The following is a 72089-nucleotide window of genomic DNA, read 5'->3' on the forward strand; positions in this document are numbered from 1 at the left end:
GTGTTCGTGACTTCGGGTCTTTTCGGCGCTTCGTGACTTCGAGTCTTTTCGGCGCTTCGGGACTTCGGCTTTTTCCGTGACTTCGGCTTTTTTCGGCGCATCGCCTCGGGCACTTCCGCATTCGGCAACGCAAGAGGCAAGACGTACGGCTCGGGTGCTCGTAAGGGGGGCCCGGATCTTCAAAAAATGCAGCGCTGCCAGGCCCCCCTTCATGCCCGGGCCCGGTACGCTTGTCCCCCCCTGATGGCGGCCCTGAATGTAACTGCACAAGATCTTGCTGATTTCTTTAATGAAAAAATTGATTTTATTAGGCTGAACATACCATCTGACAACAATCTCAGACTAACGTGCAGTCCACTCACATCCACGTTACACTCCTTCACCCCTGCAACATTAGATGAAGTCAGTGGCGGGCCAAGCCAACCGGGCGCCCTAGGCGACCCGGGTGGCCACCGCGCTCCCCTCCATGCTCCCCTCCGTGATCGCTCGAGCGGGCGTGCGTGCTCCTGAAAACATTGTGCGCACACATGCGCCGGAGGGGAGAGTGTTACAGGGCTGGAGGCAGAACAAAGCGACCGAGGGGAGTGGTGAGAGGCGGGGAAAGTGACTGAGGGGAGGGAGGGGGGAAAGTGACTGGGGAGATGGGGTAAAGCGCTTGAGGGGAGGAAGGCGGGGAGGAGCACTGGAGGAGTGGGAGGAGCAGGGAACATCAACTAGGGGTAGGCAAAAGTGAGGTACCTGTCCACCGACCCCTTTTCTTTGCGCCTAGGCAGGTGCCTCTTCTGCCTACCCCTAGTTCCGGCCCTGGATGAAGTTAGCAAACTTCTAGCCTGCTCAAAACCCACAACTTGCTCCCTTGTCCCCATACCCTCTTGCCTCCTCTATCCAATATCTGATACACTCTCTCTTGCACTTACCCACCTATTTAACCTTTCACTCTCTACTGGTACTTTTTCATCCTTATTGTCACGGTTGGCACCCTAAATTCAGAACCGTTGCAAAGCACCCTGTTCTCGGCTCTTGTTTCCACTTTTAACAGCCGCATTTCACCTCAGGATGAGCCCTCGGCTAATTGGATGCCGCCAGGTCTTATAAAGTAGAGGTGCAAAGCGAGGGGTTCTGAACAAGCTAAGGGGCACAACTGTAAAGTCTTTTGGGCAGAGGGTCACGGTACAAGGCGTAGGCAGAATTGTAGTCAGATCAGACAGAATACAAAACTGAGTCAGGCAAGCAAGGGTCAGGATATAGATGTCAGAATTGTCAAAAGCCAGGCAGAGGTCACAACATGAATCACAATCAGAATAGCACTAAGCTCAGAAGCACCAGGAAACAAGATCCTATAACGGCCAAAGTCCTGTAGCCCAAATGAGCCTTTTAAACTTTTAAAATTTCGCGCCATTGCGCGCTGCGCCTGCGCGTCCTAAGGAACCGGCGCCTGCGGCAGAGAAGATTGGCGCAGCGGGCGTCCCCGCCGAGGAGGCCGCAGGCGTCCCTGCCGTCCCCCCACTAGTCCACCACGGTGAGTTGTTACATTACCCCCCCCGGCCACCGGACCCCCAGGTCTCTCAGGAAATTTAAGGTGGGATTGTTTCCTGAGACAATCAGCCCTAATGTCACAAAAAGGAACCCAAGAATTCTATTGCAACTTACCCTGCACAAGGCGAGAAACAAGGAGTTCTTGGACAACAAATTCAGGCTGACCCTCTACCAACACTGGGGAAGGAAAGGACTGTGTGGCTGGTTTTAGGAGAGAGACAAGAAATGAATTAGAAATCTTGAAATTATCAGGTAGTTTGAGACGAACAGAAGAAGGATTGATTATTTCAGTAATGGGATATGGACCAATAAACCTGGGCCCCAACTTGAGTGAGGGAACTTTAAGTTTGATGTTTTTTGTGGACAACCATACTGAGTCTCCCACCTGATATTTGGGTGCCTCTCTACGAGACCTATCAGCTACCCTCTTTTGAACAGCCATAGCTGCAGAAAGAGAGTCGTGCACCCCCGACCAGATATTAGCGAATTGTTTGACAGAGGAATTAACAGAGGGTACAGAGGATAATGAACCAGAAAAAGAAAATGCTTTGGGATGCAAACCATTAACAATAAAAGACGGAGATTGACCAGTAGAAGTATGTGTTGCATTATTGTAAACAAATTCTGCCAAGGGTAATAATTCAGCCCATGAGGATTGGTTGTCAGACACGTAATACCTTAAAGCTAGCCATAGATGTTGAGATTTTTAAAAGATCCGATCCTCATCGTGAGACCACGATTTTCTCAGAACGATCGTATGATTGTACGAATTGACCATCAACTAAAAGACCAATTTGCCAGGAAAACAAAGGGGAGCTGCCTGCTTGGCTCTGCAAACATAGATTGATTGCACTGGGACCGACAAAGATTTTTTGACCTGGCCGATCAATTTCCTGACAGATATCAGCCGAAAAATCGTAAGATGTACGATCGTTCGAATCCCACTAACCGCACGATAATTTCGAAGGATTGGTCGGATTTCCCTAAAATCGGTCGTTCGGCAAGAAGAATCGTCGAGTCTATGGGGAGCTTTAGAATTGTTCAAGGGACTGATTAACCCTTTCAGTTTGAGGGTGATATGCGGTAGAGAATGACAACTCAATACCAACCAAAGAGCAGAATGCTCGCCAAGATTTAGAAATGAACTGTACCCCTCTATCAGAAACAATATTGACCAGAAAACCATGTAACTTAAATATATTAGAAATAAATAACTCAGCCAGAGTTTTAGCAGATGGGAGGTGTGGGAGGGAAATGAAATGACTCATTTTGCTGAACCTATCCACTACCACCCAAATCACAGTTTTCCCATGAGATGAAGGGAGGTCAATGATAAAATCCATAGACAGATGGGACCAGGGTCTGTCAGGAATAGGTAATGGCTGTAATAATCCCTGTGACAGGTTCCTAGAAGACTTTGATCTCTGACAAACAGGGCAAGAATTAACAAAATGTTTTACATCCTGTCTAAATGAAGGCCACCATACATTACGAGACAATAAATATAAGGTTTTTGAAATACCAGGATGTCCCGCCAATTTAGAATTATGAGCCTCACCCAGAACCTTTTCCCTTAAATCCACTGGTACAAATAATCTCCCAGGAGCAGTATCTATCGGGGCAGAAGATTGTACTGGGGACAGTAGTGTGGCAAGATCTGACCCCAGGGCTGCCACAATCAATTCACTAGGAATGATGGGAACACACTCCCATCCGTTCAGACGGATTCGATTCAAAACTCCTAGAAAGTGCGTCTGCCTTAAATGTTTTTGGAACCAGGCCTGAAAGTGGGAGAAAAATTAAACCGAGTGAAAAATGAAGCCCATCTAGCCTGCCTAGGATTCAACTGTTTAGCAGACTCGATGTATAACAGGTTTTTGTGGTCAGATTTATGGCATGTTTAGCCCCCTCTAACAAGTATCGCCATTCCTCAAAGGCCCATCTGATAGCCAACAATTCTCTATTACCAATATCATAATTGGCTTCGGCCGGTGAGAATTCTTTAGAGAAGAATGCACATGGATGCACCTTGTTGGTTATCGGATGCCTTTGAGAAAGAACTGCCCCTGCCCCGACTTCTGTGGCGTCAACCTCTACAATAAAAGGAAGAGTAGTATCAGGGTGACGGAGGATGGGAGCAGACACAAATTCCTTCTTAAGGAATTCGAAGGCTTGAATAGCGTCGGGAGGCCACATACTTGGATCCGCACCCTTTTTGGTTAGATCCGTAATTGGAGACACCACCATAGAAAAGTTTTTTATAAATTGATGGTAATAATTAGCAAAATCTAAGAACCTTTGGATTGCACGTAAAGAAAGAGGCTGGGCCCAGTCCAATACGGCCTTAACCTTCTTGGGATCCATTTCTAGACCCTTACCGGAGATATTGAACTCCAAAAATTGGACAGAAGAAACCTTAAAAGTCCATTTCTAGAGTTTCGCAAATAAGTTATTTTTTCTTAACCTGAGCAAAACCTCCCAGACATATTTCTTATGGTCACCCAAGTTAAAGGAAAAAATTAGAATATCGTTAAGATATACCACTACGAATAACCCCAGCAGGTCCCGGGAGATGTGATTGACAAATTCTTGGAACACTGCGGGGGCGTTGTAAAGACCAAATGGCATAACTAAATATTCGTAGTGGCCATCCCTGGTGTTAAAGGCTGTTTTCCACTCATCCCCTTCCCTGATACGAATGAGGTTATATGCACCCCTAAGGTCAAGTTTAGAATAGATGGTAGCATTCTTGACCTGATCAAATAACTCTGAAATCAGCGGAAGGGGATAGCGGGTTTTGATGTTAATTTTATTTAGGCCACTATAATCAATACATGGACGAAGACCTCCATCCTTGCCCACGAAAAAGAACCCAGCACCAGCAGGGGAACTAGAGGGTCTAATAAAATCTCTTTCAAGATTTTCACTGATGTACTCTTTCATTGCTTGGGCTTCGGGCAATGAAAGAGGATAAGTTCTCCCTCTAGGGGGAGTAGACCCAGGAATGAGGTCAATTGGGCAGTCATAACGCCTATGTGGGGGTAATGTTTCCGCGGCCTTTTTAGAGAATACATCATTGAAATCAGCATAAGCCGCGGGTAAACCCTCCAGGGATGTGACTGCCACCAATTGAGGAACACTTATGCAAGAGCCCTTACATGTTTGACCCCATTGAAGAATCTCCCCAGTTACCCAGTCAATATGTGCGTTATGTAACTGTAACCAAGGTAACCCTAAAATTAGAGTAGAAGAAGAACCCTTGATAACGTAGAAGGATAACTCCTTGAAGAGCAAGTTGTTAATGCACAAGGACAAGGCCACAGACTTTTGTGTTACCAAACCTAACCTCAAAGGGCTTTTGTCAACAGCTTAGATTTTCATAGGAGGAATAAGGGGTATTAGAGGAATATTAAACCTCACTGCAAAGGCAGCATCCACGAAATCCCCCGCCGCCTCTGAATCCACAAAAGCAGAAACCTTAACGGAGCCCATAGGCCCAGTTAACTTAACAGGAACCATGATCTTAGAGGAAAATTGGGGAGAGGAAACTTCTTGACCCAAATGGAGCTCCCCTTCTCCATTTAGGCTTTGAAGTTTCCCGGTCCTCTTAGAACATTGGTTGAGAAAATGACCCTTTTCCCCACAGTAAATACACAGCCCCAGAGACTGCCTGCGGGCCTTTTCCTCAGGAGTTAGATGAGTGATACCCAATTGAATAGGTTCCTCCTGAGGTAGAGGCACTGAGGGGTTAGATGACTTAACATTAGCAAACACAGTCGGAACGGAGGTACCCTTCTCTCCCTCTGTCTTCTATCTACTTGGATGGCTAGAGACATGAGATCATCCAGATTATTAGATAGAGGGTAGTTTACTAGGCTGTCTTTTACAGCATCAGAGAGCCCTAACCGAAATTGGCTACAAAGAACCATGTTGTTCCAGCCAGTTTCTACAGCCCACCGGCGGAACTCAGTACAATACACCTCTGCATCCTGTTTTCCACCAGGAAAGCACCAGGAAACAAGATCCTATAACGGGCAAAGTCCTGTAGCCCAAATGAGCCTTTTAAACTTCGCGCCATTGCGCGCTGGCGTCTTCAAATACAAAGAGGTGCGCCGCGCGCGCCCTAAGGAACAGGCGCCTGCGGCAGAGAAGATTGGCGCGGAGGGCGTCCCTGCCACCAACCCCACTAGACCACCACGGTGAGTTGTTACACTTATACAAACAAGCACTAATCACTCCTATGCTCAAAAAACCTTCCTTGATCCTAGCTCTCCTGCTAACTATCGTCCGGTTTCCCTTCTTCCATTTGCATCCAAATTACTAGAAAAGCTTGTTTACAAATGCCTGATCCAGCATCTTACTCACAACTCCCTTCTCGATCCCCTGCAATCTGCCTTCCGCCCAACACACTCAACTGAAACTGCACTCACCAAAGTAACCAATGATCTTCTACTGGCAAAGTCTAAAGGTCACTATGCCATACTAATCCTTCTAGATCTCTCTGCAGCCTTAGACACAGTTGACCACACACTCCTCCTAGACATTCTATACTCAGCTAGCATTTGTGACATTGCTCTTTCATGGTTTACATCTTATCTGTCTGACCGTTCCTTTAAAGTTGCCTTCTCTAACTCTACTTCTACTACGTTCCCTCTCTCTGTCGGAGTTCCTTAAGGCTCTGTTCTAGGCCCTCTGCTGTTCTCGCTCTATACAACTTCGCTAAGAAAACTTATTCAGTCGTTTTGACTTCAGTATCATCTTTATGCTGATGACACCCAACTCGATCTTTCTAATTCTGTTCTTTTCCCAAGTTACAGACTGTCTCTCTGCTGTCTCCTCCTGGATGTCACAGCGTTACCTGAAACTTTCAAAAACAGAACTCATTATATTTCCTCCAAGAACTTCCCCAGTCCCTCAGATATCACTCACAGTAAACAACACCACCTTTCATTCCACCACACAGGCACGCTGCCTAGGAGTTATCCTAGATTCGCATCTGTCTTTTTCACCACACATTCAAACACTTGCTAAATGTTGTCGTATTCAACTTTGAAACATTGTCCGAATACGACCATATCTCAGTTCAGAATCAACTAAAACACTGATTCAGTCTCTCATCATCTACCGCCTTGTTTACTGCAACCTAATCTTTGCAGGTATTCCAAGTCGCCTTTCACAACTCCAATCTGTGCTAAATGCTGCTGCTAGACTCATTCATCTATCTCACCGCTCAACATCAGCTGCTCCCATATGCATGTCCCTTTACTGGCTCCCAATCTCCTCTAGAATCAAATTCAAATTACTAACACTGACATTCAAGGCCCTTAATAATGAAGCCCCTCCCTATATTTCATCTATGATCTCCAAATACTCTCCTTCGTGCAACCTTCGCTCTGCTTCTGATCTTTGCCTCGGGTCTCCTCTCATCACTTCTGCCCATTCTCGTCTACAAGACTTCTCTGGGGCTTCTGCTTTTCTCTGGAACTCTCTGCCTCTAGCTTTCAGACTTTCTCCTTCTTTACAAACTTTCAAGACCACCTGTTTAAAGGGGAAGGAAACCTAGTTGGCGCAAAAACCCTCCCCCCTCCCGTGTGTTGCCCACCCTCCCTCCTCCCCCCTGGCCTACCCGTCCCGCTGCGCAAATGCCACTAACTTGTTACTTACCCTTCTGCGCAGGTCCAGTCCAGGGAGTTCACAGACGACATCTTCTTCCACGCAATCTTCTTCCTGCTTTGACCGGCGCATGCGCAGTAGGAGCATTTCGACGGTACGATCTACTGCGCATGCGCCAAAAGTCACGAAACTTCGTGACTTTTGGCGCATGCGCAGTAGATCCGTACCGGCGAAATGCTCCTACTGCGCATGCGCCAAAACGCTGTTCAAAGCAGGAAGAAGATTGCGTGGAAGAAGATGTCATCTGTGAACTCCCTGGACTGGACCTGCGCAGAAGGGTAAGTAACAAGTTAGGGGCATTTGCCCAGCGGGACGGGTAGGCCAGGGGGGAGGAGGAAGGGTGGGCAACACACGGGAGGGTTTTTGCGCCGACTAGGTTTCCTTCCCCTTTAAAGAAGCTTATTCAATGTACCTTAATTAATCAATCAAAAAACTCTAATTTGTAGGGCTCTCTAATCCTATTGTACTCTGGAACCCTTGTTTGTTATCCTCGATTTGTTCCGTTTTACTAAGGTAAAGCACTGTGTATCTTGTCTGCGCTATATAAATAAATGATGATGAATATGACGATGATGATTAACAATAAGATGGACTTGGAATTGTTTCATAGGATGATAGTCCTCGATTAAAGTAATATGAACCTAGTTTGAAAGTTTCTTTATGGTCACATTGGCAAAAGACAGCCAGGAAAGTGTTTATTTTCGTTAACTAAACTGACACAAAACTAAGCAGAGACAAAAAAAAAGTGAATTGTACTTTAGGTTCTCTGTGAGAGAGTTCTAGTGAGCAGGAAAAACAATTACATTGTCTTTGTCAAAAATTTTGAGCTAAGGCTCTGGTATAATAAGGCGCATGATGACTGCCAACCACCATAAAATGTTTTTATGTTGTTACAAAAGTAACAACTGCAATAAGACAAAATAAAAATTGTGTGTGTAAAAACAGTGTACGGGAGGAACTCTTGTCTAGCACCGACTACCACGTGTTACTGGTAATTTATCATGTGCCGCCAAAGAATTCCATCTTAGTTCGTCATTCCCCTAAGACGGCTACGTACAGGGTTCCGGCGCATATATACGTGTATTGTGACATAAGAGTCGCGCGAGATGAGAATTCTGACGTCTGGATTAGCTATCCGGCTGGAGTCAAGAAGCTAGACGTTAACGGCGCTGCGGGACTTTTAAATAACGATCCGGGACCGTGGGCTGTGTTAAGAAAATCGGAATTGTTAGGCGATATGGAGGTATGGTACAGAGCAAAGTTAAAGCAACTTTATGAAGTGTATTGTTGTTTGCGCGGGTTATAGTTATTTCTCTGGAAAAAAAAAGCATCCCGTTTAGAATTTACAGCAATTAAACTCTTTGAGGAGTTCTATGCTTGCAAATTATTGATATGCTCTAAACAGAAACATACCTAATAATTAACTGTGTCTGAAATGTGTTTGGAGTGCTGTCCAATATAGATAAATAGATATATAATCTGTGTGTATATTCATATACAGAAATATTATATACCTGACATTTTACTGGCTTGTAAAAATGGTGTGATGCCAATGTTATTAAAGGATAAAGAAATATATAATCACCATTGGGTGCCAAAATGTTAGCACCCCCTTAGTGTATATAATCTCATACCTGAGACCATTCCTATGCCAGTATGTCTGTTTGCTGAAAACTGCACCAACTCTGAGCAAGACTGTAGGTGCGCAATGACGCCATCTTCATCTTCTTCCTTTCTTTATGGATTTTCACTCTATTGCACATGTGCACCCAGCCTGACCTGCAGGTATGATTAAAGAAGTGGGAGAAGATTGTGATGTGGTACACCTACGTAAGTGCCCTGGCCTGATGCAGTTTTCAGATAACTGTAACACTGGCCTTAAGCGTCCCCCCCAACTTTCCTTCTCTATTAATTGGGGAGGAAAAAGTTTAAAATTTATTTAGGCCAGTGTTTTTTTCTTAATTTCTCTTGCGAGCTATGCACCCAGAACTTCAGGTTTACTAGTACAGATACAGCCTAAGATTCCGAGCCATACATCCAAACTTGCAGACAGCTACTGTTCAAATTTTCAATATATTGGGCTATGTCTATGGGGATAGACAAACCAGGGAGATTGTTAGAACTTAAAGGAGAAATCAACCTGTGGGGAAAAAACCCCGTACCCCCCCCCCCAGGTAGACCTCCCTCCTCCCCCTGGGGAGATGCCCTATACTCAATACTTACCCCTTGATGCAGATTCTTCCATCTAATTTGTACGTGTCCATCTTCCGGCTCCTCTGTAAGCTGACTGAGAGATCATATTTCTGTGCATGGGCAGTTGGAGCAGTTTGCCGATTTGCGACAACTACGAATGCGCAGAATTACACGGAAATTGTCGACCTCTCAGTCAGCTTACAGAGGAGCCGGAAGATGGACGCGTGGAACTTCGCTCGAAGAATCTGTGGTGAGGGGTAAGTATGGAGTATGGGGCACTTCCCGGGGGGGGGGGAGTTAACCTGGGGGGAGAAGGGAAGGAGGGGTTTTTCCCCACAGGTTGATTTCTCCTTTAAAGGGATTCAGTTGTGGTATTTATGGTATAGTTTTAATACTATATTCCACTGCATAGAATGCTGGTAATTCATTTTAATTTTAAATTGCTCAACTTCTGGACACCTTTTTTCATTTCAGATAGTACACCAGACATAGACTGTTTTTGACCTTCCCCTTTAATTTCTAATGTTTAGTTTCATTTGTCACCTTCCCCTTTTTCCATGTAGGAAATCTATGAGGGGGATCACCAACTCTGCACTATTCTAATAACTTTATTTGATATGTTTCTTGGCTTTGGCCGTGCTCAGCATAATTTCCCAGCTGTTAGAATTGAGATAAATATATCAACTAATGTAGCATATTGTAATTGTTCAGAGTCTGCACCTGGATCACTGAGCTGCTAGAGTGAAACAGAAAAATGTTGCGTTAAACTTTAATGTCTCTATTTCTCTTACTTGGGTGTGGTTTATTTTCACTGTTAAATCTTATCACTTTTCCCTCTCAGTTGCACCTGGTTTATATGAGAGCTGCTACTTAGAAGCTGAAACTTTAAGGGATACTGTCATGGGAAATTTTTTTTTTTCATAATGAATCCATCAATAGCGCTGTTCCAGCAGAATTCTGCACTGAAATCCAATTCTCAAAAGAGCAAACAGATTTTTTTATATTCAATTTTGAAATCTGAGATGGGGCTAGACATTTTGTCAATTTCCCAGCTGCCCCTGGTCATGTGACTTGTGCCTGCACCTTAGGAGAGAAATGCTTTCTGGCAGGCTGCTGTTTTTCCTTCTCAATGTAACTGAATGTGTCTCAGTGGGACATGGGTTTTTACTATTGAGTGCTGTTCTTAGATCTACCAGGCAGCTGTTATCTTGTGTTAGGGAGCTGTTATCTGGTTACTTTCCCATTGTTCTTTTGTTTGGCTGCTGTGGGGGGAAAAGGGAGGGGGTGATATCACTCCAACTTGCAGTACAGCAGTAAAGAGTGATTGAAGTTTATCAGAGCACAAGTCACATGACTTGGGGCAGCTGGGAAATTGACAGTGCTAAATACATTTGCATAGGGATTATAAGGGCATCTTTATATGGGCATCTTTAAATGGGCTTTGACTGTTTGGTGCAGCAAAATACAAATGTGCTTAATTTTATTTATGCTTGCACTCATTTTTTTCAATTTATTGGGCTATGGGGGTAGACAAACAAGGGAGATTGTTAGAATTTAAAGGGACTCTTGTGATATTTATGGTATATAATAATATATTCAACTACAGCATGCAATTAATTTTAATTGCGTACATTGATAATAATTAATTTTAAATTGTTCAACTTCTGAACACATTTTTTTCAGTTCAGTTGTTTTTAGATAGTATACCAGACAGACTGTTTTTACAATTACTTTCTATTCTAAGTGGTGGCTTACATTTGTGTTAACTTTTAGTATTTTAAAGAACAGGGGTCCCCAACCCTTTTTACTTGTGAGCCACATTCAAATGTAAAAAGAGTTGGGGAGCAACACCTTGGGTGCCAAATAAGGGCTATGATTGACTGTTTGGTAGCCTCTATATGGACTGATAGCATGTAGGAGCCTCTGTTTAGCAGTACACCTGGGTTTTTTGCAACCAATACTTGCCTCTAAGTCAGGAATTCAAAAATAAGTACCTGCTTTTAGGTGAATAGGAGCAATACCCAAGGGTTTGGTGAGCAAGCCACTGGTTAGGGACAACGGTTATAGAATTTCCTAATTCTGTCAACTTTGCAATTGGTCTTTTTTTATATAGTGTTTTTTTTGTTTTTTATTTGCTCCTTCTGCAAAAAATAGATTGACGACCAATTGCAAATTGTCACTGAATATACCTGATTGCATCATACTAAAAGTTAATTTAAAGGTGACCGTCCCCCTTTAATTTCTAATGTTTAGTTTTATTTGTCACCTTCTCCATTCTCCTAGGTTTGTTGCATCTGAAGCATACTTAGTTTTCTTTCTTATGTGGCATTGTATTTGCGACCTTAAGGACTGCCAGGTATTTGTCAATTGTCAATAGCTTGCTTACTCCTTCTACTGAAAGCTATTTTTGGTGTGGAAATGTTCAGGAGCCTTCTTGCCTGTGTTTGACTCAAACCCCCTGAACCAGTTTTTTCCTTTTGGTGGTTTCAAGATGAATTCTTTAGCCTCCATAATTTTGTCAGGTCTTTCAAGATCATTTCTTAATAGACCTCCACTCAAAACGTGCTTATTTGAAGTTCCAGTTTACGAACCAGGAAGAAAGTGTTTGCTGTGGGGAATTAGCATGTACAGTTTATGTGCATACCTTTTGGCTTTTTCACTTCTCCCAGATTATTCTGTTGTTTGACTACAACAGAGAGTCTGGTCCCACTTTCACTTGAGAAAATCTCAAACCGTGAAACAGGTGTTGTCCCTAGCCAGTCAAACCAAGGTTTATATTAATATGTGCATGTCCGTGCTGGGTCTGATGTATTCTGCTATCCAAATGGCAAGGTGGCATTTGAGGCCCCTTAAAAAATTTATCATATCATGGTATCTTTGTCCCTTGAATTTGAATTGTCTCCTCACCTTTCAGAAGACCTGAAGTTAAGTGGTGGTTATGTTCAAAGAGTCTGTATCAGGGACAGATCTGAATCGCAAATGTTGGAAATTCTTTTCAAGTAATCCTTGCAGGTCTTCAATTGGGGGTAGATGCTTTACTTCAGGATTGGAGCGAGATATTCACCTATGTGTTTTCTCCCTTCTCTATGACATGGAGACTGCCCAAAAAGATGGATTGGGAGAGGTTCCTAGTAGTAACCATAATTTCTCATTGACGAGATGTCCTTGGTGCGCGCTGTTATGACATTGGCTGATGGACATGCCCATGAGACTTCCAGTCTGGCAGAATCTACTTGCACGAGGGCCACTCTACTCTGAGGATGTGTGGCATATGTACTTGATGGCCTCAAAATTGAAAGGCAAAAGTCGTTGAAGAGGGATTGTCAAGATGAGCTTGTATCTTAACTGTTAAAATCCAGGAAAGCCTCTACCTCTGCACAGCTATATTATGTGTGGAAATGCTTTACACTCTTTGCCCTCCTTGAAATCCTGATTATAATTTGGTAATTTAGTTCATGTTCTCAGTGTACTAGAAGGGATACAACCATAGTACCAATAGGCTATTCAGATTCCCACAGAGTAAGTTTCAGGACAGTAAAAGTCTTGAAAAATGGCTTTTATCTCCACTGGCAGCAAACAGGTTAAACAAAGGCAGTTTTCTTTCAAAAACTGTGAACAAAAATTACTTTCAGCACCAATATTAGTTATATTATATATATTAGCATAATTATAGATCTCAATGTAGGTGGCTGTGTGCACAGGCACATAGGTTCCCAGACATCTTTCTGTCTCCCCCAGGCAGAGCCCCTGAGAGACTGGGTTTTAAGGGCTACTGATAAGCCACCTGAGGCGAATCACACCCAGCCGGTCAGCCTGTAGCACTTCACTCTGCTACATATGCCTTGAAATGTTGTAAGTAGAAATCACATTAGCAGTTCGTTTACTCTCCGCAAATATCATAGTATGTGTGTTTAGTTTTTGGCTAAAACTAATCTTGCAGTTCTGTGCATATTTTGAAGATTGTTCTACCATTATTTTGCCTAGAACCCAAGTCTGAGCAAGAGAGGCTCTACCATACTCCGTATTTGGTTTGGGCTATTTCCCGTTATCAAGAGCATACTAGGTTATGGTACATGACTCCATCTAAAGTGGTGGTTAGCCAGTGGATTGTCACCTGTATTGTTTTAGCATACCAATTGGCAGGCAGGGAGGTCTCAAAGGCCTTTACAGCATGTTCTACCAGGGCAATGGTGGGCCGCCAGAGGCCATCTGTGAAGCGGCAAGATGGACTTTGACATCTTCCTTTTTGCGGCATTGCACACATGATATTCTGCATTTCCATGAGGCGAGATTTGGGAGGAAAATTATTAAGTCATTCATTGAATGTCCTCTAATACTGTACATTCTATGCAGCCTCTGCTGTCCCCCATTTTCTAGCTTGGGTAGATCCCAATGTTGGTGATTTGGAAATAGAGAAATTTCCTTACAATAATTTCTATTTAAGCAAGTCACTCTTAATGCCAGCAACCTCCCTCCCTACATTTTAGCTTTGTTACTAAGACTATGGGGCTAGGGAGTGGAGGCCTATATGTCGTCGCGCTACAGGCCTGTAAAATTTAGTAAAGCAGGCCAAGGTATCCTGAAAAACCATTTCTACCAGAAACACAGTTAACAGGCCTCTGCTTGGTAAGGGCTGGAATCAACATTGTGTAAAGGAATCACAATCTGTACTGCCTTCTTCCAAAGGTGGCCATACACGGGCCGATAAAAGCTGCCGACAGACCGAGTCGGCAGCTTATTGGCCCATGTATGGGGCCCCCAACGGGCTTCCCCGATCGAGATCTGGACGAAAGTCGGCCAGATTTCGATCAGATGGGACAAAAAATCCCAGTTGATGCGGTCCCGCGATCTGACCGCCCGTTCCCATTCGTTAGGATCCGATAAGTTTTATAAAAGTAAATATAACATTTAATACGTTTTACTTTGATGCTCTAAATGACCCTAGCCCGAAGGTGTGTACTTGTGAGCCTTAGCCCTCTGCATGCTGAATATAAATGTTAGTTAACCCTTTAGTGGATGTGGAATCATGTGTGTGTTGTATAACAACTGAAAGTATCTCTCCAGATTGGTAGCAGCAAGTTTTGTGGGTGTTGTTTGCTGTTTAGGGTGGTTTTGAGGTAGTCTAACCTGTGTGCAAGGTGAGTGAAAGACTAGGTGTGGCTATCAGGGGTTGCTAGCTCAAAGTAACAAGCAGCTGGAAGTGCAATAATCAGTGACTTGCTTTAACCTTTTCGTGTCCAGTGACCTAGAAGGCTGGGTATTGCCCAATATTGATGAATGAAGCCATAAAGAGTTACTTGGAAATAGAATTTCAGTAAACAAATACAATTTTAGAAAGTTTGGGAATCCCTCTTAATTCTTTGGAGTTTTGCTTATCATTGGTTGAGCTTGAAGTACCACCTTCATTTTAATAAAGCACATGCCTTATGGAAACGGTAGTATTTCAGCAGTGACATAAAGTTTATTGGATTAACAGAAAGTATGCATCATCACAAAATGGACACCCCAACAGAGATATTACAGCAATACTTAGTTGAGCCTACTTTTGCAAATGTAACAGCCTCTAGACGCCGCCTAAAGCCTTTGATGAGATTCTGGATGGTGGAATTTTTGACCAATTTGTTGGCTTCTGAGCATGGACAGCCTGCATCAAATCATCCCATAGATTTTCGATGATATTAAAGTCATGGTACTGTGATGGCCATTCCAGAATATTGTTCTTCTCCCTCTGCATAAATACCTTTGTAGAGTTACAAAGTGTGTTTAGGGTCATTGTTTTGTTGGAATATCCAATCCCTGCGTAACTTCAAATTTGTGATTGACACTTGAACATTATTCTGAATAATTTGTTGAGATTCAGTTGAATTCATCCAACCCTCAACTTTAACAAGGGCCCCAGTCCCTGAACTAGCCACACAGCTCCACAGCATGATGGAACCTCCATCAACTTTGACAGTAGGTAGCGGGTGTTTTTCTTGGAATGTCGTGTTCTTCTCCATGCAAAGCACTTTTTGTTATGACCAAATAACTCAAGTGTCTCATTAGTTCAAAGCACTTTGTTCCAAAATTACTGTGGCTTGTCTAAATGAACTTTTGCATACAACAAGCGACTCTGTGGCGTGAGTGCAGAAAGGGCTTCTTTCTCATCACCCTGCCATACAGTTGTTTACCTCTTTGGAGGTGATCTTTGGGTTGTCTGTAGCCATTCTCACAATCCACCGCATGGACGGCTCCTGAATTTTTCTTGGCCTGCCAGACCTGTGTTTTACAGCAACTGTGCATGTGGCCTTCCATTTCCTGATTACATTCCTTACAGCTGAAACTGACGTTTTAAACCTCTGAGATAGCTTTTTGTAGCCTTCCCCAAAACCATGATACTGAACAATCTTTGTTTTCAGATCATTTGAGAGTTTCTTTGAGGATCCTATGCTGTCACTCTTCAGAGGAGAGTCAAACAGAAGCACAACTTGGGGGGGGGGGGGTTATATGTAGGGTAGGGTTTTTCTTTATTAAGGGTTTGCTTCTTTAAGATACGTCCTTCAGAGAGCCAAAGGGGAGAGAACCTTTGTTACTTCATGCTGGACTGAAGGCGGTGTGATCTTCCATAGCTACAAATGTAAATGGTACTCCAGGCTAATAAAGAATGGTACAGTCTCCAGCCCAGAATCAGTGATCATACAGATCCTATGCTCCCTAGCATCTAAGCCAGTGATCCCCAACCAGTAGCTCGTGAGCAACATGTTGCTCTCCAACACCTTGGATGTTGCTCCCAGTGGCCTCAAAGCAGGTGCTTATTTTTGAATTCCAGGCTTGCAGGCAAGTTTTGGTTGTATAAAAATCAGGTGTACTGCCAAACAAAACCTCAGTGTAGGTTGTCAATCCACATAGGGGCTACCAAATGGCCAATCAACAGCACTTATTTGGCACCCCAAGAACATTTTTCATGCTTGTGTTGCTCCCCAACTCCTTTTACTTCTGAATGTTACTCAAGGCTTCAAAAGGTTGGGGATCCCTGATTCTAAGCTATGTCAAAGTGACTGTATGTGTGCCCCAGGCTGTGCTGAGGGAGCATTGGGGGCAGTTTTACAGAAAAGAAATTTGTCACCTTTCCTACTTGGTAATACTGACATGTACCTATCTGTTTTATGAATGTGTCAGTATAGATTAGGGCATTACATTTTTCAATTAAAAACTGAATAAAAATAGTAAATATTTTTTAATAGTTTAAAAGTTAACTATTTGCATTTACTCTACCATGTGTGGCACATCAGAGATGGAAGGAATGGAAAAAAAAAGTCAGTGGGAAATAAACTAATTTTTTAAAATCAATACTAAAAAGTTTTTGAGTGCGTGGCTCCATAAATATACACATCATTGTTGCTGGGTCTCAAATGTGCTTAATCTCCATTGTTTCACAGATGTCTCACCTCAAACAAGTCGTGGCTGCATTAAACCTGCTTAAAAATTTTTGTGCCAATATAGAGGCCTATTTAGCCTGATGGAATACAGCTTCATCCAGGCTACTTTTCAGACTATCTTTTATCTTGTATGATTGATTTGGAAGAAAGCGGATTTAAAAAACTGATTTCTCAACCTGGCAAAAATAGATCTGTTTGGTAATCTGTTGTGGGAAAGTTATATACATATGTTTGAGGTATTATATGTGAGGGGTAACTAAAAATATTGATCTTGATGGATATCCTTCAGTGCATAAACACTGAACATCCAAAAATATATATATTTTTTTTAAACCTAGATTTTTTGCAGTTCAGCTGCTTAAAGGGGAACTATCCCAAAAATGCCTAGACGATGTATTAGAGCTCACTCTATTGAAAACACCAGAAATCATGTTTCTCTATATGCAGGATTTCTGCTAAAGTCAGTTTTTTTTTGTTACATTTTGTTTGCACTGGAATCCGTTATTTTAATTTAGCTCTATTGCATCTGCTAGAAAAGGAAGTCCCCCTAAAAGAGATCTGTTAATGAAAATCTGACACCCAACAGATTTTGAGAAAGGATAGTGAAGATAACTTGACTATCTTATAAACTGTACAGAATCTTTAATCCATTCTATTTAGAAACTTTCTTTTGTGATCCCCTTGAGATTTTTTTTTGTGAGAATGCACTGGCTTTGGCACACCATACATTTTACTTCATATTGTTTACATTTATACCTTTATTTTCAGATAAATATTTTAGATCCACAATCTATTCTTTTGAATAATTTTTGCTGTTTGTTTTTCTTCAGTCTCTAGTTGATGGTGATGGGTTTCCTGACTTGGAGGAAGATGAGGACATTGATCAGTTCAATGATGACACTTTTGGAGCTGGAGCAGTGGGTGAGCGACTGAATCAATATGAAGTGACATGACTACTGATACGACAGATAGGATCATGAGCCAGACAGATTACTACAGTTTTAGCTTTCATGTACTGTGTGCAGCTGAATCAAACAATATTGTAAAAATTAGCCCATATTTTTATTACTGAAGTGAAATTGCAAGTTGGTAAGATTTGCCTGGGTCTCCTAATGCTATAGTGCAGGGGTCCCCAACCTTTTTTTTTACCCGTGAGCCACATGCAAATGTAAAAAGAGTTGGGGAGCAACACAAGCATGTAAAAGTCCTTTGAGGTGCCAAATTAGGGCTGTGATTGGCTATTTGGTAGCCCCTATGTGGACTGGCAGCCTTCAGGAGGCTCTACTTGGCATTATTCTTGGTTTTTATGCAATTAAAACTTGCCTCAAGCCTGGAATTCAAAAATAATCACCTACTTTGAGGCCACTGAGAGCAACATCCAAGGGGTTGGAGAGCAACATGTTGCTCACGAGCTACTGGTTGGGGATCACTGCTATAGTGTCTTGTGTGCTGGATGATTCCAGTGCTAATGATACTAGTGTTTGAATCATTACCTGTGATTTAGAGTCAAAGGAACAGGGCTAATCTGTTAATTGCCAAACTGCAGTCTAATTTAGATTTTTTGAATATGGAAACGTATAAGCACTCTAACATTAGCGCACTGAACCTGCCTTTTACTACAAGTTACATGTGGACAAGTAGGTCCATTTTTTTATTGGTGCTGCTTGATTATTTAAATTAGTGCTGAGTTTTCCTACATTACATGCTGAGCATGGACAGCCTGCTTCAAATCATCCCATAGATTTCCAATGATATTCAAGTCGGGCACTGTGACGGCCATTCCAGAATATTGTACTTTTCCCTCTGCATAAATGCCTTTGTAGATTTCAAAGTGTGTTTAGGGTCATTGTCTTGTTGGAATATCCAACCCCTGTGTAACTTCAACTTTGTGATTGACGCTTGAACATTATTCTGAATAATTTGTTGAGATTCAGTTGAATTCATCCAACCCTCAACTTTAACAAGGGCCCCAGTCCCTGAACTAGCCACACGGCTCCACAGCATGATGGAACCTCCATCAACTTTGACAGTAGGTAGCGGGTGTTTTTCTTGGAATGTGGTGTTCTTCTCCATGCAAAGCACTTTTTGTTATGACCAAATAACTCAGTCGGGCACTGTGACGGCCATTCCAGAATATTGTACTTTCCCTCTGCATAAATGCCTTTGTAGATTTCAAAGTGTGTTTAGGGTCATTGTCTTGTTGGAATATCCAACCCCTGTGTAACTTCAACTTTGTGACTGATGCTTTAACATTATCCTGAAAAATTTGTTGATATTGGTTGAATTTATCTGACCCTCGACTTTAACATGGGTCCCAGTCCCTGAATTAGCCAAACTGCCCCACAGCATGATGGAACCTCCACCAAATTGGACAGTAGGTAGTAGGTGTTTTTCTTGAATGCCATGCAAAGGGCTATTTGTTATGACCAAATAACCAAATTTTTGTCTCCTCAGTCCAAAGCCCTTTGTTCCAAAATGACTGTGGCTTCTCTAAATGAGCTATTGCATACAACCAGCGACTCTTTTTGGCGTGAGTGCAGAAAGGGCTTCTTTCTCATCATCGTGCCATATAGTTGTTCTTTGTGCAAATTGTGCTGAATTATAGAACGATGTACAGATACACTATCTGCAGCAAGATGTTTTTGGAGGTGATCTTTGGGTTGTCTGTAACCATTCTCACAATCCTCCGCAAATGCCGCTCCTGTATTTTTCTTGGCCTACCAGACCTGTGTTTTACAGCAACTGTGCCCGTGGCCTTCCATTTCCTGATTACATTACTTTTAGTTGAATCTGACAGTTTAAACCTCTTAGCTTTTTGTAGCCTTCCCCTAAACCATGACACTGAACAATCTTGTTTTTGTTTCAGCCAGTTTTTCAGAATGGATTTAATTTCATACAACTGAATACTGCTTCACAAAAAATCTTTGTTCAGAAAACACCCCAGATGTTCCTGGGAAATGAAAGACATATATCACTGTTCTCTTTTTTTTGTTGAAAGTGGAGTAAATTATTATGCAGGCTGAGAGGGATTCCCAAACTTTTTCACATGACTGTATTTAGGCTATGTTACATTGCTACTCTTTAACATGTGAGATAAAATGTTGCTAAGTGCAATCCTTGAAGTGATTATCATATTTTATAATCACTGGGGCTCATATAACAATGTTGGACAAATTAGATAAGTAACTCATAGTGACCAGCCGCTGATTAACTTTTTTCACGTACCTGCAGGTAAAACCATAAATGCAGAAATTCATTTTGTTTCCAGGGATTAATGACCAGGTACTGTCCAGACAGGCTTAGGTTGTCCTGATACCGCCTTCTTCTGACCCTTTCAAATACGGGTCACTGACCCCCATCTAAAGAAAAAATTCTCTGTAAAGCTACACATTTATAATTACTGCTAGTTTTGATTACTCCTCTTTCTTTTCAGGGCCTCTCCTATTCATATTCCAGTGTCTTATGTAAATTGATGTATAGTTGCTAGGATAATTTGGACCCTATCAACCAGATTGCTAAAATTGCAAACTTAAGAACTGCTTAATAAAAAGCTAGATAATTCAAAAACCAGAATATCACTCTCTACATCATAATAAAAGTTAAAGGGGTTGTCCACCTTTGAGTTAAGTGGAGAACTGTTGGAAATAGTTAAAGGGAATCTGTCGTCATTTTAAAAAAAAAAATTTTTGCATTTTTATAAAAAACACACATCCATAAACACTGTCTGGCAAATAAAATGTTAATCCACAAATCCATGCATAAGTTATTTTAGTTTGTATTTTGTCATGGGGGCTTCCATTTCTGCTCATTACAAATTCATCCTGTGCTGCTCTAACAGCAGGCACAGCATTACCTGTGTGCTTGGAGGCAGCCACTCTGTAATGAAAAGCCAGGTCGCACTACGACATGAGAATCTAGCTGTACACTCCCCCTCCCCTCTCTGCCCATGCATGTGATGTCTGGAGGAGAGCGGTCACATGGTTTGCAGTGAAGCAATTACTTTCACTTTCCTACGTCCTGCCTTCTCTACAGCTAGCAGCCCCTCCTCCCACAGATGACTATCAAAGCTCCTGCCGTTCTGTAAGTTTGATCTCTGCATTCCTTTGGAGGGGGGAACTTTCTCTCCTTGCTGCCTTCCTAGTTTGTTTTACTGGTTACTAGATGAGGTAAAGGAGCTGTGAGTTCCCTCTGCTATCCACCTCACACAGACCTTGCTCCTTTCCTGCCTGCAATACTTCTTTTTACATTAACTACTTACGGCATCCTTTTCATGAGCTATTTTAACCCTTCCTAGACTTCCTCTTAAGGGTAAGGCCACACTAAGCGATAGCGCGGCGATTTGACTCGCCGCGACTTTTCGCCGCGACTTTTAAACGGCAATCGCTGGCGAAACTTTGGCGCTGGCGTCTATGGGGAATCGCTGCGTAAAAACACACGCGGCGATCTTTTTTCTATTGTCGCTTGAAATCGCCTCGCTAGGCGATTTCGAGCGACAATAGAAAAAAGATCGCCGCGTGTGTTTTTACGCTGGCGATTTTGCGCGATTCCCCATAGACGCCAGCGCCAAAGTTTCGCCAGCGATTGCGGATTAAATGTCGCGGCGAAAAGTCGCCGCGAGTCAAATCGCCGCGCTATCGCTTAGTGTGGCCTTACCCTAAAGAGAGAGAGAGAGAGATTTTAAACGTAAGTGGGGGCAGTGATCACAGGACTATCTTATTTCAGTCCTTCTGAAGTGGTTTCAGTGAGAGCTTATCTTGATTCCTGCCTATTGTTCAATTGACAGGCTCAGCAGACAAGGCTCTATTTACATTACAGCAGCTTGTAGGCGGGAGGGGTAATGACATCACGCCAACCTGCAGTAAAGTGTGACTGAAGTTTATCAGAGCACAAGTCACATGACCTCAGGGCAGCTGGGAAATGTCAAAATATCTAGCCCCATAGCAAATTTTAAAATTAGATATAAAAAAAATCCATTTCTTGTTTTGAAAAACGGATTTCAATGCAGGAACATCAGGAACTGATACATTTTGTAAAATACATGTTTTTCCACGACGGTATCCCTTTAATTAAAAAAAAAAAAAAAACTGGCAACAGTTGTGACATTTGGTTGGACAGCTGTACTTTGTGAACCACACTTTCCATTTCTGTGATAAGTTAAATATTTTACTAAGCCGACATTTAAACATGTTTAGGTTATTATTTAGAACTTCTGAGCATTCTGATTCAAGTAGAATTAAGATCTAGGATTGCCTCCTTTATATTTATCTTTTTTCCCTATTAATAACATTGGGATTACCGGCCAAGTGGCAACCCTAGCTGCATCCTACATTGTAGTACCAGTGATCTCATAGCTATTTTATTAAAATATTCTTTTGCATTTCTACAAGATCCCTTTTCCCCACCTAAAGATATCAGAACGGTGACATCCTAGACATGTTATCAAACTCTCTGGGATGCTGTGATCTGCTGCCTTTCTCCTATTAAGTTTTGCTTATTGACACAGGGTTACCCTAGTGCTACTGCCACTTCTGAACCAGCTGGTAGCTCCAGGGTTCCCATATTGGGCTGCATTAATCACCACAGAGCAGCTGCACCGAAGCAATAGAGCACACACGTCTTTTTTTTTAAGTCATGTGTTGATCGCAAGCTGAAAACTGCAGTTCATTTCAGCTAGTTCCTTGCCTAGCGTAAAGCTCTGCTTTTCTCTTCTTAGCTCTCCTTTTCTCTTTGACTGTGAAGACTGTTACAGAGGTGTCTACTGTGCATGTTTGTACTACTCCAATGGAAATCAATCAAGCATGTACAGCAGGAGCCTCTTCAAGATCTGAGCTTTTAAATAAGAGGGTGGAGCTTAATGCTAGACCTGGCTACAGCTGGATTGCTTGTGATTTAGAAACCATGAGACTGAATGCAGATAGAACTGTATGTTATTCTGGGCACTGTAGAGTAATTTTAAAAAGTTTTTTGTGTGTGTGTAAGTTGAAGCACAACTGCGTCAATTTTTGTTGCATCATGCTGGAATTGCACTTAGCCCACAGCACCTTTTGTTTTAAGGCCAGTTATTTTCAATACTTTAAGATGCATATAATTTTGTTTGCTCTGTTAACCATAGGGTTGCCAGGTGTCCATTTTCACCCGGTCAGCCCAGTTTTTTTATTTCACTTTCATATATATTGCAAAGCTCTTGACTAATATGACTTCTTTGGAGGGAAAAAAATCACAGTTGATGATGCATTCATTAATCAATTGTTTAATTCTACTGTAAAAAATACTTTCTGCGTAGATGATGATTGGCGAGAAGAACATGAACGCTTGGCAGAAATGGAGGAAAAGTTACCCGCTACCCACATTCTGGCTAGAGTCACTTCTTCCCCAATTAATGACCTACTGGGGGACCAGCAGGAGGAACTGGAGCAGAGTTTAAACCAGCTGGTGAGGGAGAATGAGGAACCAGCCCTGCCACAGGGTTCACTTACACAGGTCAGACCTCAAAATAGTAATTTGTTTCCCCCAACCTACTGCACAATTTATTTTTATCTGCTTGTGATTGACTAGTGTCAATAGAAGTTAATACTTCTAATCTAGGTATAGGCATAGTATAGAAGAATGTATTCTTAATTTGTGGCCTATGTATTAATTGAGTGGGCTTTGTATTAACCAATATCCTGATATAGCATAGTGGTTTAATGTAGTAAAATAGGTGTGTTAATATGCCATTCATATGCGAAACTCCTTTGGGTCTTAAGTCAATAGTATTTGCTCCCTGTGTAATTGTATGTAAAAGGAAAAATCTTTTGATATACAATTTTATGGATGTGGATAGAAATCTGCCCATTTTGTGAGCCTGATGTATTCACTATTGTATTAACTATTAAAAAGCTGGTAAATCTGTGTGAACCTTTTAGTAACATGTTTAAGAGGGGAAATTGAGTATTCATGGATATGTACTAATGTAGCTGTATTACTGTATATTAATATTGTTTCGTTTTTATCTGGGGCCTTCTGGAGTGAACTCTTAAGGTGGCCATAGACGTAACAATCCCGATCGTTCTTGGAAAAGATCTTTCCAAGAAAGATCGTTCGTTTCAATACACCCGTGTAGAGCTGAATCGTCAGATATAAAGGTAGAAACAATAGAATTCTACCTGTATCTGACTATTCAGCACTAACAATGGCCGATATTTGGGTGCCCTCAAAAGCTACCGATCAAAATTTTGATTGATGAGCTGATATCAAAATCTTCTGCTGATATCTGTCAGCTCTTTTTCCACCATACACGCACAGACTATGGTACGAAAATTTAGTTTTGTACGGTGATATCTGTGCGTCTATGGCCACCTTTAGACAATACATTAACAAATCTATTTATTTTGCTCATGTTGTTTTTAAAAATTTGGATAAAATGGAGTCTATGAGAGCCATTCCACAATTCGGAGCTTTCTGGATAACGGGTTTCCGGATAACTGATCCCATACCTGTACATACAAATCTATATATATTTTTTTTTGTATCACCCACAACTTCTGTTGATTTCTAAAGTCAGTGGGAGGTAGGTGGCAGTTTCATGAACATACTTCCTGGCTAATACACAATGACAGGCAAAGATTGAGTGTCATCTGTGGAAACCCTGCATCTATTTGAATTCATTATGAAAAAAAGTTAAAATTCCTGTATTGCATGTAAAGTTTCTTTTTTTTTCTTCTTTCTTTTAGTTTTCTGCTGGCATGAATTCCAGCATCTGGGACACATCCAGAACAATAAGACCTATCAGAGGGCCGCTACTTATGGAGGTATACACAAACTAAAGGGATACTGTTTGCAACATATTCATAAAAAAGAGGAACTATCCAGAAAATCAATTGCCCAGTTGGACAGATATGACGAAAATAATAATATTCTCAAATATATGTAACAACACTTCTGTAAAAAGATATAGGCTTTTAGTAATTAAAAAGTAAACCTTGCAGTCCTTATAGATGATAAACTTGGCTGTAGCAAGCAATGCCAGTCAGCAGCATCAAGGGCAAATAAGGTATTGAGCTGTACTAAAAGGGGCGTTGATTCCTGGCAGGAAGCGGTCATTCTTCCACTTTATAGAGGACTGGTAAGGCCACATCCAGAATATGCTGTACAGTTTTGGTCTCCCATCACTCAGGACAGGGCATTATTGTATTAGAGAAGGTCCAGAGAAGAGTAACTAAGCTGGTAAAAGGCATGGGAAATCTTGACTATGAGGAAAGACTGGACAAAATGGGGATGTTCACGCTGGAGAAGAGGCGCTTAAGGGGTGATATAACTATGTATAAATATATAAGGGGATCATATTATAATCCCTCTAATGCTTTATTTACCAGTAGGTCTTTCCAGCATTCTGATTAGAAGAAAAGAGGTTCCGCCTAAATATTCGGAAGGGGTTTTTTACAGTGAGCTGTGGCGATGTGGAATTCTCTCCCTAAATCAGTTTTACTGGCTGATACATTAGATAGCTTTAAGAAGGGGTTGGATGGCTTTTTAGCAAGTGAGGATACAGGGTTATGGAAAATAGTTTATAGTACAGGTTCATCCAGGGACTAGTCCGATTGCCATTTTGGAGTCAGGAAGGAATTTTTTCCCCTTCTGAGGCAAATTGGAGAGGATTCAGATGGGGTTTTTTGCCTTCCTCTGGGTCAACTGGCAGTTAGGTAGGTTAAAAAAAAAAGTTAAAAGGTTGAACTTGATGGACGTGTGTGTGTTTTTTCAACCTAGCTTACAATGTTACTATGTAAATGTCTAAAAAAAAAAAATATAAACACATATATAAGAAGCATTATTTTTATTTTTTTAAGGTAAATTTTTATTGGTTTTAACAACACAAACTGACAAGTACAATACAATATCTGGTAGCGTGAAATTTGATTGGTGTCCGATCTAGTGCAAACACATACAGACAGGAGAAAAGTCACCCAGGGTTACAATTGTTGGTGTAGATATGGATGTTGCTAATGGTATAAATCAGGTTGCATCTAATTTAGGGTGATGATTTAGGTATCCAGGTGGTCCAGTCCCCCCCAAATCTTGCCAAATTTATCATAAGTCCCTCTTGTCTCGTAGGTTCATTTTAGGAGGAAGGCTGTTGTCTATCAACCAGAAGGTTAGGGTGGGGAGGGTTCTCCCCAGCCAGTGTGTAACCACATTTTTCTTGGCATAAAACATAAGTGTACGTAACTGGATTCTGGCTGCATTAGTGAGCAGTAACTCATCTATCACCCCTAGCAAGCAGACTTTTGGGTTCACCATTTGTGGCGTGCCTAGTTTGTTCTCTAAGGTCTCCATTACTTTGGATCATAAGTCTAAAATGGGGTGGACAGGACCAGGCCATATGGAGAAAGTTGTCTCCAGGAGAATTTCACCGTGGGCAGAGATCAACTTGTCTCCTACCAAATTTCCAATTTGAGATTAGGAAAGTATAGGGATTGTCTGTAGCTTCCTCCCACAGGTGGTAAGCTTGGTCAAAAGGTTGTTTGATTCTTCCCAGAATCTCTCTATATAGAAACATAGAGTATAGAAACAAGTTTGGCTAAGGATGGGGAGTAGAGAGCATCCTCTGTAGGGGACACTGTAGGGGAGAGCGTATGAAACTGAGCTTGAAATTGCTGTCCGAGTTCGAGGTGCTGGTAGATCTGTACCTTTTGGCCCGAGACTTTCCTTTTCAACTCAGGAAACTCAGGGCCAGACATCAGGTCAGAGTTTTTTAATGTCCAATCGTGGCCAGTAGAGGAAATCTTGTAGTTCTTTTACCTGGGGTAAGAGAGAGTTGGCCCAGAGTGGGAGGTGGGGTGACAGAGGTGGCCATGGGGAGTTTAAGATTTTCATAGCTGCAATCCATGCTTTGTGTGGGGTCAATAAAGTGTCCGGTAAAATAGTCATATCTGAGTGCTGTCTATAGGCATAGATGCTTAGACCCTCAAGTGCTTGAAGTGCTTTGTTAGGGTTGTAGGGGTTGAGGGAGAGGCACCAATGTGATAGATAGAAATAGAAGTGTGGAAGTGCCAGGCCCCCTTTCTCAACAGATGCGAGGAGTATAACTGGCCCAGATGAAGAAGCATTATTTTGTTATGCACGAAAATTTAACTGATTTGGAAAGTCCCATGTCCCTTGTATGCAAGAATACCAAATATGTATTGTTGTATGGAGATTTGTCATATAGATGCAAAACTCCAGCAGTACACTAGCACATTTCAAAAGCACTGCTCCAATAATCTGTGTTTACCCTTGAAAATTATAAATTTTTGGAAAAAACCGATGTTGATGAATCCAAAATAGAATCCAAGTTGCAGTACTTTCCTAAATGTATTCATTTTTATAAAACTATTTATTTTTTTAATCACCTCAAATGTTCGATACCCTATATTCTCTCACTTCTCTCATTTAAATAACTTTGAAAGCACTGAAAATGTTTAATAAATGTTTATTGAAAAGTTGCTTAGAAGTATGTTTTCTGGGTACATTTTTATTTTGGGGTTGACTTGCCCTTTATTGCGTGCGCGAGCATCATCATTTAAAAACTGGCCAGATGCTACATTGTCTTGGTCTACTCATAATTTTGTGCAGATAGGGCTTGGTAGGAACTTGATTTTATATTTTGCTGTGGTGAAGCATGTAAAAATGTAATATGTAGACTGAGGTGCTCGCGTTTGAAAACCAGGCAAAATTTAATGCATCAAGTAACGACCAATCGGCAATTCTTTAACTAATCTGTTCCAGGTTAAAAAAATATATCTGATTGACAGGGTTACTGTACTGAGGCAGGTTTGCCCAATGTTCATAATTAAGCCCCCTGTCTGCCCCAATGTCTCATACTGCACCATAGCAAAATAAAATTTACTATAGAGGAAGTTCTGGTGCAATGTGAAACCTACTGTATTACTAACATCAATTTATACTCCCTGAGGCACACATTCCAGGATAAAGGGAAGAAAAATTCAGGGGATTGCTTAATACAGGCTGCACTGGAGAAGTGCTGCTCAGTGGCAGGCTGCAAGGCAGGCAGTACATACCTGACAAAAGCTGTAATGGGAGCAGTGGAAGAGAATAGTTACTGGCCCAGTTGTATACAACAGGGCTATCTCAATGGAGCAAAACTGCATCAAAGCTTGAGAATATTGCTGTGCATGTGTAATAACAGGTGGCTGAGCCCACCTCTAAATAAATACATTAGTGAAATAATTTGAAATTGTTTTTCAAATTATGTACAGTTTTATGATTTTCACATTATGGCAGAATATCCAGAAAATCTTAAAGGAAAGATGTTTCTCCCAGAAGGCTCTGAAAGGGGGGGGGGAGGGATGTTGTATTCACTTATGCAGAAACCAGTGCAGTGTCTGAAATGAGTCGTCACCTGTAATAAAGGGATGTGGCTAGGAGACGGCTCTTGGTAATCAAATAGTGAGGCAACTGGTGTTGGTAGGAAAGCTGCTGAGAAAAAATAAAATTATATTTTAATTTACTGGGTTGAGTTGCACTAATGATGGCTGAAACAGCCTGTTCTGCCTCTTCCCTTTTAAAAAGGGATTTTCGCTTCTGCCATTTAATTGAGTCCACACACAGTTGTTTTTGGACTTATTGTTGCTTGGAATTCATATTAGCCGGCTGTTTTTACAACACTCTCATTCGCCAGTAACCTGAGAGGCCAACAGCAAAATAATCAGGAAGCTCGGAGTACAGCAAAAAAGCATGAGGAACAGGGATGGGCGAATTTGACCCGTTTCGCTTCGCCAAAAATTTGCCGCCGGCGAAATGTCGCAGACGCCCATTAAAGTCTATGGGCGTCAAAAAAAATGTCGCGCGGCAAAATTATTTTGTCGCGCGTCTTTTTTTTGTCGCACGTCTCCATACAAGTCTATGGGCGTCATTTTTTCGGCGAAACGAGGAGAAAAAATTCGCCCATCCCTAATGAGGAAGGCAATTTAGACCCGATGAAAAAAATGCAAATTAGCACTTACAATTATACTGACACTAAATAAAAAAAAATACTTTTTAAAATATGAATGTACATTAAGGGGCAGATTTATCAAGGGTCGAATTTCGAATTTAAAAAACTTTGAGATTCGAATTAAAAAAGACCAACTAAAATTTGTTTTATTAAATTTTTTTTTTGCGGGTCGGTATTCATCCGAATTCGAATCATGTGAATCTAAGTAATTGTGCATTCGAATTGTGAGATTTGAAGTTTTTTTAAAAAAGAAAACTTAGATTTTTCCACCAATTGACTCCAAATGGTTTCTAGGAGGTCCCCATTAGGCTAAAACAGAAATTTGGCAGGTTTTTAGATGGTGAATGGTCGAAGTCGAATTTTTAAAGACAGCACATGATAAATTTCAATTGTATTTTTTAAATCGAATTTGGACTATTCCCTAGTCGAAGTACACAAAATTAGCTTGAAATTCGATATTTTTTTTTAAATTTTTTTAAATTAGAATTTTCACTTCAATCTTTGAATAATCTGCCCCTAAAAGTTACCCATAGGTCATGTTGATCGTTTTTTGCCGTTTTTGTAAGCAATTATTATTTGAAGTTACCTGACTGTTTTGCCAACCTGACTGTCTCATCTCAGCTGGTCTCATTTCTGGTGTCCATATCTTTAACTGGTCCAATTGCTCAAATTAGTGCACAGATAGAAGCCAGTAAAGTTGCCTTATGACAGCAGCATCACAGCAAACATGCATTTGCAATAACCACCAGTAACGTATTCAACCAGTTTGAATTGACTTGTACAATGCACTGAACATGGAGAAAAGAAGTAAAAGCAGATAACTTTTTTATTAGGCAAGACAGAAAATTTTAGGAAAACTTGGACAGACCCAAGGCTACAAGTCCATCTCCAAGAGACCCTAATGTCCTTGTGTCCACCGTATGTAATGTTTTCAAGAGTTTAGCCATCCATAATTCTGTAGTCAAACTCCCTGGATATTTTGAATTATGCTGAAAAGCCTAGATCACTGTATAGTAGATGAATTTTTTGCAGAGGTGCCAATATTTTTGGACTTAATTGTATATTTGTCAGAACCTGTTTGTATGATGCAAGTTTTAGCAAGCTTATAAAAAAAAAAAAATCACGAGTATCCTAAAAACAAGTGTTTTCTTTGTTTTTTGCAAGGACATGACCCCCCTATCAATTTTGCATGAATATGGATTGGCTACAGTTGCACCTCCTGGTCGAGATGATACAGAAAGGGATGCCTCTGAAAGAGCCTTGCCTCGCCGCTCTACCTCTCCTGTCATTGGAAGTCCGCCAGTACGAGCAGTTCCTATTGGAACACCCCCAAAGCATGGAGCTTCCCCCAATTTTAGTCACACACAGGTATGCTGAGTAAGTGTGCACGTGTGTGCTTATACTCTAGTGTTATAGTAGGGATGCATTGAATCCCCAATTCAGTTCAGAATTAATTTGCCTGCAAATTTTGTTTTGCAGGATTTGCATTTGGCCAATCTGAGTGCATTGTTGAACTGAATTTGAACCCCCGGTTATGGGTTGTTTTTTTTTTTTTTTTTTGTCATTTATCCCCTGACTTAATATTAGTGATGAGCGAATTTATTCGTCAGGTGTGAATTTGTGGTGAATTCCCACGAAAATTCACCGGCGACTACTAAAGGACGCCCATAGATTTTAATAGGTGTTGGCGTCAACTTTGACACCGGCACCCATTTTGTCGCCAGTTTCCAGGAAAATTTGTGAAATTCGTGGCGAGGCGAAATAGGACAAATTCCCCCATCACTACTTGATATCGGAGGGTTTTTTCCTCTCCGTGACTTGGCTAGTTTGCAATTTGGTCTGGTATTCAGCTGGCTCTTTTGTAGTGGACACACACACACACACACACACACACACACACACACACACACACACACTTTTTTTTTTTTTAATTTGCTTATTTTCTTCTGACACTTTCAAGCTTTCACGATGGGGTCACTGACTCCATCTTAAAAACAAATGCTCTTTAAGGCTACAATTTATTGCTACTTTTTATTACTCTTATTTCTATTCAGGCACTCTCCTATTCATATTCCAGACTTTTATTCAAGTCAGTGCATGGTTGCTAGGATAATTTGGGCCTTAGCAACAAATTGGCTGAAATTGCAAACTAGAGAGCTGCTAAATTAAAAAGCTAAATAACTCAAATCACAAATAATGAAACATTAAAATCAATTTCAAATTGTTTCAGAATATCGCTCTCTACATCATTCTAAAAATGAATGCCAAGGTGAACAACCCCTTTAATAGACTCTTTGACCTATACAATTTACTTATGTCTTTGTAAAGCAGCTCTGGAGTGGTCGCCTACTATGTAAACTGTTCTAAAATGATACATTTCTTATCATTGTCCCTGCTGAGCAAAATCCCTGAGCAGAAGTTTCATTAAAGGCTATCTTTTGTTTCATTAAAGGCAGCTGCTATAATTTATAAAATAGTTGTGAATACTGCAGAGATGCTGGAATTTTGCAAAATTGTAACAGTTCAGAATCTGAACCTGGATCACTGATCTGCAAGACTGAAATACCAGAGACGGATCATTAAAATTTCACCTTCCAACACTTTTTCAGTTAGGTTTGTTTTATATAGTTCACCATAAATACAGACTTTTTCCAATTGCCTTTTATTTTCTATGTGACCGTTTTTCTAATATTGAAGTGTGTAAAGTGTAATTGTTGACCTTCTAAAGCAGCTCTGGGAGGGGGGCCGCCAACCCTGTAAACTGTTCTAAATTGATACATTTCTTCTGTTTGTCCCTGCTGAGCAGAATCCCTGAGTTTCATTAAAGGCAGCTGTTAGAATTGATACAATAGTTGCTAATACTCCACAGATGCTGCTGAAAAATGTATCAACTAATTGTTGCAAAATTGTTAGTTTAGAGTCTAAATTACTGAGCTGCCAGACTGAAACACCAGAGACAGGAACATTTCACTATAAACTTTTGAAGACTGATTTTTAAGAAATGGTAAAAAATAAAAAATTGAACTGAAAAAAGTGTTTGGATGGTGAACAACCCATTTAAACATATATTTTGCCAGACACTAAAATATGGAAGGAGGGACTATATATATTTAACAGAGGAAGTATATACAATTATTAGATCTCTCGGTTTTTACAAAATGAACATGAGTGCTTTTTTATTAGTCCTACTTTATAATCTTTTGGTCTGTTTTTTTTGTTTGTTTTTTTTAAACAGTATTTGAGTTACCTGTTTTTAATTGAAATTCATTATTTCATATATTGGTATGTAATGGAGTCATAGAATGTTAATTTATATGGTATATGTTGTAAGAGAGTAGACAATTTTTCAAAACTATCAATTAAAGCACCTACTATCTGCAAGTGAAAACTCTGTGCAAGGTCTGGTATATTAAATAAATCATACACCGTTTCTCCCTTCTAGCGTTGTATTGGTGCAGTGTAGCCTCCCATTTTGAATACCACCCTCATAATGTGCCACTGGGCACTGCATCAGAGGCAGTGTTTTTTTTCCTTTTATACCCATCTTGTTGTATAAATTCTAATTACCGGATTCCTGGTTCATTCTATTTTACTCACATGTCCGAAATGTTAATGTTCAAATGAAAACAATTTTAGTATAAAAACCATACTAAACACATTTTAATTTCCATAGCGATGTAAGGAATGGTTCACTGCATTCTCTCGGGTATCAGATTCTTAAACTTGAAAATCCATTTGGACTCGTACCTTAATAGCATAGTTTCAGACAAATTTTCCACACCACGCTACTGTCCATAGCAGTTGTATTCTTTTGGAAATTTCTGTGAATAAGCATAAAAATATATGAAGATCGAACTTAACAGAATGTATTTTTCTTTAAATAGGTTTTATGTCCTAACCCAATCCACATTCGTGCTTCATCTGCATTCAGTGGTCCTCATGTAAGTTAAACAGTTTGGACTTACTACCTGTCTTTTTCACAACTAGAAAAAATGCTTTTTCACACCAAAATCCACCTGTCTGTTTACTAACAGGCCGATGCTGTGCCTGTCTATGCACAGTGATTTAAGTGGAGTTTGGTGTTTTCTCCACTAGCATAAATATGATGGTGGAGAAAACATCCATATGCACATGGTCTCCAAGGTAATTAAAATGCTCTGTTTCCATCATGGTATGTTTATCAGTCTGTATCTCATATGCATGGTTTAATAATTCTCTTTGCAGAACAACCCGGCTTCCATCCTAAGGCATCCATTCCCTTCTGCCCTATCCCCGCTTCAACGAGCACAGCTCTTAGGAGGGGCTCAGGTAATCCACTAAAACTTTCTTGGTGTCTGTAAATTTTATTGCATATTGCCATGCAATAAGGCTCTACAAAATGTAGTCTTATTTATCAAGAGAGAGACGTTGGACCAGTTAAACATCTAGTACTTGTCCTACTCCTTTCATCCCAAAAGAAGCCAATTTAAACAACATGTTTAGAGTGGTGGCTCCTTATCCAGCACAGTTTCTGCATTTGTATGCGAATCCTTCGGGAAAGATTGAGCGAATACCAATCCGAATCCTAATTTGCATATGCAAATTAGGGGTGGGAATAGGAAAACATTTTTTACTTGTGAGAAAGTCAGGTAATTTCCCTCCCCACCCCTAATTTGCATATGCAAATTAGAATATGGTTCGGGTAGGCAGAAGGATTTGGCGAATCTTGCTGAAAAAGGCCGAATCAATATTTTTTTGGTTTTTTTTATTCTTTCAACAATTGCTTTTAATTGTCATAGCCTTTGCCTTTTTCTTGTTATTTTGTTTTATTTAATGCTTTATCATATTTGTTGTTTTTAACTAGCAGACAGTTGCTGCTCAGATGTCTCCCAGCCAGTTTTCCCGTCCTGGACTACATGGCCCAACACTTGCCTCTGTTGCTCCTAAACTCTTGCAAGGCCATGTTGGGCAGATGGTGGCGCCAGTTGGCGGTGGATTCCGCCCTTTCTTTGGAGTTCCTTCTGCTCCAGGAGCTCACATTAAAAATATGAGGTTAGTGTGCTTTTGGATGAAGAAGTTATATGTGCAGAGTGAGCATGCAGTTCAGAACTGTTTTGTTTTTTTTGTTTTTTTTTTAAGTCTTAGGTCACAGCAGCAGTTCCGCCCAGACACAACTCACCTGCACCCACAGCACCGTCGTATGCTTTACCAGCGCCAACAGAACCGCAAGTAAGTGGCAATCGGATTATTGAATGAAACAGAGTAATAATTAGCCACTGATAATATCGTATAAAACAAATTTTCGTACAATATTCGGTGTGGGTATGGCAGGAGACAAGCTGACCGATATAGACAGTAGACTTTTTGATATCGGTCGGCTCATTGATTGGGCTGGCTGAAAAATTTTAATTTGGTGGTCTTTGGTCGCAGGAAAGATCATACTTGTTACATCTATAGTCACCTTAACTGGCAGTACAATTAAAGCTTTAATATCATTTTAAAAATCCTGTATTAATAGACTGGGAAAAGTAATGGAAGAATTAAAATATGAGAAGTATATATTCAAGGAATATATATTATCTGGACTAATGGGCCTTGCATGGCACCATGATTACTTTACAAATTCTTGACACAGTGTGGGAACTTTTCTCTCTTAAAAAAAAAAAAAATGAAAAAAATGAGAAGCCATCCCTCTAGACTTGAGGAAATGAATCTTCTTTTGAAGCAGCATAGGCAGTTCTTTGTGGTGAGGGCAGAGAGGTTGTGTAATGTCCTTCCACGTGCTGGTAGATTCTATTATACCTTAAAGGATGTCTTGGATGATTTCTTTAACAAGCATAATATCCAAGGATATAGTGATCTTAACATCTACTGTTAGTGCAGTGCAAGTATCTGTATATACAGGTCTGTTTATGTACATCATACATGTGTACTGGGGCTCATTTGGAACGGTTGGCCTTCACAGACTTTTGTATTTTTTTTTTCCAACCCAAATAACTATGTAAGTACAGATGTTTCTGTTCTGTAAACTTGCAGTTTTCGTTAATGTATATGTTGTGATAACGTTTTGCTTTTAGCCAGCATCGAGGTGTTAATGGCTCTGGTGGGGAACGAACTTGCAGACCTGCACAAATGGAACTTAATCGAAGAGACCCCTATGCAGGACTAATGCTGCAACGGGAAAAGGAATGGGTGTGCCGTATTCAACTTCTTCAGCTTCAGAGCACTGACCCATACCATGATGACTACTACTATCAGGTAACATTATACTTTCTTTAAAGAAAATCTGAACGGCATCTGAAAAGAACCACATACTTGATCTGTTTATCATTTGTTATAGTTTAATGGATATTATAATTCTTAATCTGGTTTAAATGCATATTCTAACTTGTCTTTCCATATTGTGGAAAGAATAAATAAACTATTGCTGATAATTGCAGACTATTGCAGCAAACTGTTGTTGCTAATTGCGTTCACTTTGGGTATGCATCTAAGGGAGCAGACACCAAAGCTGTTGATGATTTCCCAAAATTACTTTCAACATTAATGTAGGAATATTGTGAGTTTATTTTAATCCTGCACTATGCTATTTTAACTTAAAGGGATACTGTCATGGGGAAAAAATTTTTTTTTAAAATGAATCAGTTAATAGTGCTGCTCCAGCAGAATTCTGCACTGAAATCCATTTCTCAAAAGAGAAAACTGATTTTTTTTATATTCAATTTTGAAATCTGACATGGGGCTAGACATATTGTCAATTTCCCAGCTGCCCCAAGTCATGTGACTTGTGCTCTGATAAACTTCAATCACTCTTTACTGCTGTACTGCAAGTTGGAGTGATATCACCCCCTCCCTTTTTCCCCCCAGCAGCCAAACAAAAGAACAATGGGAAGGTAACCAGATAGCAGCTCCCTAACACAAGATAACAGCTGCCTGGTCGATCTAAGAACAACACTCAATAGTAAAAACCCACTGAGACACATTCAGTTACATTGAGAAGGAAAAACAGCAGCCTGCCAGAAAGCATTTCTCTCCTGAAGTGCAGGCACACGTCACATGACTTGGGGCAGCTGGGAAATTGACAAAATGTCTAGCCCCATGTCAGATTTTAAAATTAAATATAAAAAAATCTGTTTGCTCTTTTGAGAAATGGATTTCAGCGCAGAATTCTGCTGGAACAGCACTATTAACTGATTCATTTTGGGAAAAAAAAAATCCCATGACAGTATCCCTTTAAAAGGTTTGTTATCCTTCTTTTTAAAAGTTCTTTAGTAATTATTTTGTATTCGACCTAGCCTACAATTCCCCCCAGATTTCACAGCAGTATGTCACAGTGGCAATGTTTAATACCCCCAGAACTCACAAATCCCATGTATAATACCCACAGAACACAAAGCAGGATGGCACAGTGGCAATTCCATTTAGAATACCCCAGAACTCGTAGCAGAATGGGACAGTGGCAATTTCATGTAATCAAGGCAAGAAAAAGTTACTATGTGAGAAACAGAGAAAACAGGCCAAGTAGGAATGATAAAGCTGTAGTAGTTCTCATCAGGAACACAATTCTTCTCCCCAGAACCCAGTGAAGCGGGACATTCAAGCTAGTGCATGCTACCCATCAGTTACCTACACAGCACAATATGTCCTATCAGAGCTCTGAGACAGATGATTGGAGGGTCTGGGAGAAGAGAGAAGTCTGAAAACAGAAGATCACTCCTTCCTTCCTCTTGTGTCCTGAGATTAGCAAACATTGGCTGAGGGGTGGCTCTGTTTCCACTGGGACAGGGAACGATTTCAGATACACTCACAGACTGTGAAAAAGCTCCAGTATTCTAAATTGATGCATCCCACCAGGGGATGGAAATAAAAAAAAAAAGTAGTGAGATGCCAACCTGCCGTATCCTTGCCCAATTCCAGCACTGGATGTACTATATCGGCAACACCTTCATGTTTCTCGGTTATATGCAGTGCTGCTGAGTCGGTACATAAATCCTCCTGACTCCTCAGTTTATGATTTGTCTAAAATCAAAAAGTGAAAGTGTATCAAAGTAATGAAAATATAATGTACTGTTGCTCTGCACTCTTTTTGCTTCCAGCTTGAATGGCTGCCCCCATTGCTTCACAGCAGCTTATTTGTATAAACTACTGTAGTCTTTCTGAAGCAAACACACAGCTATTACCAGTGCATGCTACGGTATATGCTGTTAATTGCTTTAAAAGCTTTAGTTTTTTGGTGTTACTGTTCCTTTGATATACTAACTTATTTTCCGTGTTGATTGAATTGTCACAACATACAAGGCATTTTATCACTGCTAACGCTTAAAAATATAAACCATATCCTTTGGTAATTCTAAAACAAAATCAAAGTTAAACCGCATAATTTGAGATGGCTTATAGTTGTAGAAAAGCTGCTAAAAACAATCCAAAATTAACTAAAGTATTCTTGTTTTCATTGCTTGTATTTTAAAGTTATGAGTCTGAGTTTGTACATTGTTGGCGAATCAAACTTCTGATACTCAAAATTGCTCCCGACTCAGACTCCACGATTCAGACTGCATCTCCATAGCTCTGATTTTTACATTGAACGTGTTCTGTTGTGATTTTTATGGTGGTGGTTTTTTATTTCTAAATTACACTGTTTACACTGCAAATAATTCACTCTACCATATAAAATTTTATTCCTAAACCAATAAGTGAATTTTTTTTTTAGTTGTACTAATGCTGTGTAGGCAGCCATCTCTGGTCATTTTGCAACTATTGTATTAATTCTAAAGCTCCCCATAGACGCGACGATTCTTCTTGGCGAACGACCGATTTTAGGGAAGCCCGACCGATCCTTCGAAATTATCGTGCAGTTAGTGGGATTCGAACGATCGTACGTCTTACGATTTTTCAGCCAACATCTGTCAGGAAATTGATCGGCCAGGTCAAAAAATCTTTGTCGGTCCCAGTACAATCTATCTATGTTTGCAGGGCCAAGCAGGCAGCTCCCCTTTGTTTTCCTGGCAAATTGGTCTTTTTAGTTGATGGTAAATTCGTACGATCGTGGTCTCACAATCAGGATCTGATCTTTTAAAAATCTCAACATCTATGGCCAGCTTAATAGTTGCCTTTAATGAAACCCAGAGATTCTCTTTTGCAGGGACAAAGATAAGTAATGTATTAACTAAATGTTTCAATTTAGATCAGTTTACAGGGTCGGCAACCCCCCCCCCCCCCGAGCTTCTTTAGAAGGTGAAAAATTATACTTTACACCTCGATATTAGAAAAACGGTGACACATAGAAAATAGAAAGTAATTGGAAAAAGTTATTTCTGATGATCTATCTGAAAACAACTAGTTGTTTCAAGGTGAACAACCCCTTTAAGCATATATAGCGTCATAAAAGACCTATGTGATTCTAGGCTGATTACCAACCATCGCTATAATGGAAATAATTTGCAAACAATTTGTTATACTTTTGGTGACTATGGAGCAATTGTACACCAAATTTATAAACACAATATATTGCTTTTCAGAATTACTTTGAGAAGCTGGACAAGTTGTCTGTATCACAAGATAGATCTAGAGAAGGTCCAAAAAAGGAAAGAACCAAGCTTATCACACCGCAAGTTGCCAAATTGGAGCATACATACAAACCAGGTGAGAAGTACTGTATTGAAGTTCTTTCACAATTACACACTTATCCCATATATAAATGTTTACTTTGCTGTAAAGAGTAGGACTTGTGTAGCCAGTCTGCTAGTGGAACAAGCTGGCTAATGAACAAACTCTGCAAGTTACTGATGCTTCGGTTACAAACTGTTAAAAGTCACTTCTCTTGGAGACTCTCTGTTGTGAATAAAACAGAAGGTTTTTTGTTTAAAGTTATTGCAAAGGCTAACCTTTGAGTGAATTCCCTCAATATGATACTTGTGCAAAATTAACTGTAGCCTTGGATAGTATTTCTTCTCGAAAATTCATCTAGGCCACGCTTAAAGGCATTAATAGAATCTGCCATAGAGTGGTGGCACTACCGGGGGGAGCAAGAGGTGCAATTGTACCATGGCATGCCCGCCGGCAGTGGTCAACGATGGCACGCATAAGTGCTGTTAGAGGAGCGCAGCCAGGACTAGGGGTAGGCAGAAGCGGTAGCTGCCCAGCGCCCCTCAATCGTTGCGCCCTAGGCAGCTGCCTCTTATGCCTACCCCTAGTTCCGGCCCTGCTGGCAGGGCATTATACGACCTCATTAAAGCAATGAAGGTGGTTCTTCACATGAGGGCAATGAAAATTCCGTTTCTCCAGTTTAAAGGGGTGGCCTCTGCTTTTTCATATTTTCAGTGTGAAAATATCTCCCCTTAATTTCTTTCTATAGTCTTCTCCAATGTCCTTGTTAAGCATAATTATGTCCCCTTACAAGTGCCAGAGAAACTCCAACCATGACAGTCTTTTCTCATGGTTTTAAGATGTACTTCACTTTTGTGTTAACTTTCAATATGATCTATACAGTGAGAAAATTTGTCCGTTAGTCTTTGTGGTTTTTTTGCTGGGAGAAAATGTCGTTTTAAATGTTGTTTGCGCCATTTTTATGTTGTTTAAGACAAATTCATAAGTGTCTGTAAACTGTCTTTCTTTCACTAAAAAATTTAAAAGTGGTGGTTGAGTCGGTATTTAGGTGGATTTCTGTTTGTGAATATGGAGAGTATTTTACACCAGTTTACCACCACTTTTACTTTAAACATGGGCTATTTCCACCCCCCACGTGTTAGAGACAAGAGCAAAGAGGCCCCTTCCCTCTAAATGCTTACACGCAATCCATCTGTGTACATCTATTCCCCCGATGAAACTGCAGTAGCTGTGAAGGCTGTATATGTGGATTGTCTGCAGGGCTGCCATTAGAAATCACAGGGGCCCCGTACAACAATATTTTTGGGTGCCCTGCCCTAGACCCCGCCCACTCCACATCAGTTAAAAGACCACACAGACACCAGCGATAAAAAAAAAGTAACCCCCCCCCACACACAAGTTATAAAAAGCTATTGATGGTCAGGGCCCCCTTATAAGTTTTAAAAAAAAAAAAAAAAATTGGCGCCAGGGCCCCCCATAAAAGTTTTTTTTTGTAAAAAAAAAAAAAAAAAAGAACTTACAAGTTAAAAAAATTGGGGCGCCAAAAACTGACGCCAGGGTTAAAAAAAAAAAAAAAAATTGGTTGCAGAACATTGGTGGCAGGAGCCTATAGAATATTAAAATAATACATTGGTGGCCACAGGATTAAAACAAAAACACAAATTGGTGTTCAGTAGAATTGAATTTCAAAACTGCAGCACTGCCGGGCCCTCCTTGATGCCCGGGACACTGATGCCGGCCCTGATTGTCTGAGCTGACTACCTTCAGCCCCAACATAGACAGGTAGAAATTGTTGGTTGGGTTGAAGGGAATGGGTAGGTGAATGAAATTGTATGTAACTTGAGAGGATTTACTTTGATGCTAAAACCAGGAACAGTCCACTTTATTATTTAATTTTTATAGAGATATAAAACGGTACTATCCTGCATCATTCTAGAGTTGTAGGTATGTTAAGAGTTGTTTGTGATGGTTTAAACATTGCATAAACATTGTTTTAAGGCTAGAAAGTACTTGAATTGAATATATCACTAATGTAAATAGCAGTGGGAAATATGTATATACAGTCATATGAAAACGTTTGGGAAAAAGTTTTATCATTGCCTTCCTTTTAATATATAGCATGCCTTATGGAAACAGCAGTATTTCAGCAGTGGCATAAAGTTTCAACAGAAAATATGCAATATGCATCATAACAAAATGGGTCAGGTGAATAAATCTGGGCACCCCAACAGAGATATTACATAAATATTTAGTTGAGTCTACTTTTGCAAATGTAATCGCCTTTAGGCGCCTCCTACAGTTAGGTCCATAAATATTTGGGCAGAGGCAACTTTTTTCTCATTTTGGTTCCGTAGATTACCACAATGAATTTTAAATGAAACTATTCAGATGCAGTTGAACTGCAGACTTTCAGCTTTAATTCAGTGGGATGAACAAAAAGATTGTGTTAAAAAAAATGCTTTCGTTCCTCACATTTTTATGCAATCACTTAATTTCAGGGACTCGGATGAATTAAAAAACTGAAAATAAAATGTTAATTTCTAATACTTGGTTGAAAACCCTTTGCTGGCAATGACAGCCTGATGTCTTCAACTCATGGACATCACCAGATTCTGGATTTCCTCCTTTTTAATGCTCTGCCAGGCCTTTACTGCAGCGCCTTTTAGTTACTGTTTTTTTGTGGGCCTTTCTGTCTGAAGTTTATTCTTCAACAAGTTTAATGCATGTAACTGACTTGGCCATTCAAGAATATCCCCCTTGTTTGTTTTAATAAACTCCTGGGTTGCTTTGGATGTATGTTTTGGGTCATTTTCTATCTTTATTATGAAGTGCCTCCCAATCAATTTGACTGCATTTAGCTGGATTTAAAGAGACCGTATGTCTCTGAACACCTCAGAATTCATTCAGCTGCTTCTGTCCTGTGTCACATCATCAATAAACGCAAGTGTCCCAGTGCCACTGGCAGCCATGCACGCCCAAGCCATCACACCACTGATGATTTAGCAGTTAATCCTGCCTCAGCGCCTATCTTCTTGTGTTCTATTTTTTGGTGTTTTATAGAAGATGTGGTATGCTTTGGATCATTAGCTGTGCAATGCCTTCTTCATACTTTTTTCTTGCCATCATTCTGGTGGAGGTTGATCTTGGTTTCATCTGTACAAAGAATGTTTTTCCAGGACTGTGCTGGCTTTTTTTTATGTTTTTATATTTTTTTTTTTTTTAGCAAAGTCCAATCTAGCCTTTCTATTCTTGAGGCTTATGAGTGGCTTGCACCTTGCAGTGCACCCCCTGTATTTACTTTCATGCAGTCTTCTCTTTATGGTAGACTTGGATATCGATATACCTACTTCCTGGAGAGTTTTGTTCACTTGTTTGGCTGTTGTGAAGGGGTTTCTCTTCACCATGGAAATGATTTTGCCATCATCCACCACTGTTGTCTTCTGTGGACGTCCAGGTCTTTTAGCGTTGCTGCGTTCACCAGTGCTTTCTTTCTTTCTCAGGATGTGCCAAACTGTAGATGTTGCCACTCCTAATATTGTAGCAATTTCTTGGATGGATTTTTGCACCTTAAGGATGGCTTTTCACCTGCACGGAGAGCTCCTTTGACCGCATGTTGCCTGTTCAGCAAAATCTTCCACATACAAGAACCCCCCCCCCAATCAACTCCAGGGCTTTTATCTGCTTAATTTTGGTTTTGTACTTTTGGTAATGTATAGAACCAAAATTAGAAAAAACTTGTCACTGCCCAAATGTATTTACAAGTCAGAAATCTCCAAAAAATGACACAAATTTGGTATTGGCTCATTCAGTAGATTTGACTTGTAAAGGTCACAAACTTCCAGTAGTACACTCCCAAACTGCAAAGTTATGGATTGAAAAAAAAAAATTACAAAATTTCTAAAAAAACAATCACCATAAAGCTTTCAGTTTACAGAATCTTCCACAGGTGAAGTGCCCATGGGACTTTTAGGTTGATATTTAGTAATATGTCAGATACGCACACACGCTACCGACAAACAAGTCTAACAATATACTGCCGGGAACTGCAGGCGCAATTCTCCTTTCCCCACCCCTGATCACAGTCGCAAAAGGGGAATTAAGGTAAGCGGTATGCAACAGGGGGTGTTATTTAGAGGGTTGGATTTGGAGCTCACAGCTGGGGGATCGCTCAAGTGGGCCCCTGGATATTCCAGTCCAACACTAGTATTAAATGTTATTTTGTTGGTATGAAGACACCCACCCCAGGGTCTCTTGTTTGTCTACTGAAAGTAGACACCCAGCATAGGGTCTGTTGTTCATTGTCTACAGAAAAAAGACACATCCCAGGACCTTTGTTTTATAAATCAAAGCCTGTAGGCTATGGCGTTATAGTGGTAAAGTGGAATTATCCGTATTTCTTTGTGGGCCTACACCTATGAAAAACCTACTTTATAGTTTTCAAATCACATCAAAAAATGTATATTTTTCTTTGCCCTACAACAGGGCATTCGCTACCAATATGAAGCATCCTAAATGTGAAAGCCATGGGTCTACTGAACAGTTTGATGCCTGTTTTGCATCTGTTCTACTGTTTGATACCCAATATGCACAGATTTACCTAAATATGTGGCTTGTAGGGGTGTCAAAATATAAATATCCCCATATGTCTATCATTTATTTCAATTCAGATACTGTAAAATTAACAAATTTACTGCATTTATATGTGTGGTAAAAAATAATAGTGTTTCCCCCAGAAAAAATATACATTTTTGGAAAGTACACATTCTCCCATATCCAAAATGGCTAAATGTGTTTTACTTCAACCTACTAGTCAACAAAACTTTCCAAAATGTAGAGGTTTTGATGAAGTTTTTGAAAACCATTTTAAAGTTTCCACATATCTCCGCATCTCAGCATCTTATCTCCCGCTTATCAATAGATACCAAAATAAAACATCCTGAATATGAATGCAGGGGCATAAGAACACCAGAGATCTACTGAACAGTTTTTGATATCTAATATGCAAAGATTTACCAAAGTATGTGGCATGTACAGACCCCCCCCCCCCAAATGAAAATAACACGTTTGCATTTTCTTGCTGCCCGTTCAGCTTCTTCTGGCCTGTCTATTATGTGTCGGCAGACCCTGACTGTACAAAGACCCCCAGAAAACAATTTTTGAAAAGTAGACTGATGAATAAAAAATAAGTAGTCGTCTTTCTATGCTAAACAATCAAACGGCAAAGCTATGCAATGAATAATAATACAGGGATAAAACTGCAATTAAACCATAAAAATTGTGTATGAAGTCATGCTGCCAAATAGTTTTTTAGGTGAAAAACAAGTATCCAGTATAACTGGATACTTGTTTAAACATGAACATTTTCTGTTTTAACCTGTTGTATCTTCTCTACCCAGTGCAGTTTGAAGGATCCCTTGGAAAGCTTACAGTTTCTAGTGTAAATAACCCTCGAAAGATGATTGATGCAGTGGCAACATCGCGATCTGAAGAAGATGTAAGTGTTTATTATCAATTCGCTTTTTTCCTCCATTACCAGTTCCTATTTTTCTTATTCTTGGTATTTTATAGGAAACCAGAGAGAAGCAGGTGCGAGACAAAAAACGCCAAACACTTGTGATTATTGAGAAGGTAGGTGTGCTTTTTGCATGTTTCGTATGTATTTAATCCAATTTTTGCCTAATTCCGTTTGGGTGTATGTATCAGGCAATCTATAGCAATATAAAAGCACAGTGTTTGAAGAGAATTTTCAATATAAAAAAAAAAAATAGCCTGTGCTGATATTTTTTTTTATTTCTTCCTATCAGTGCAGATGAAAGATGTTTATTTGTAGTAGTTGAGGCTGGAAAATACATACCATCAGTTTTAATCTTTTTAAGAAATAAATCCCGCCTAACTTCTAGTTGATCAAGAGTAAGACTGAAGATCTGGTGATCCAGGTTACAGAAAGATCCCTTATCCAGAAAATCAAACTTTCTGTTACTGTACTAAGGTTAAATATTAAATCTAGAATTTTAGTTCTAAGTGATGGTCTGTATTCTTTACTCCTGTTTTTAGCAAGGTTTGTATGTTTGACTTTTGGAGTTACTGCGTTCTAGTTTGAAGCATAAGTGAATGGAGCATCTGAGAACTAGGAAGATCTCCATTTGGTGACTTCTATCTTTGCTGCATTGGCAAACTGTTTGACCTCATGCATTTTCAGCTTTGTTGCTACTTTGGGGCTGGGATAGTTTTGCAGTGTGCACAAATATGTCCTCAAACTCTATGGCATTGGTATAAAGAGATGGAATATACTTTTGTTCACTAAAAGGTTAAAATGTCCAACGCAGTACATGTGGTTTTGTTATTAAAATCGTGTATCTATGAATCTTTCTCATTTTGCTGATGGCTCTAATACGGGTGGTGGGGGAAGTGCAAGGAAGGAAAGGCAGGTTCTAGGGGATTCATTTATTAAAAAGGTGGATAGGGTAATCTGTCGCAAGGCCCCTACATGCCGAACAGTCTGCTGCTTGCCTGGTGCTAGGGTTCGGCATGTGGTGGAACGAGTGGACAGATTATTGGGAGGGGCTGGGGAAGACCCCAGCGGTCTTGGTACACATGGGTACGTACCAATGACAAAGCTAGAGGAGGTCCTCAAAAATGATTTTGAAAAAAACTAGGTGCAAAGCTGAGGGCGAGGACTTCCAAGGTAATTTTCTCAGAGATATTACCTGAGCCACGAGCAACACTAAGAAGACAGCGGGAGCGTAGGGAGATTAATGCGTGGCTGAAAGATTGGTGTAGGGAGGAGGGTTTTGGGTTTTTGGAGAACTGGGCTGATTTCTCAGTCGGCTACAGGCTCTTTGCTAGGGATGGGCTGCACCTCAATGATGATGGGGCAGCTGTTTTGCGAGAGAAGATGGCTAGACGCTTGGAGGAGATTTTAAACTAGGTGTGGGGGGGGGGAGGGTTCAGTAAAAGATTCAGTGGAAGACAGGTTAGATGAGATAGTGGGCAAAGAAAGGGAAAATGGGGTAGGAGATTTGGCTGTGGGTACTGGTAAGGATAGGGAGGACCACATGTCATATGTTCAATATGGTACCAGTATTAAATGTATGTTTACAAATGCAAGAAGTCTGACTGGTAAAATGGGAGAGCTGGAGCTGCCGGTGTTGGTAGGAAAATATGATGTGATTGGTGTGGCCGAAACATGGCTGAATGAGTCGCATGACTGGGCAGTAATTATCAGTGGCTATACTTTGTTTCGGAGGGACAGAGGCAATAGAAAAGGAGGAGGGGTATGTCTGTATGTTAGGCAGGATTTAAAAGCTCATATAAAGAAGGAGGTTGTTAGAAAATGAGGGGGCAGAAGTCATATGGGTGGAGTTCTTCACCAATTGTAAAGAATCCAGCAAATTAATTGTAGGCGTATGCTATAGACCCCCTAATGTAAGTGAGGAGGAAGAGACAAAGCTAATGCAAATAGAAAAGGCTGCTATTTTAGGTAAAGTAATGATAATGGGGGATTTTAATTACCCAGATATTGACTGGAGCAACAGTACTGCTAGATCAGTTAATGGGAACAAGTTTATAAACTTACTGCACGACAATTTTTTAGCACAGGTTGTTGAGGAGCCTACCAGAAAAAATGCTATTCTTGATTTAGTGATCTCAAATGACCCAGAACTTATAGCAAATGTGCAAGTCATTGAACCCCTGGGTAATAGTGACCATAATGTTATATCTTTTAATGTCTGGTGCAAAAAACAAAAATATACTGGGGCAACAAAAACCATTTTGGAAAAGCTAATTTTAGTGCCTTGAGGGCTGCCCTATAGAGCATCTATTGGAGCAATAAGTTTTCAGCTAAAAACACAGAACAGAAATGGTTGTCCTTTAAAATGATATTCAATCATTACTGTTCTCCATTTATTCCCTTAAGGACTAAACGTAGAAGCTCTAAGAATCATCCTGTGTGGCTTAATACAGAAGTAAAGAAGTTAGTGGGAAAGAAGAGAAAGGCATTTAAAAACTACAAATCTGTAGGGACAGAAGCTGCATTTAATGAATATAAACACTGTAATAAATGTTGTAAATCGGCAATCCGGAAGGCTAAGAAAAGAAATGAAGAGTTAATTGCAGTGGAAGTGAAAACTAACCCTAAAGGTTTTTTAAATATATTAATAGTAAAAAGATGCAGGTTGAGTGTTGCTCCATTAAATAATGGTACCAGTATGGTTGTAACAGATACAGAAAAGGCAAATGTGTTAAATCAGTTCTTTTCTTCAGTGTATACAATATAGCAGTCTGGGTTCCCAGGCTCACTTTATAACTGCATGAATGGTTCAGCTCATTCTAGTCAGTGGCTGACTCAGGATATGATTCAAAAAGCTTTAATACAAATTAATGTAAACAAGGCTCCAGGGCCTGATGGCATACACCCCCGGGTTCTGAGAGCTTAGTTCAGTTTTAGACCAGCCCTTATTTCTGATTTTCTCAGTATGGTGCCTATGGATTGGAGAAAAGTTGATGTTATTCCAATATTTAAAAAGGGATTAAGATCTCAGCCTGGCAATTATAGGCTAGTAAACTTGACATCTGTGGTGGGCAAATTATTTGAAGGCTTGTTAAGGGATCACATTCAAAATTTTGTCCTAATGAATGGCATTATGAGCAACAGTCAGCAAGGCTTTATGAAGGACAGGTCATGTCAGACGAATTTGATTGCATTTTATGATGTGGTAAGTAAGATTCTGGACAGTGGGGGGCAGTAGATGTGATCTATTTGGATTTTGCCAAAGCGTTTGATACTGTGCCCCACAAACGACTGCTTTCTAAACTAAGGTCTGTTGGGCTTAATGAAGTCGTTTGCACGTGGATAGGAAACTGGCTACAGGATCGGGTACAGAGGGTGGTTGTTAATGGGACATTCTCTACTTGTAGTAAGGTTCTTAGTGGGGTCCCTCAGGGCTCAGTATTGGGTCCACTTTTATTTAACTTGTTCATTAATGACTTAGGGGAGGGTGTTGTAAGTAATGTATCAGTGTTTGCAGATGACACAAAATTATCCAGCCCAATTAATTCCATCCAGGATGTGGCATCCTTGCAACATGATCTTGACAAACTGGCAATCTGGGCAGCTAAGTGGCAAATAAGATTCAATGTTGATAAATGTAAGGTCATGCACCTGGGTTGTAAAAATATCCAAGCCACTTATACCCTTAATGGGACTGCACTAGGCAAATCCATTATGGAAAAGGACCTTGGAGTCCTTGTAGATGATAAACTTGGCTGTAGCAAGCAATGCCAGTCAGCAGCATCAAGGGCAAATAAGGTCTTGAGCTGTATTAAAAGGGGCATAGAGTCAAGGGAGGAGGGGGTCATTCTTCCACTGTATAGAGCACTTGTAAGGCCCCATCTAGAAAATGCCGTACAGTTTTGGTCTCCATCACTCAAACAGGACATTATTGTATTAGAGAGGGTACAGAGAAGGGCAACTAAGGTGGTAAAAGGTATTGAAAATTGAGGTATTGAAAATCTTAGCTATGAGGAAAGACTGGCCAAATTGGGGATGTTCACTCTGGAGAAGAGGCGCTTAAGGGGAGATATGATAACTATGTATAAATATATAAGGGGATCATATAATAATCTCTCTAATGCTTTATTTACCAGTAGATCTTTCCAGCTGACATGAGGTCACCCATTCCGATTAGAAGAAAAGAGGTTCCGCCTAAATATTCGGAAGGGGTTTTTTACAGTGAGAGCTGTGAAGATGTGGAATTCTCTCCCTGAATCAGTTGCACAGGCTGATATATTAGATAGCTTTAAGAAGGGGTTGGATAGCTTTTTAGCAAGTGAGGGAATACAGGGTTATGGGAAATAGCTCATAGTACAAGTTGATCCAGGGACTGGTCTGATTGCCATTTTGGAGTCGGGAAGGAATTTTTCCCCCTCTGAGGCAAATTGGAGAGGGTTCAGATGGGTTTTTCACTCAGTCTTTTTTCAACCTTACTTACTATGTTACTATGTATTCCCTTAATATCAATTGAATTATTTTGTTTGTACTCCAATTGGAATATGCATTTTGCGGTGTACTTTTGGTTTTATATTCAGCTGAATCTTTTGTGAGCTTATTCCAAAAATTATGGCTGGTGTATATCAAATACATTTCATATAAAAAAATGTTTGTGTGTATATATAGAGGTTTTGCAATCCTATTCAATTAATTTCTTTTTCTGTGTGTATACACCAGGCCTGTGTGGTTTGTTTTTTTTGTTTTTGTAAACAAAGTATTCCTATACATGATTAAACAATTCTTTCTCTTTGCTTAGATGTTTTCTTTACTCTTGGACTTGGAAGATTTTGAGAGAAGATTTTCACTATGTTGTGAAGAGGCTGAACATGAGGTTTTGACTGAGGAGCAAAAGCAAAAACTGCAGCAGCTATGCGACACTCTAAGAGGGAAAGAAGTTGGAGAAAGGTGAGATAATAAAATATTGATGCTCCTATAGAGCAATCCAGTGCTGAAATCTGTTTTTCAATAACATATATTTTGTTCATATTTAACGTTAAAATAGAAGCATTAGACCTGCTATTCTCAAGTCTTCCCAGGCTGAAATGAGCTCTGATAAGCTAAAGTCCCTCTTTACAGTATTATGCACAGTGTCGGTATTATCTACTTGAACTGATAGGTACTGTATATCTTAGTCGTATAAAACCGCATCACATACAAGTATGGAAACATACTGCACCATACTTGTATACTCAAGGTGCCATAGTAAAATACAGCATTATAATGAATTTGGCAGTCTCCAGGTATGAAATGTCTATATTAATATGGTTGTAGGTCATACCATGAATCACCAAGTAGCCTTCTCCACTTTCTAAATTCTCAGAGGTGTCAATTTGGTTTATGATGACGTCACTCAGGGTTTTATGTTGGGTAACTTGGCAGGTTGCAGATATTTCTAATTCATATACTTGAGCTCCAAACTAGTTAATAAATAATAGCCTTCCATTATGTACTCCAGTCCACGTATATAGACACTGTGTTGGAGATGCAAAAGAACCCTGTTCTATTTACTGCTGTTGATCATTTTTTCTTAGAACCTTTTTTTTGACAGCTTTTTTACCTGTCACTGTGTCTGGTTTCCATACAACAATTGCATCTATAGAGTAAAAGGCAAGAGGTTCACTAATAAGTAGTCTCCCTTCATGTTTCCTCCAGATTAAACATCCAGGGCAGCACAACTGTCTTCAGGTGTGGTTGATGGTTTGGGGACATAATGCCCTGATGGAAGATGAGACTTTGTGAGCAGATTAGTGAGTGAAGCAGCTAAGTGGAGGAATCCACTGAATGTACTGGGCTGACAAGGGACAGTGATAAATGGCAGGAAATGTACACTGAAATAAAATTCGATGAAAATTAAAAGAACACATTGCCAATGCTACAAAGACAATGCAGTGTTTTTGGCAATGTGTTCTCACTTATCAAGGTACAGTAGTGGGTTGTTTTTTTTTTTTTTTAAAAAAATGTGTTAATCTGTAGATTGTGTGTTAATTTGTAAACCCTAGACCTTGATTGCAAAACATATTATGGTTCTTGCAGTGGCAGAGAGAAAAAGGTTGCCCAGTTTTATGAACCCGTGTATTAAATGTTTGTTTGAACTTTTAAAAAATGTATCTGCTCTTTTCATTGCCTATTTCTACAGAGTAGCAGAGGAACAGTTTGTGCAGATCATGTGTATTCGGAAAGGAAAGAGAATGATATCCAGAATACTTCCCTTGCTGCCTTTGCAGTTGGCTGCAGCTGTTCTCTCCATTATGGCACACAATCTGCTTTTTCTTATCAAGAAGGATATACAAGATCAGGTACAAACCACTTTCTCACTAAGTACCATTTGACAAAAAAAGGCTAAAGTCACCATGCATATGGCTTGCCTCATACCCCAGACTTGGGCACAGCCAGCTTCCCAGGAATCCTCCACACCATGTGTGATTTGGCACATGGGCACCCCCTGCACTAGTTAATCGCATTAGGTAAATGCACAGATCAGAAATGGGTACAGATCATTAATAAAGATAGCATGTTTACACAGTCTCGCGTCATTCATTGAACATGTCATTAATCCTATTGGTAAATAACATAATTAATGCTAGGCAAGTGACTGAGGACAGTTGGGGGCATGTGCTATATAGATTAAAAGCATGCTGTCCTTACTGATTTTTGTATCTGCATTTTAAAAGAAAGAATGGCCTTAAGCTCCCCATAGACGCGACAATTCTTCTTGCCGAACGACCGATTTTAGGAAAGTCCGACCAATCCTTCGAAATTATTGTGCCGATATTGGGATTCGAACGATTGTACATTTTACGATTTTTCAGGCCAACATCTGTCAGGAAATTGATCGGCCAGGTCAAAAAATCTTTGTCGGCCACAGTGCAATCTATGTTTGCAGGGACAAGCAGGCAGCTCCCCTTTGTTTTCCTGGCAAATTGGTCTTTTTAGTAGATGGTCAATTCGTACGATCGTTCCGTGAAAATTGTGGTCTCACGATGAGGATCGTATCTTTTAAAAATCTCAACATCTATGGCCAGCTGTAGACACCAATGTAATTGGCAGCCTCTTTCCTAGTGGTCTATTAAGCTAACATGTCACTTTGACTGTAATATACTTTTGTCATCATAAACATCAAAGAATAAAGCAGAGTAATTACAAAAATAATCCTGGGTTTGTGATTTACAAATTTACGAGATTATACAACAAACATGGAGTGTCAACTCAGGAATGGCAGTTTTATGTTGAAACTGGTCGCAGCCCCTCTAGTGGCAGACACCTGGACAAGACCCAGGCAGATTGTAGTTTATAGGGGACTCGGTTATTAAAATAATATGGTTATCTGTCACCAGGATCACTTACAACATAGAAGTTCACGGCTACTGGTGGGCTAATTATTGGGTTAGGCTAGGAATGACCCAGCTTTAGTCATACATATTTGTATTGACAAATGGTAGAAAGAGACATTTTCATCACTTGGTCCTCCCATCTAAGACACTAATCTTTCCTTTAACAAAGAGAGGCAGTTTTGGCTTCTAAAAATAGTTTTTATGTTATCTTGCATCTGATGAAAAAGCTGTATTTGAGTTGGTGATTGGATTATATTAAAGGGCCAATTTATTTTAAAATCGCTGTTGGACTTCATGTTATCCTCAGCAGGTTCAATTTATCCTAGTGGATGAATTAGTCTGTTATATGATTAGGATAGGGTCTGAATAGAAGAGTGGTAATAAAAATTAACCATTAAATGCTTATATCATGTTCAGGATTGGTTGGACGTTCGTACTGGAAAAACTGTAGTGGTTCCCTATGAACAGTAATACACAAATACCTATTTGGTGTGCAAGGAAAATTGGTTGGTTGACCTAATCTTTTTTTCCTTAAGGCATTACCATGTCTGGCTGCTACCTGCTCCCTTGTGCTTTGTCAGCTGTCCTTACCTGCGTTAACATCTTTACTACAGAATTTATGTGGTGCCACATCACAGCAGCAGCTGTCTTCTATATTGCAGAACAAGGCAAGTGTTTCAGATTTGGCTTCTTTGCAATTTCACATGTACTATTTATATTGTTTGTTCATTTATTTTATTACTGAAGCTATGCCACCACAGTGAACTACTGAATAAAATTAAAGAATATAGTTTTCACTTGTATAAACAAAGGTTCTTTACAAACAATAATTCAAATCATATGCTACTATACATGGAGATTAGATAATTAGGTCTAGCAAGGAATTAGTTTATTTTCTCCCACATTTACATAAGCCTTAATTAGGCTACTATAATGGTCTTCTGTCTGTGGCATAACTACTCGTTGATGGGCCCTGTTACAGGATGGGCACCTGGGGCCCCTGTTGGACCCTATCCTATGAATCGTGTGCGATGTAAAATCTCCCCCTGCCCAGCCACCTGTGATAACTGTTATCACGGCTCTGGCGGGCCCCAAAGGGGTGCAGGCCGGGGTCACGGCAATCGCACCCCTGGTAGTAACGCTACTTCTTCTGTTAAGCTGGGCTGGTGGGAAACCAGAAAAAAACCCGGTGGGTCCCACCATCCCAGACCTGTTATTGCCACTGTCCCGAGAACCCCTTCCCAAGCGCAGCCGCAAGCAGAGAAAAATATACGAGCAGGCCATACATAGAGCTTCTCAGTCAGTAACTGTAATTGTGGTGTCTGACAGATGCCGTTTTGACTGATTCTGTGTATGAGTAGTAAAACAGGTGTCGATAGACCTTCTCTTTGTTGATCTTTACAGCTTGTGTGTAAGTTTTTCTTGTTTCTTACAGTTTGGACTAACACTGCTTTATCAGATCCTTGAACGGGGTGAAGATCTTTTAAGCTCTGGAGATCCCATGTCACAGAGTCAGCCTACATGGTGAGAAGTACTAAATTGTGCAACTCAGCAAATTTTATATTGTATATATTAATTTTTTTTCTCCTTCTCAGGACATCATTGGTTGTACAGGCAGCTCATTGCCTCTTGCAGGTTTCAGAGCTCTCTCTTCCTCGTCCTCTTTGTTCTCCACTAACTGCTTTGGCTCATTTCTCAAGATACCTTGACACACAAAATTCCAGTTTGTTGCAGTCTAAGCTTGGGTAAATATAAACCTCTGGCCTTTCCACCTTTGAGTGAAAGATTCTGAAAGAACATTTTTTTAAAAAAAAACTTTTCCACTGTTTAGTCTAGCAGAATACCTTGCCTGCTGTTTTGGGAGCAATATAGAGAACATTTTTCCCAAATTAATATTCGTGCAGGCTTGTAACCCCTGATGATTTTCCCTAAATAATATCCACTCTACACGCTTGCAAAACACTGCTAAAGCCCAAGCAATTTAAATTTTTTTTTATTAACCAAAATCACAATTCGAGTTTTTGGGTTGTTCACCCGAACTCGCTGATTAAATTTTTTTCCATTCGAGTTCATTCGAGGTTTGAAAAGATTCACAAAGTTCTAACATTCAACCTTTTATAAATAACCTCCTTTTTTTTTTTTTTTTTTTTTTTTTTTAAATATCCCTTAAATCTGGTTGTAGCTTGTGGAGATATTATATATACAGTACTTAGGATTGGTAAGAACTACACATGTCAAATTTGCTAGATTGACCTGTGAATTATGAAGCTGTATGTATTTTATTTACATGTTTTGTGTATTTCTCATTTTTCCATTCAGATCAACTAACGGCACACTATAAAAAAAATAAAGTGTTTTTTGGATTCTATGGGCCAAGGCACAGAATGTTTTTCATAGCGTCTAACATTGTTTCAAGAATTTTGTGTGATATTGCAAAGTGCCTACAGAGGTCAACATAATTATTGAAGTTTGGTAGGGTTGGTGCTGGGCCGAACTGGATGTGCTTCTATAAAAAGTTTTGTGAAGGAGGCTTCATTTGCAGTAAAGGAAAGGATACCACAAGCTTTGAAAAACACAGCACATTTGCAGGATTGTGCTGTGAATGATTTTAAAAAATTAGGAAATGGAGTTACAGTCCCTGTATGTGTATAATGCAATATATATATAAATATATGTATAGTATTCTTAGGATGTGCTCCTAGGTCATAATCATGTATTTTTATTCTATTAAATTGTGTTGGAATTAAAAGGGTAAGAAGTAAAAGAACAATCAAATGGGCTGCTTCTATCAGTATCACGTCACCTCTTAAAATGGGATGCCCTTAAGTGTTTTTAGTCCGGAAAATACCCATTGATGATCTGTAATGTCTCAAGTGTTTTTCATGCCCCACATTTGCTTGCACAAATCTTTTTTGACCTAGCTTGGTCATTTATACAATTAGCTTTTACCCTTTGTGAAAGAGTATGAACTGATTAATTGGTGGAAATCTTTCAGCTAGTACATAAGTTTTCTAGCTTTCTCCTGACCGGCTTTTCACATCACTAAAGTGATGAAAGAACAATGAAAGAATTTACACATTCAGAAGCAGATAATTGTAAATTAAGGCAGGCTTCAAACCCAAACTATTGTACTGAAAAACATTCATCCTTTGTCACATCTGAGATTGTTTGCTTTTTTTCTGAATTAGATATTTCAAATGTAAATCAAAACTTTCTGCAAAACGCCTATTTTAATAAAGATGATCAAAACTTGGTGTTTGTGTAATGCTTACTTGACTCTAAATAATCAACTTTTTTTATCAGATTCTTTTTATTGGTTAAATTTTCACATTAACAAGAAAAAAAAAAGGAAAAAGGAGCAATAAGTAAGGAAAGAAGAGGGGAAAAAAAAGGAAATAGCTAAAGTTAGCCAGAGTGGGCACTCCATTCAGTTATATCTTAAGTATTCCATTTGGTATACATTACATTCTCGAACACTATTGTATTTATATGTCTGACAACCATTTATCCCAAATTTGCCTGGACAACCTCCTGCATTATAGGTGAGTCTTCCAGAATTCCTGCATTGGGGCTTCCACAGCCTTCCAGGTCATTAGTATGGCTTTTTTTGCATAGTGCAAGAGTTGTAGCAAGCACAGTCATTCACTTGACTTTAACATTAGTCCCTTCAAGTGGCCCAAAAGGCAGAAGTCCGTATGATCGGCAGGCTTATCTTGGAACCTACAACCCCTAATACCTCAGTCCAAAAGCGCTATATTTTGGGGTAATCCCAAAAGACGTGAAGGTAAGTGCCCACGTCTTGGTTACATTTCATACAGATATCCGGGCACCCTGGGTATATCTGTGCCAGTCTATGTGGAGTCGGATAGACCCTGTTTAGAAATTTAGCATAAATATCTGTCCCGTACTGCAATGCAGGTGTCCGGTATTTGGTCCAATATGTCTTTCCAGGCACCCTCCTCTATATGGGGAAGATCTTGGGACTGTAACTTTCAGCAGATTTGTTCAAACACCTTCACCTGTGCAATCGTGCTCACTCTCCAGTCAGGCCACACCAGGAGACCCAAAGGCAATTTCAATAAACAAGGGTATGGATGGAGCACATCAAACGCAGTTTCTGCCGCAAAACATTCTTTATTGCATCACACTGATGCAATAAAGAATGTTTTGCGGCAGAGACTGCGTTTGATGTGCTCCATCCATACCCTTGTTTATTGAAGATCTTGGGACCACTTCAAGGAAATGACTTGAATGGGATCAAAGCTGTCCTGAAGTAATATATGGTGTAGAACCAACTTAGCGCTTTAGTGAGTTCTGATCTGCGGAGATATTTCTCCAGGGTAGATGCTGCAAGTGCCAGTGGGAAATTGGGCCAGGAAGGCATGTCTAAATTGTAAAAAAACGGAAGAACATATGATTCTGTAGTGCAAATTCATCTTTGAGCTGGGCAAACTGTTTAAGGTCATCCCCCTGTACCACGTCCCCCAGGAGTTTCACCCCCGCTCCAGCCCATAACCCAGCATCCGGTAGGGTACTAAAGTTTGTTGTTACCCCAAATTGGGGTCCATTTGGACCAACTGGCCAAGGCCTTGTAGGGAAGTATTACAGTTCTGTGGAATACCTGAGTCACTGTTCTTATGGAATGTGTCAATTTGGAAATAGAGGGGAGCCCTCTGTGTAATTGGTTGGCCAAAGCTTTGAATGATGAGACCACTGCTGCCGTGGCCTGGTTATTAGGGTCTGGGTTGAGCCACCACCAGGCATACACCAGCTGACTGGCATAAAAATATAAAAGGAAATTAGGGAGGGCTAGTCCCCCCCCTTCCTTACTGGGGCTTGCAACATCTCAATTTTAATCCTTGGTCTCTCCCCGGCCCAAATAAACCCCCTCACCAAGGCATCTAGCTCTCGAAACCATTTCTTGGTGGGTATGATAGGTGAATTATGAAACACATAGAGCAGTTTTGGTAACTGCACCATTTTGAGAAGGTTGATCCGGCCCGGCAAGGACAGTGGGAGACCAGACCAGTTTTGGAACCTGATTTTCATGCTACATATGACCGGCGTCAAGTTCAGGTCCAGATATCTGGGGGCTTCCCTATGAATCACTATTCCTAGGTATTTGAAAGTAGTTACCCACTGTAGCTGAGGGCCATGTTGGGGGTCCCTTTTGGTTTCAGAGTCTATGGGAAAGACCTGGGTTTCCCCCAGTTTACTTTGAGGCCCGATAGATTCCCAAAGGTGGAGACCTCCTCTAAAAGCGCTGATATTGACTCCCTTGGATCTGATAAATAGACCAGCATGTCATCCGCGTACATTGAGACCTTTTCCTCCAACCTCTGCATCTTAAGACCCACAATGTTCATATTGGCTCGTACTGGGATGGCTACTGGCTCTATGGCCAGGGCAAAGAGGTAGGGGGATAGTGGGCACCCCTGCCTAGTTCCCCTCTGTAGTGGGAATTCCCTCGATAGTACTGTATTTACCAGGAGCCTGGCCCTAGGTGCAGAGTACATTGCTTTGACCCAGTCCAAATCGCTCCAGAGTTGCCCACAAATAAGACCACTCCACTGTATTGAAGGCCTTTTCTGTGTCTAGGGACACCACTACCCTCTCTCCCCCATTTTGGTGCGTGGCCCAATTGTTCGTAAACAGGCACCTAACATTGATATCTGTGGCTCTTTGGGGCATAAATCCTGTTTGGTCTGGATGTATTATGTTATCTATTACCAGCTTTAATCTGTTTGCCAACACTTAAGCCAGCACTTTAATATCAGCGTTAAGGAGAGCGATGGGTCTATACGACTCACACCTTTCAGGGGCTTTCCCTTCTTTCAGTATTAAAGTAATGGTGGCCAGTCCACAACTGTCATGCAACTGAGTCCCTTGCAAGATAGAAGTAAAGAGGGAGCAAAGTTTAGGCTCCACCGTGTTTATGTGGGCTTTATACCATTCCACTGGAAGTCCGTCAGGTCCGGGGGCCTTACCATTGGGAAATGAGTTTATAGCCCCATTGACTTCCTCAAGGGTAATCTGTACATTAAGCTTCTCAGCTTCATCATGGTGGAGTCTAGGTATAGGGACACCATCTAAATAGTGGCCTACCTCTTCCACTGAGGCAGTAAGCTTCGAACCATATAAGTTAGTATAGAACTCGACAAACTCCGACAAGATGGCTTGTTGTTCTCTAACTTCCTGCCCATCCCTTGTATGAATTAAGGGTATGTGAGTTAGTTGGGTTGGTTCCCTAGCTAACATTGCCAGTAGCCTGCCACATTTGTCCCCCTTGTCATACCAGGAGGAGACCCTGTGCAACTCCCATTGGGTATATTTTTCTACGTATGCCAGATTGAGCTCTCTCTGGGCTGTCGCCAGGGCCTCCGCCTGCTGTTTCTGTGGGAGGTCCACATAGTCTAATTCAGCTCTCTCCATCTTATTACGAGAATTGGCCAGCTTATGGTCCAGGGTTATCCTTGCTGCTTTAATGAGGGAGATATAGGTACCCCTAGCATATGCTTTGCTTGCATCCCAGACTATCTGATCTTGGGCCGTTCCAGTGTTAGTCTCCCAGTACAATTTATATTGGGCAGTAAAAGCATCCTTTACCTGTTCATGATGGATCCACTTTGGAGGTAGTCTCCATTGACAGGTAATCAACTTATTTTTAATGCTAAACACCCGAGATCTGCCTAAATTAGGCTTTAGTCTAATGCCACAGAGGACTGCTTCTAATCAGACACAGAGCGGAATATATAACTAGATATAAAGCTGGCCGAAAATTAAGGTATGGGAATCCTTGATGTTAAGCCCAATGGGTAGGATACAGCTCATAAAGATGATCCTTCTCCCTAAACTGCTTTATATCCTTCTCCAAGCTCCGATTTGGATTAATAAGTCCTTCTTTGCCAAAATTGACTCTAGCTTCCGTAGGCTGATTTGGGTGGGCACTCGCCCTCGATTGAGTTTAAGCACACTTACTAGGGGCAAGTTCCACGGTGGGGTTTCCTTCCCAAGTGTCTTCCTGTACTACTTGGCAGCACAGCTGAGTCACCTAGTGGTATGGGTGGGAGAATCTTTCCATCAGACTCTCTATCACCTACATAGGCTAATAATAGGTGGCCCCTTCCCCCCATTTCAGTGGCTTCTCATTAAAAAACCGCGGCCCCTGCAATACCCAAATCAAGTGTTGAGTTTCATGCGCACAATTTGGGGGAAGGCTTCTCAACTTGCCATGATCGATAAACTTCTTCCCCAGACACCACTCTGGGAAAACTTTTGGTTTCCGGGCGTGGCTAGACTGGGCAAGAATCCTATTTGGGCGAGGTGCGGGATCCTTACCATAGGGGAGGTTTGGCACGAAGGGGAGTTGGTCCCGTTTGCTAAGCTGCAGGAAGACTTTCGCTTACCTTCGCACCAATGGTTAAGATACACTCAACTGCAACAGAGCCTGTCCTATCAGAACAGACAGCAACCTATTCAGTTAGCTCATTATAGCTGGGTGGACTGCCTTTCACAGGGCTCCACAAAGGGCATTATCTCGAAGATTTATTCGGGACTGCACACTGTGCATTTTAATAAACCTCTACTATCCCTGAAGGCTAAATGGGAGTGTGAAGTTGGGGTGCTTGAAGATGAGGAGTGGGATGAGTTGGTGGCCTCTCCTCTTACGGTTTCCGTCAACTATAGAGATAGAATGATACAATTATACCTAATACATAGGGCATACTACTATCCAGCTAAATTGCACCGAATCTTTCCTGACTCATCCTCGGAATGCCCCAGGTGCCAGGTTTCGGATGCCTCTCTCACCCATATGATATGGGACTGTCCGGTTCTTGCTAAGTACTGGTCTGAGATCCTTGATTCTCTTGATGCAATTATGGAAACCAGTATCCCACGTTCAGTGAAAACCTGCTTCTTTGGCATAGGCCTTAATGATACCTTTACTTTCTTGCAAGCACTGTTTGTGAAAGAATGTTTGTTCTTGGCTAGGAAGCTCATCACGAGGAAGTGGAAAGATGCCCTTCCTCCTTCCTCAGTGCACTGGAGGCAGGAGGTTAAATCTCTATGCAGTTTAGAGGCCTTGATTTATAAAAAAAGGGGTAGCTCTAAGAAGTTTGATAAGATCTGGGTTCAATGGCTGGATTGGGTACATGACTAGTGGATTTTACTGATATGCATTCCATGTACTTGCTGTGATGCCATGTTTACTGTGAGGATTCGCTGATACCTCTGAATGTGCCTTTGTACAAGACTTTTATTTTCTATGTGTAACCAAATGTGACAATGTGTTCTCTTGCATTGTATGTCTTATATATTGAGTTCAATAAACCACACCTGAATTCAAAAAAAGATATAAAGCTGGCCATAGACGCAAAGATAACATCATATACATAGTAACATAGTAAGTTAGGTTGAAAAAAAGACACGTTCAACCTTTTAATCAAGATTGAAATGAAAATTGGTACGATGTGTGACGGTGTGTGGAGTGTCCTGTCATTTTTCATACCATGGCGATAGGTTATTCAGTTGATCAGACAGGTTAAAACGTTTATATTGTCTACCGATAAGATCTCTGCCTGTATCACTGGGAGACTGTCACTACTATTTGTCCGACATGACTTTCGCACGATTGCTCACTTAATGGCCTGAGCATTGTGTAATTTGTTCTCTTTATAACCTTATTTTAATCGAAATGGTTAGTTGCAGGCCGTAAGATTGGCACAGGCGATCATTTATCCAACATAGGCTAATCTGCATGTCTATTGCCTTTCTAAATGTGCAAGGTTGTTCACCTGCCAAACCTTTTTTTATTTATTTATTTTTTAATTCAGTTGTTTTCAGATTGTTCACCAGAAATAGACTTTTTTCTTTACATTATTTAATTTCTACGTTTAACTAAAAGGAACAGTTACACCAAAAAAATTAATAATTAATTAATATAATGTAATGTTGCCCTGCACTGGTAAAACTGGTGTTTGCTTTAGAAACACAACTATAGTTTATATGACCAATATGCTGTGTAGTCATGAGGGAAGCCATTCAAGCACAGTAGAGACAATAGATAACATATGTTCTGAAGAATCCCATTTTATACTACAGGGCGTATCTGTTATCTGCTGTGTATCCTGTGCCTTTTCTCTTTTCCAGCTTGAATGACTGCCCCCATGGCTACACAGTAGCTTGTTTTTCCCTCACGTCCCTTGGCAGCACTTATTACAGAGAGAGCTCCTCCTTAGGGTAGGAAAACACCTCCCAGCATAAAAAAAAAAAAAAACCCTCCCATACCTCCATATTAAGGCCCCCTCATCAAGATATCCTTCAGTGTTTTTCCTACCGGATGAGGATACATTGTTCAGCAAGGTAAGAGGTTTACTGCAGGAATAATAATTCTGGGAAAGATCTACGGGCGCCTTTCAGATGACTGTGCCCCCGTCATAAGACAGAATGTGGAATTGGGTGCTTTTGAAATGACTGTGCCCCCGGGAAGGAAAGCTGGCTTTAAGTTTAGGGAGCTGCTGAGATGACTGGCCTCCTGCTTGTGCACATAATGGCCATGGGTTGCTCTGGCATGGAGGCAAAGTGGCGGATGTCACTTCCAGGTTCTTCAGTGTCTATTTACAGCATCCATATCCATAGTGGAGACGGATTGCTGCCTCTTGGTGTATGCACTGCTGTCCAGGTCCCCAAACACTGCATACTCGCTGCACAACTACATCTGCTGACAAAAATGTGTGGAAATGTATATTACCTTAGGGGAACAGGAACAAATTAAGGTTCCAGTTTTGCTTGTGTCTTTCAGTATGGCTGACACTGCACCTGAAAAAGTGTAAGTTAAGGGCAGGAATCTTCTCCAAACTCTAGTATAGATCTTATTGTTTCCTGCTGTGAACCATAACCAAAATAATGTCAGTTGATAACCCCTGTTGAGTTAGCGACTGCCATTCAGGATCCACGCTGACAGAGCTAGTCTACTGGTGTGCGAATGGTGCACTGGCCCCTGGTGAAGCAGAGTCTTACTGGACCCAAGAATAGTGGATCATCCTCCGCCAACAGGAGAGAAAACCAAGCGCTCCTGGGCCAGTATGTAACCATCAAAATGACTTTGGTTTTGTCCAGCTTGATCTTCCTCAGTACTCTGGTTATCATTGGAAGCGGAGGAAATATGTAATTCAGACTGCCTTTCCAGCATTGCAGCATGGCATCTACCGCTGCTGGTCTGTCCTGAAGAGATAAGGAATAAAATCTGTTCAGTCTGGCATTTTCTCTTGTAGTCATGAGATCTGTAGTTGGAAGACCCCACTGATGAGTCAGAATTTGAAACAGACTGACTGAGAGACGATTCCCCAGGCACAACTGGCCTGCAGCTCAGAAAATCTGCCCTGACGTTGTCTGAGCCCTTTATATAGCCTGCAGCATCTGCAGATGCATTTCTGCCCAACACAGAATTTTCAGTCAGCTCTAGTAAACTCTGGCTGTGAGTCCCTCTGTGTCTGTTCAGATGCACCACAACTGTGGTGTTGTCTATTCTGACTTTTACTGCCTGGCATCTGGTCAGATGTGCTGTTGCTTTGAGTGCTCTCCAAACAGCCAGGAGCTCCCGGTGATTGGAGGAGAGAGACGCCTCATGCCTTGCCAGACACTTTACTCCAGAGTTGCTCCCCACTCTTGCCTGTTGGATTGGTGCTGAGAATGAGCCATGGCTGTATGAACCATGGAACTCCTTTGGACAAGTTTGGGCCTTTCCACCAACTGAGTGAGTATCTTACATGAGGAGATAGCATCATGGGATTGTCCAAAATGCTCTCTGCGCCATCCCAGCTTCACAATATTGCTCTCTGAAGATTGTGTGCAGTCTGGCCCACGGCACAGATTCTATAGTCCCCGTCATTGCTCCCAAGGTTGACATGGCCTGCCTGATCCAGAATACCCTTCGCTGAGAGAGAATAGACAGGGAACTGAATAGGCTGGGAACTCTTGTGCAAAGAAATCAAGGTCCTGGGTGAGAGGCCTGTACCCTTCCCTGATAATACACAGAACCCGAAGATCGCTGGTGAACCTTGTCCATTTGTGAAAAAAAAAACGAAGTCTTCCTGCTACTGGTCTGAATAAGTTAGCGTCAGAACTGATCTGTTTTATGAGATTCTTCTGACCTGTTTCTCTTTGTCTGAGGTCTACCTGGTCTGCCACAGATGGAATGAAAAAATGTGTTCTTCCTTCTCTATGTCCTTTGGACTGGTTTGACAGACAAAAAAAAATTCCTCTGGGGAAAAAAAATGTCTGTCCTGAAGCAATTACTTCTTTGCCTCTCCTAGCTTAGAAACCAGAACTTCCAACTCTTTACCAAAAAGAAAAGTACCCTCAAAAGACATGGCACTGCAAACCCACAGCTAAGGGTGTGCAGTAAAGAAACTCAGCTGCCTGGCCCCCCTTACTAGGAATCCTGCTGGACCCCTAATACTTACCTAGTCTTCGGAGGACAGGAAACCATCTCACAGTGATTTATTTAGTGACTTGCTTAAAATGTCAAAAGCAATACGTAGGTTGCATAAACAGGACGTTAAAAGAAAGAATAAGGGTACAACTCAGTCAAATTAAAAATCCATAAGCAGTTGAAAAAAGCAACATAACTAGACATTTTTCACAATGTAATGTAACAACTTTTTTCTCAGGGATTGAAAGAGTGAGGCTATGTATGAGAGGAGGGAATTAATAGGCCATTTAGCGAAAAGGGAGGTTCATTGGATTTTTTATTTAAATACTCGTTTACCACTTGGTCTTAACTATGAATTTGATGTAACGTTTTTTTTAATGAAAATCGAGTCTTCAGGAGTCTATAATTGCAAATACAGATTAATTGGAGCATTAATCCTGTTTAATATGTTTTTATGGTACTTACCTTTGTGCAATATTCTAAATAGGTTTCACAAATATATGTTTTTTATGAATTTTCTATAATTATAGTTGTTAACTATGCTGGATATAGGCAGACCAAACAATAGAACCCTAACAATATATTTTTATAAACCTACTCTGACAACTGAGTATGATGTGGCTATGTTTAATTCTGTGGTTATGCTATTGATGCCATGTAGAATAAACCACACCGCATCTATCTTGTATTGGTCTGTCTACAACTTTCAAAGATGAACTTGCCTGTGTGGGAAATTATCTTGCTGATCTTGTCATCAAGATCAATCTCAGACTTGGTGAACTTCAGTTTGAAATAGCTGGAGGTTATCAATCTTCCTGACTCCTACCTAAAGCTCTTGTTTTGCCAAGGTCTCCCTTTGCTCCATATCTGGACCTTTAGAAGCTGAACCTATGAAACCATCAAGTAAGCTCCCAGAAAAGGGAAACTTACCCTAAACTTCTTGTGATTTTCCTTTCCTGGCCACTATCTATCTCAGCTACATATGGGTTAACGCCTCCCCCATGCTCTGTACAGAAGGACCCTATTAAAGCTTTTAAATAGTTAAGTCGCCCAAAGAAAGCCATCCAGTAAGAAGCTGTCTCTTTACATCCTACTGTTCTAGGGAGGGATACAACTTGCTGTCATTGATAGTGGCCAGGAAAGGAAAATCAAAAAGTATGAGTTAATTTTCCTTTTTAACCCCTGCCATACAATGTTAGCTACATATGAGAAGTACCCAAGCTGGTCAAAGCTTAATGTGAAATGAAGGTATGAGGAAAGGACCACAATGCAGCTCTGCACATCATCTCCAAGAAGTGCCCATTTGCATTGCCCTAGATGCTGCAATGCCCCTAGCAAAGTGTGCACTCACTTTTAAGTTTACATTCCATAACATATGTCTCCAAGATGATTATAGTTAACCACCTTGCCAGAGTACTTTTTGAACAGCTTCTCCTATTCTCTTTCCAGTTGGCACTACAAACAATTCTGCTTTTCCTGGTGGCCTGAACATAAACCCCAAAGACATCTAAGTCCAGACAAAGCAATCTGGTATCCTCCTCTGAAGGCAGATTCTGAATGATGGAGGGAAAACTTATCTCCTCTTCTGCATGGAAGGATGACAGGACTTTTTAGAAATCCCTTACAAATCTGATGACCACCCTATCCTGGAATAAAACTAGACTTCAATGATCACAAATCAAGACCTGGAGGTCATCAACTTTAACCAATGTGATGGACACCAGGAACAGGGTTAAATTCCACAAGGAAATATTTTTCATGGGCTCAAATGGATTATCGGTCAGGACATCAAGTCCCATTGGGACACAATTTTCTCTTTGAATGAACCAACCTTTTTGTTGGATGGATCGCCCACCTACATGCCGTTATGGCTGAGGTAGGTGTAGCCTTTACCATCAATGCTCTTGGATGTTCTGCAGCCCAGACTGCAGAAACCCAATGACCTAAACCACTGTAACCTCATGCTCCTGAATTAAATTTTTCAGGCCAGGTATTTCTCCCACACCTTCCAGTACATCTTATTTGTGGAACTCTTTCTGGAACACAAAAGGAATTGGACAACCCCCCAATTGGACAACCCCCCAATTTTAAGGCTCCTTCACTCAATCTTCAAGCCACCCACTCCAGCTTGATTGAGTCTGGTTGTAGTAGAGAACCCTGGTGTAGAAGATTCTTTAGACATGGAAGTTTTCAAGGAGAACAAATTGACAACCTCTATAGGGTTGTTAACCCTGGATGCCTGGACCAGAAGGGCACTACACATATTATGTTGTCGCTGTCTCTGATGCTTTAATTCAGAACTTCCTTAAGATGGCCATAGTCGCAAAGATAAATTCGTATGAATTTTTGTTCTTTATGATTTTCGTACCGTGTGTGGATTATCTAGACATTTTTCGTGCCATGGGGACTGGTTGTTTATTCGATTGCAATGTAATTCTCCTACCGCACACCTGTAGTTCACCAATCCTGCAGTTGGTGGTGCGTTCCGTTGACCCGGCCGGGTCCCTTATCAACCAATGTGTATAAGGAACGGATCCGCACACACGCTGATTAATGTAGTCGGGGAATATCCCCTATTATTCAGCCACCAAACATCATTTTTGGTGGCTGAATAAAAGGGGATATTCCCCAACTGCATTAATCAGCGTGTGTGCGGATCCGTTTCTTATACACATTGTTTAGTCGATTGGACAGGTTAGAAGATTGCTAACGATAATCTTTTGATATCAATGGTTGATTGTTGATCTGATTAGTGGTAGGTCAGAAGATTGCAGAGAATGAGAATTCGTTGGACATAAGGCTATATCTGCATCTCTATGGCCAGCTTTACAATAAGATGTTGATTCAGACTTTTAGATTCAAGTTGGGTATCCACTTACCTGAAGGCTTCTTTCTCAGAAAGGAGATCAAATACACCCCCTACAGTAGCTCATCTGCACTAACTGGAGCAAAAATGATCTGCTCTAACATACACTGAAGACACTAGGCTGCAGACTTTTCTTTTACTAGAGGGACTGAAGATTAAACAAAGACTGGATCTGGAGCACCTGCTTTGAATTCTAGTCTTTATCCTGCTCTTATAAATTCTAGAACCCATTGGTCTGTGATGAATTCTGCCCAGAAATCATGAAAGTTCTTTAATTTGCCTCCTTTCCAGGATCTCTGGACCTGTGCAGCTTCAGAATTGTTTAATGAGTAAAAACAAACCTTCCCCCTACCTTGCTTGAAGAATGCCAACTGCCCCCCTATCCGATGGGATTGTTTGGAAGTTTATGCTTTGTTCCGAAAGGAACAACTCTAGCTTATGTTTCTTCTTGCTCTTGAGGATGGCTTCCCTATGTTTGACTGTTTAAAAGAATATCTCCTTTTGGTTGACTGAAGCAAAAACTGACTTTTACCCCAAGCTGTTTTAAAAATAATTTACTCTAATTTCTTACCAAATAAGATCCTTGCATCCTTCATGGCCAATGTATCATAGGAAATGCTGGACACTTGGTGAGATGCACACGAAGAGTTACGTGCACATCCAGGCCCTTCACTAAGCTTTCCACACAGTGCACAGACCATAGGAAGTCGGCCCTTCCACAATATACTCTGAAACTAAAAGACAGGTACCGGCATTCTGGCCGATTTCAAGCAGGGGACAAGCCCCGTACGTGTTTATTTGTCATCACGACAAACAACGACAAATAAACACGTAAGGGGCTTGTTTCACTTGGTGAGATGCACCACTGTGGCATCCGCTGCTGAACTTGTTGCCCTCAACTGCCAGTCCCCCCCCCTGTACCTACTTCTGCCCTCGCTGTGAAGGAGAACTATTAACATATTACTGCAAGGAAAAAACTTTTGAAAAAAATCCCTGATTCCTTGGCTGCCTTCTCTGTGAAGCCCCACTACCTCCAGAGAAAAAGAAAACCTTTTCTGTAACTGGAGCACAGAAGGCAAAAAATGGCTTCTTTGGGTGAGTCAACTATTTAAAAGCTTTGGGAGGGTCATTCTGTACACAGCATGGGGGAGGAGTTAACCCATATGTAGCTGACATGGTGTGGCCAGGGTTAATCCAAAATTCTGAGCACTCAAACTACTTAAGCCTCTCTCATGACTTTTCAACTACTTTTGCAGCTCCCCAGGGCAACCATCCAACTCCAGGCTCTAATTGATCCAGGAGCTTCATATTGCTTTATTGACTCTTTTTTTGCTTAAGAGCACCATGTCCCTTTGCAAACTTAACTCAGTGTCCCTGTGGCCCTGTGTGCATGTTATGTAGGGGATTTGTTGGGTGAGAAAGCCATTCCACACACATGGGATAAAAATCACTATCCAGCTTTATTGGAATGATTAAAACAACAAACAGGCATCCTTTGCAGATGTACTCCTACCCTATGACATGTTAGATCACCTGACGCGTTTCATGCCCCCTTCTGGCACTTCATCAGAGGTGAGGTCACAGGATATCCTGTGCCTTATATACCTGTGTTCATTAAAAAAATCTCAGATATAAAACAAAACAAACAAAAAACATATTTTGTTTGTTACAAGTCATATTGGTCACAACAAATATTGTCATAATATAATATAAAAGACACATCAGTTTTTACACTTCCTTGACAGCAATATTATTCACTTATAAGTCATTAAGTATGCACATTTATGGGTTGTTATACACTCATTATGGCTGAAAAAAGCAGGTTACTTCCCAGTCATTATTGAGACCACCTATAATTCTCCTTATTTGATCGGCTTGATTGCTGTATTTAGTAATAAAGTATATATTAGATCCGTCTCGGTTTTTGTTCTCATTTTTATTTTTAAATGTTCTCCTCTTATTATTTTGGTTATTAGCTGGGTACAAGAGCTCTTCCCTGGAGGTACTAACTGCTCTTTCATACGCTTTTTTTATAACAGTAACATCATATTTTCTCTCAACCAATTTATCCCAAAGTATCATCGCCTGTTTGTTGAAGGCATCCCACGTGGTGCATATGCGTCCAAGTCGCAAAAACTGCCCCACCTGGATCCCCCCAATAGAGTGTTTCTGGCTATTGGTTTTACATAAAGATCACATCGAATTTCACCAGTATCCGTTCCTTCCAACGTGATGTCTAAAAAGTCTATCATTTTATTATGAGTTGTATGGGTAAAACGTAAATTGTATTAATTTCGGTTGCAATATTCCAAAAATTTGATACTCTCTTCGTGGGTGCCCCCCAAATAAATATTAGATCATCTATAAATCGGTGATAGGTGATAATTCTATGTCTGTAGGGGTTCCCAAATCCATAGACGTGGCACCGCTCCCACCAACCCATGACTAGTTTGGGGCAACTTTTGCCCCCATAGCGGTTCTACGTCTCTGGAGGTTAAAACACCCCATCAAACATGAAAAAATTATGGGTGAGTAAATATTCAATACTTAATAAGATGAATTCCCGTGCTATATCATCATATAAATAAGAATATCGCACCCAAAACTCAACTGCTCGCAATCCTATAGTATGTTCGATTCTAGTATATATATATATATATATTTTTTTTTATTAGAAGGAAAAGTTAACTCTTACAATAATAAATGGGTACTCAGACAAGGGCAACTGACGGTCTCCTTGTTTTTAGCTTTAAACCACCGGATGGTGGGGCGGGATTGTAACTAAAAATCTTTTTAACATTCTCAGACTCTTTTACTTATTTATTTTCTCTTCTAAGGACTGTGGGGTTTGCGGTTTTGTAGGTTAAGATAGCCTCTTTCAAACAGATAGAAAGGTACAATTGAGACCGCAGCCCTACAGGTCCTGTCGTTCTACATCTTTGTGGTGCTCCTAGGGACTTAGAAAAAACTATAGTTATAATCTTGGGAGCAACTCCACCCTCTATACAATTTCACTTTTCTCAACTTTTAATCAAGAGGTCGATAACCCGGAGGTTTCTTAATTGTGACCATAGTGATTAACTCCTAGATTTTAATTAATTTATGCACAAGTCACTAAATGGAATGGTGAACTAATTGATTGCACATGGCACTTTATTAATTAGAGCACATTAGAATTATTCAACTTTGAATTAATTGCACAGGTCACTTTATATTAATGAATTACAATAGTAAACCTTTTATTGGTTAAATTGATTAAGAATATTGAGAGTGAATTTAATGAATTTTTTTGAATGAACTGGAATCCTTATAAGATAAACGGCACCTTAAATTATAAGTGATTGAATAGGGAGTAACTAACTCCTAATCTTTAGTTCAATTGGTTATCGACCGTGTGGGTTAAACTGGAATAAAATAACAAATGATACCAATTGTAAAGTTTTTTCTTTATTAGAATCATTATTAAAAGGTGTTTGAAGGTGAATGTTGCACATGATTTGCCATATCCAGTAGAGAGGAGTCAGATTCACTAGACTGTAACAATAAGCAACATTGTAACTTGTTAATCTGGTGTTATCAGTTTATTTTAAAGATTACCAACATAGTTTCAATTCGGACTACTGTAACAATTAAGGGTATCCCTTTCTAAATTATACAACCAATTGAAACTATATTTGGAGAGAAGTGGTTGAACTACAGAGGTGTAGTATTTGATACAGTTACAAAACAAGGTTCTTTTCTTTCTCCTTTCTTTTTCATTACGATACTAGTATATAATCGTAATGATTATATACTAGTACAGTGATCCCCAACCAGTAGCTCGCGAGCAACATGTTGCTCTCCAACCCCTTGGATGTTGCTCTCTGTGTCCTCAAAGCAGAAGCTTATTTTTGAATTCCAGGCTTGGAAGCAAGTTTTAATTGCATAAAAACTAAGTATAGTACCAAGTAGATCCTCTTGTAGGCTGCCAGTCCACATAGGAGCTACCAAAGAGCCAATCACAGCCCTTATTTTGCACCCCAAGGGACTATTTTATGCTTGTGTTGCTCTCCAACTCTTTTTACATTTGAATGTGGCTCACGGGTAAAAAAAGGTTGGGGACCCCTGTACTAGTATATACTAGTTTTGTATAATTAAGGGCAAGGTTGCTCTAGGCAGGCTTTCACGAGGCAGTGCCAGGGTCGCAAGTGTATTTTGTACCGTTTATTCTCTTTCCCATTTTTTAGGTACAAATGTGGACTTTTAATTATGAACTTCTATACTGTATATGAGGACGATGGAGAGACACACGAAACGGGACTTTTTACACACTTTTTACATTTTTTATATTTTTTTCACTGGAAATATTTGTTCACTTGATCTGTTTTAATATGGACAGAATTTATTTGGTGGCTAGGCAAAGAAAATTGGATCCCTCAGCAGTTGCCACCTGCATCATGAATGGAAGGGGAGGGGCTAATGGTTTAAATGTTCACAACTGTGTAGAGTTTGTAACACTTGACAAAGAGCGCCAGCTCGAAACATGTAGTGGAATAAAAGAGCACCTGGAATTTTTGCAGCAATTCTGCGTATGACCTTTTTCTTACCTTATATATAATTGTGGATACAAGGCTTCAAAGGACGGAAGCAGTAAGAAGTGGTCGAATTTGGAGGTGAAACAATTTTTAAACATATGAGAACTAGTATATAATGAAGTTACATCCAACGTTAACCAACTATAACTCCCCATCCATTCAACATTTTGTACTATTTGCAGGTAATGTCCCGTATCTCTTAGGTATGAGGGTAGAGCTTTAACAATTGGTTGTAACATCATATCAATAATATTAGACAATTTTTCATTAAGTCCATCTATGCCTGAGATAATCGGTCTCCCTTTTATGTTCTCTAAACCTTTATGAACCTTGGGTAATATGTGAAAAATTGGTATCTTTGGAGTATTAATCACTATGTCATTCAATTGATCTATACTGAATACTTTGGCAATTACACCATAGTGAAAGATTTGTTTCAGTAATGTCATTGGTCGGATTATATTATAGGGGTTCATATGTTTCACAATCATCCAATTGTCTAGAGCATTCCTTAAAATAATCTAATCGATTCATTATTACTACTGAACCACCCTTATCCGAATCTTTGATAATGATGTCCAAATTGTAATTTAACTGTTTTAATGCCATATGTTCTGCTCTATTCAAGTTATCATGTTTCTTTTTATTTCTGGATCTATCTTTTATATTTTGGGCTAATGTAATGAGGTCCTGTTCCACAAGTTTTTGAAACAAGTTATTGTATTGTCCCCAACATATATAAATCCCCTACATATGATGTCCACTGGATTGAAGACCAGTATGAGGGAACCAGCACACTATTGGGATTGGACACAATGGAAGAGTGGCCACAGCATGGACTTGTGAGTTCTTTTCTTTCTATATCCTTGTCGGATCCAATTCTCCACTCTCACTTGCCCTAGAATGTAGGCCTCACGAGTGTCCTTATTATATATCCCAAGCTGGCTTTAATCTACATGTCTCAGTAACAGAATGGAAAATATAACGCTGTGCTGTTTATGTGGACATACTAGTGAGGATATTGTGTGTGAAATGGCGGTGACACGCACGAGTACCTCAATGCTGACTCCATAGTGCACTGAGACGCCGGGAGATGACGTTGGGGACACGTGATGCACGTGATGCAGGCGCATAGGAGGATAAAGCAAAGCGTCAAAGACCACGCCACAGGATACACTATAAGAAAGCACCGATCCTTGGGCATAGCCGATTAGAGACGCGCTGAGCTGGAGAAGTGACAGTGCGGTTGTGCTGTGGTTTTGCCGCTGGACGCCGTGGACCTGCGGTGGAGGAATGCCCGCCGACTGGATACTTTGTTAAAATCTTCAACACGCACAGCGTCACTAACAAGAGGTGAGATTGATGGGCACCATTTGTGCCGCAACATGCTGCACATGATACAACCAGGCCCCGGGAGTGAGCGCAAGGGGGGAAGGGGGCCAATGAAACTTTGGTTACAAACCCCTTATAAACTCTTAAATATTTAATTCCCTCTTAGCTGCGGGACTCTATACAAATCCGGATAAGGAGGGCTGGAACACGCTCAAGGAGGAATAGTGCCACGTGGTGAGAGACTCTAACATTTTATATATGTTTTGGGGTTCTGCTATATGCTTTTGCCTCACGTCAGTGCTTGATATTTTATATTTGATATCGGATTAATGTCTTCCACCAAGCAACCCTCGATTATTGTTATGATATATACAGATTGATGACAAGCACATGTGATATATTTATCCACTGCATAATTTTTTGGAAGCAAAAAGAGTTGGGATTTTTCATGAGGAACATGATGCCCTGGGAACAACAATTAAAGGGCACATTTTATAAACTATAGCTATCTTGTGGTTCCTCTATTTCTCTCTCTTTTTGTTTCATTAATTTATTAATATTTGGAGAATCTACTCTACATTTTTTATTTATTGCATTTACAGAGACATGTTTATATTTATGTGTT

General features: G+C 40.5%; 1 protein-coding gene across 1 annotated transcript; it reads left to right on the top strand.

The window, feature by feature from the left end:
* The first annotated feature begins 8318 nt into the window (after nt 1-8318).
* On the top strand, nt 8319-54510 carry patl1.L (protein associated with topoisomerase II homolog 1 L homeolog). Its single transcript, XM_018225591.2, has 19 exons — nt 8319-8452; nt 17651-17741; nt 23104-23300; nt 24533-24610; nt 29956-30159; nt 32676-32732; nt 33016-33099; nt 33635-33822; nt 33910-33999; nt 34848-35028; nt 38289-38412; nt 43773-43870; nt 43945-44004; nt 48684-48832; nt 50064-50223; nt 51795-51926; nt 52694-52782; nt 52854-53003; nt 53578-54510. Exons 1-19 carry the CDS (start codon nt 8447-8449, stop codon nt 53597-53599), a joined length of 2160 nt encoding a protein of 719 aa, XP_018081080.1. The 5' UTR covers nt 8319-8446; the 3' UTR covers nt 53600-54510.
* The last annotated feature ends 17579 nt before the right edge of the window (nt 54511-72089 follow it).

Source organism: Xenopus laevis, chromosome 7L (assembly GCF_017654675.1).
Source record: "Xenopus laevis strain J_2021 chromosome 7L, Xenopus_laevis_v10.1, whole genome shotgun sequence".
Lineage (NCBI taxonomy): Eukaryota > Metazoa > Chordata > Amphibia > Anura > Pipidae > Xenopus > Xenopus laevis.

Coding starts and splice junctions, on each gene's coding strand:
- patl1.L (XM_018225591.2), top strand. Junction 30,160..32,675: donor CCAATTTTAGTCACACACAG/GTATGCTGAGTA, acceptor TTCTTTAAATAG/GTTTTATGTCCTAACCCAAT. Junction 50,224..51,794: donor AGAAGGATATACAAGATCAG/GTACAAACCACT, acceptor TTTTTCCTTAAG/GCATTACCATGTCTGGCTGC.